The 54,079-nt window shown below is 43.4% G+C and overlaps 1 protein-coding gene across 2 annotated transcripts; it reads right to left on the reverse strand.

Annotated features, from left to right (window-relative positions):
- Positions 1-462: 462 nt before the first annotated feature.
- Positions 463-51,522, reverse strand: Secisbp2l (SECIS binding protein 2 like). Of its 2 annotated transcripts, none has more exons than XM_036183698.1 (18): positions 51,266-51,522; positions 43,451-43,629; positions 41,243-41,552; positions 39,342-39,471; positions 34,416-34,642; positions 34,121-34,145; positions 33,678-33,793; positions 26,540-26,674; positions 24,232-24,312; positions 23,429-23,596; positions 23,157-23,298; positions 18,971-19,140; positions 17,040-17,172; positions 15,071-15,233; positions 12,203-12,423; positions 10,563-10,717; positions 7,730-7,949; positions 463-4,453 (listed from the first exon to the last, which is right to left on the reverse strand). In XM_036183698.1, exons 1-18 carry the CDS (start codon positions 51,485-51,487, stop codon positions 3,798-3,800), a joined length of 3,453 nt encoding a protein of 1,150 aa, XP_036039591.1. In that variant the 5' UTR covers positions 51,488-51,522; the 3' UTR covers positions 463-3,797. The 2 variants fall into 2 exon arrangements, with proteins under 2 accessions (XP_036039591.1, XP_036039590.1); XM_036183697.1 differs by having other exon boundaries at positions 39,342-39,477; positions 51,266-51,519.
- Between the last annotated feature and the right edge of the window lie 2,557 nt (positions 51,523-54,079).

Here is a 54,079-nt window from a genome sequence, read left to right on the forward strand (position 1 = left end):
TAACCAATTCCTGCCTAGCTATTGGCCATTCAGCTCGTCATTAAACCAATCATAAGGCACCTTGGCAAAGACACATCTTCACAGTGTACAAAATGATTATTCCACAACAGTAAAGCCATGGCTAGATTGTGATCTTCCACATACTGGCTATGGGGTCTTGGCTAGTTCTTAGTTTCTCCACCACTGCATTGCCTGGAAAGGACAGAGCAGCCACAGCACCGACATGACGGCTGTTCTGAGTCCTGAGGGTCATATGGGGAAAGGAGGGATCTACAGGAGTCTAACACCAGGACAGTCTGCTCAGAAGACAGGTGGGTGCCACAGATCATGCAGACCCCTCCATAGAGATTGGTATCGCTCCATGAGAATCCTGGCAAAGTCGTGTGAATGAAAGCGACAGGCAGGCAAAATCCTTCAAGTCATCGTGCACAGGGGAGATTAAGGAACTGGGGTGACATCAGAATGCATTTCAATAACCACTTTATTAGCAGAGAAGACCCCACTAGTACTTACAAAGTGCAAAAAGGCTGTTATTAACCTCGGAATGTGGGACAATGTTTATTCTTCACAAAGAAAAAGAACACAGAAATCCTCTTTTGGTATAATCCACTAATTTTGCTAGTTTTTATTAGAGCATTACAATTAAGACATTAAATTATAAATTCAGGTGGTATATTTAGAAATTAAATTACAAAACAAAACAAATACCTTTAAGGTGTGATGTGCCAACCAAGTTTAAATGTTATCATTAAACAGGGTTCAGGTGTAGATTCTGCAGAACCTATGTGTACAAAGGCTGGAAGGGGTAAGAGGGAAGAAAAGATGTTTGCAAATAAAGTATTCCACAGAAAAAATTTAAATAAAAAGATAAGCTTTCAGCAAATTAAATTAATGTTCTAATCTGTTGGCACAATGTACAGAAAATACTTACATGATAATTTCTTAAGCAAACAGCAGCTTTACAAACAGTAATACTTTATACATGTATTAGAGTAACAATGTGTTACGATTTAGCAGTTTTGTGTTAAGAGTCAAAAATGAATGCAAAGGTCACTCTTTATTTGCACATTGTAATTCCCACCCACCCCCACTTTTCCCTGGTTATTAAAAAAATCACACAAGTATGTTATTTGGATATTAATTTGTCAATATTTAAATTATTTGAATTCCTTTTGACTAATTCTTTTCCAAATACTGGAAGCATATAAAATACCGTCTCTTCAAAAATGATTCCAGTCAAAGCCTGTAAAAACTTTTCAAAGTATAACACATGTTATTTTTCCATGTTTAGTCAAAAGAAATTATATTACATCATTTACAAAGATTAAAACCAATTGAGCTATTATGAACATCTGCCTTTGAGGAGTGATCTTCACAACAAGCAAGCCTACCAAAGAGGGAGTCAAACCGGGGAGTGTAATTTATACTGTAATTCACATACTGAGAGAAGTCTAACACTAGGTCATTGCCAGTAAACTACATCTACACACTAAGGAAAAAAATCGGTTTTTACTTCTTGTGCCAATAAACTCATATTCTTACCATTAGATTCACTTCTAAGTCTCAAAGAATGAATGATACCTACTTCCAAAAATAAGACTTTCCTATTTCTCATACCTCCTCTAAAGCCTGGAATTCAATATACACCAACAGCCCCAAATTTACCCAAAGGAAACAGATTATAAAGACATTGCTGATAGGTATTTAAGATTATTCAGCATGGTAGAACTTCCTTTGATAAATTTTGGGCTGTCCTCTCGAAGTGACCAGTTTCCTGTATAAAGTCTGCGGTCCCTTAGGTTTGTGGCAGGAAAGCCACTGCCCCTGAGAGGGCGCTCACTGAACTTTTAACAACTACAGCAAAAGTAAGTTGCTGGCATTTCCAAGATTTCCTCAACTTCTCTTTTGGTACAAGTATCCAAACTCTAAAATGATGATCCACGCCCAGAAGAGAATAAAATATACAAGAAATCTTTGAAAAGCCACTACCTCAAGATCAAGAGCGATCTGAACTACTGACATCAACAGGAAAATAACATCATGAAAAGCAGGAAAAGTTTTCAAATCCTCTTTCCAGATTGCCAGTCGTTCAAAACCTCTATCATCTCTTTAAACAAGTTAAGGCTTTCAAATATGCAGACAGTAAGAATCGGCCCATGAAAATCGCACTGCCAGCTTCATTCCTTACGTCTAACGGAAGTATCAGATGATCAGTGCCTAGAGTCTACACTGGACAACAGTTTAGACTGGACGGTATACTGCTGTCCCCTTTAGCACACTAATCAAGTTGACTGACATTTTTTTTTAAATAAAGCAATGCTCCTAAACTTTTACAATTTGTAAATACTATGCCATCAGCCAAGGATCTCATCTCTCCAGCATTATAAGACCTCAGAGTTCCATAGTAGGTCCCAATTATTTCAGCAAAGACTTTCTCTAACTTGTCTCCTGTCTCCGAGAGGCGAAGTCCTGCCTGGCATGACCAGGGGATGAGTTCTCCTGGCTGCTGCCTGCTTCTGGGAGCTCATAGGGAGAAATCTCCTGTGTCTATCTATGTACTGGTAGCTGGGGTGAAGGAAAGGAGATGAAGCAAAAGACGGTGATGTGATTCTTCCATCTTACAGAGACTTGCAGACGGCAGAATCCAGGTGACGACGGGTGGACAGCAAATGGAACAGCTCATTAAGTTAAGATTCTCCCAAACATAGACACACAGTCCTTGAGAAGGGTGGAGATAAATAACCATGAATAAAATTTAATTTCTGCATGTGTTTGCATATGATAAATCATCTGAAGGATTCACACAATTAGAATAACCTTTTCTTCTTTTCTTCTACAGCTTCTTCCAAGCCTTACCTGAACATGTCACAAACTGTGGAATTGTGGTTCTTGCCATGAAGAAGGTGTATTTTAAAAGATGAAATGACTTACAATGTGGGTTTGTTTGAATATGCAAACAGATGCATGCCTCAAAACAAGAGGGTCCTAAAGCAAAAGCAAGCAGAACACAGCAGGATAGCCCTGCTTCCGGTGTCCACAGGAAGTGCTGTGGTAATACAAACCTGTCCACTAGTCACCTGTCATCGCTGCCTAACCTTACATACTATGTACAAGGGCATTCCTGAGGTAAGAGGCAAGTGTTAGACAGAACCTGGCAAGTCTCACATGGTGACCGCTCTTACAAGCATCTAACCTTTTCCACCACGAGGCCAGCATGGTACCGCCAGAGCTCACCTAACTCCTGCAGGCTGTTCAGCCCATCCTGACTTTTGTGGGTTACGATGGCCAGTGGCTTCTGAAATAAACCTTGCAGGCCAAGCAGAATCTGCATCCGTTTTTGAATACGCACGCTGGGCAGCCTGGCTGCCCTCGACTTTCAGTCCCTCAGCACTTTTCAAAGCAGCTTACCTCACTCCAACAGACAAATTATCCTGAAGGAGACGGAGTCTGCACTCAAACACTGGTCCTTATAACCTCAATCTTTAGTTTGTAAAATGATCTTAACTAGCCATTAGTTGTTTATTGTTTTCTTTAGAATTTGGTCTTCTTTCTTTAATCATTATTTTTCAATACAAAGTAAGTTGAAAGGAGTCTGAATTTCTACACAATTCTTAGAAATACACTTGGACACTAGTTAAAAGCAAAGCTAGAGATCATAACAAAATAGGTAGAAGCTACAAAAGGTCTGTTGGGAATTAAAAACACAGTAAATAACTGGACAGTGGAAAATGTTGAGATGGAGCATCAGATAGAGGGCTGCAGCCAGACACAGCTGGAGACAGCTGACACTTCCTGAGTTATAGATTTGGGGGAGCAGAACTGGAGTCAGAGTGCTCTTTGTTCACGGAGTTGCTGGGTTTCGGCTGCTGGTCAGGGATCCAGGTCTCACTGTCCACCCCCGATTCCAGTCCCTCAAGCGCTTCTGCTGATCCCTCTCCGCTTTGCTCTGCGTTGTCTTCCTCAGAGCCAGGGAGGGCCTTGCCGAGCTGAAGCGTTTCCATAGTCCTCTGGGTCTCCGAGACCCAGGATTCAATTCTACTATTGAGTTGCACTTCTACTGATATGGGTTCATGAGTATAATCTTCCTCCTCTTCCTCTTCTTCATCATCCTCTTCTTCAAGCATGCCAGGTACCAGCGTGCTGGTGGTGCTGGTGATGGAGGAATTCAAAAGATCTCGGCAACTGCCATCCAAGGAGCCCGTCTCTGTGCTCTGCTGGGAGGCCCACTCCAGGTCATCTGGCTTCAGGTCCTCCTTGTCACTTGTGGCTTTCCCCTGGCTCGGCGCTGAGGTAGTGCTGCCCGCAGCCAGCGGCGGCGGCTTACTCACGAGGGTTGTGTCGAGCGCGAGTTTACTGGGCTTCTCAGAAGGGCCGTGCTTACAGGGAAGCTCCTTCTCGTTCTCTGACGTTTCCAAGCCATCTGAAGTCTCGACCATGCTTCTCCAATTAGTTTCTACAAATAGGAACACATCTTTGAGAATCAGAAGCACTGTTTCAGAATCATGGACTTACACCAAAAATAAGGGGCAGGAATAACCTATAGAGATTTGCTGGCTTAGCACCTAAGTGAGAAAATTAAACATTTCATTTGTTCTACACTGAGCTTAAATGTTATAACAATGTTCAAAGCAATGTGCCTTCAAACAAAGAACCGAGAGGTAGAATGCACCACTATGTCTCGAAAGAGAAGACCATATGCAGCAGAGCCACTGCTGCACAGGATAAAACCTACAAATGAATGCTGTTGGTGCACTGACTCTCCATGCCCGTGTCCTCTACAGCTATGCTGACTTCAAGGACCCCCACTCACAGGCATTACAGCCAACATGTCCAGCAAAAAAAAATTCTGACCTCAAGGGTTTGGAAAAGCACATCAGCTACAATTTGGGGCATATGGTTCATTTATACACAACCAATCTAACCATGTATTTCTAGTGTTTGGAAAATCTGACTTACAACACATGTAACTCGGCTTACACAGTGTGTTATACAACAGTGTGTTGACAAAATCATCTTTACCGACTAGGATTCCAGGGTGAGTGCGACTCTCCCACTTCTCCAGGTTTATTTTTTAAATAAAAATATCCAATTATCTTGTAGTCATTTGCACTTTACAGGAGTAATAAATACTATTATCTTGTTGGAGTGAAAAGAGAAAACTACACCCAATACGTATCAGCGTTATTAGCCACAGTCACACACGTCGGTGCAGATGGTACTGGGCCGTCATGAGGACAGGGGTACAGAAAGGGAAACAAACAACCAGCCTTCCTTCCCTGCAGCTGCTTCAGCACAGGCTACTACAGAGGCAGTCCACCCTCCTACATGCTCACCTCTTAGAAACACAATCCTTCACAGTGTAAAAGCAGAATAACCCGGCTGGTAACCCTTGGCCTACCTTCTTCCTTATTCTATGCCTCTATCCCATCAAACTCACTCCTTTGTGCCACTTAGCTCAAAAACTACATCTGCTCACTGCTGTCTTAGCCCAGGCCTCAATCTCTCCATCCATTTGCTATATGTTCCTAGCTTATTTTGCAAGCTGGCTTTGTCTCTAACTGGCTTTGGGTGTCCTTAAGACAGGAGTCAGACTCCTTAGATAGTTCTTCTGAGCCCCTCATGACCTGGCCTTACTTACCTGTCTTTCTGGTCTCATTGCATCCTGCCTCCAGACCATGCAAGCTACCCCGAGTATCATTAAATCCTCACTGTCCCTGCAGTCATCACAGGATAAACTATGCCTTAGCATACACTCTCTGTGGAAGTCCTGATGGCCACTCCTTGGGGCCTTCCTTCCTGACATGGAGATAGATGTCCCCTGACTGAACCACCACACTTTACATTACCATTCAAAAGCACTTCCTCCTCATTCCTCACTCACTCCCACCACATCTGTTGTGGCTGCCACACAGTAAATAACACTCTGGGCGGAGAGAGCGAGACAGGTTTCTCTGTGTAGCCTTGGCTATCCTGAAATTCGCTCTGTAGATCAGGCTGGCCTTGAACTCAAAGTTTCAACTTCGTCTGCGTCCCAAGTGCTGGGACTAAAGGTGTGCATCACCAGGCCAGTCGGTGGTGGTGCACGCCTTTAATCCCAGCACTTGGGAGGCAGAGGCAGGGGGATCTCTGTGAGTTCAAGAGTGAGTTCCAGGAAAGGGGCAAAGCTATACAGAGAAACTCAGTCTCAAAAATCCAAAAAAAGGGGGGGAAAAAAGATGTGCATCACCATAACATTTTTTGGCACTAAAAAACATTTTTTGAAAACAGCTATTAAAGACTGGTAACCTGCGTTTAATCCCTGGAAACCATGGAGAAATGACTTCACTACTCTAACACCATCGAACATACTATGGCATAGGTGTGCCACAGCCTATCATGCACATACACACACAATAAATATAATTTTAGAAATTAAAAATAAGTTAGTATTTCATATATATTTAATTATGAAAAATAAAGCCTTAAAGCCACATTTGCATTTCCTTCCATCAGCTTTTCTTTCTCCTAAAGAAAGGGTTAGCATTTAATTACTTCTTGGGTACAGTGTTAAAAATACAAACTAAGGCTTCCCAAGTGCTGGGACTAAAGGTGTGTGCCACCGCCGCTGCCCAGCCAGAAGCCTCTGGAGAGGTGTGGCCTTTTGGAAGAACTCTGTCACTGTCAGAAGGTTTTGTGGTTTCAAAAGCCCACACCAAGCTCTGTGTCTGTCAGTCTCTCTGTCTATGGACCTGGTTGTAACTCTCAGCTACTGCTCTAATACCTGCCTGCACGCCTCCATGCTCCCCATCATGACGATAATGGACTAACCTCTGAAACTGTAAGCCAGCCCCCACCTAAAAGCTTTCCTTTATAAGTTTCTATGGCCGTGGTATCTCTTCACAGCAATGGAACAAATGACTAAGACAAAATGATTAAATTCCAGCGTCTTAAAAGGGCAGACTCAGTAGCCCTGATTGTCCTGGAACTTGCTATATAGACCAGGCTGGCCCTGGAACTCATAGAGATCACTTGTCTCTGTCTCCCAAGAGCTGGGATTAAAGGCGTGTACTACCATGCCCAGCCAAATATTCTATTTTTAATAATAATGTTTAAACTGATTTTTTTACTTTCTTTTTATCCTATGTGTCTTTTATTAAACTAAATTTTAAGCCAAAATTTGATAATCAAGAATAAGAATATATGGGCTGGAGATGTAGCTCAGTTGATGGAGTCCTTGCTTAGTGTGCATGGAGTTCTGGGCTTGCTCCCCAGTGTGTTATGAACTGTGTATGTGGTAGAACACACCAGCAATCTGAGAACTTGGGAGATAAAGATGGGGTAGGGGGTGGGGGTGTCTGAAGTTCAAGGTCACCCTTATCCACACAGTTAAGTTCAAGGCCAGAATTAAAAAAAAAAAAAAAAAGGGGGGGTGGGGGTGGGAGGGTAGGGGGATGGGGGGGTGGCGGTGACAGCGGCGGCAGCGGCGGCGGCGGCGGCGGCGGCGGCGGCGGCGGCGGCGGCGGCGCACGCCTTTAATCCCAACACTCAGGAGGCAGAGGCAGGGGGATCTCTGTGAGTTCGAGGCCAGCCTGGTCTACAGAGTGAGTTCCAGGAACGGTGCAAAACCAAAAAATAAAATAAAAAATAAAATAAAAAAACAACAACAAAACAAACAAGAAATATAATGGAAGACTATATACAAAATGGTTTTGGCCACTTAATCATTTCATTTCAGGGTGGGACAACTCACCATATTCCTTTTCATTTACTTCAGAAATGGGCTCAGAGATCACACTGCAGAAAGAAATAGCACTTGCTGCTGAGGGGTTCCGAGAGTGGCCCATGTGGTGAGGCACCGTCTTGACACTCTTCAAGGCTTCCTCGGCTTGCTCCTGCTCGGTTGCGGCAACCATGTCCTTGTAGGCCTTCCTGGCTTCCTCAGTGAGCTCCACTAGTCTATTAAATAGGCTCTAAAAAGACAGAGGTTCCTCTGTGACGGGTCATTTTTTTATTAAGTTTTTTTACATTTTTAGTCCCGATGAAATTTGGACAGTTAGTAAACCACAGAATGTTACAAAATGCACCTAACACACATATGGCTTATTAATACTCATAGGGTTGAGACAGCCGATTCTAACAGGAGACTCTGAATGCAATCCATTCAAAGGTTCAGCAAACACACTCTCCTTTAGTCAGCACTACAGAGAGTAAGAAAGGCACCAACTCTCCTCTTACAGAAACTTGTGTATAACTGGCACCTGCAGAGGTTTTTAACTTTGTGTTTTACAAAACAAAACACCACCAACAAATTAACAACAGTATAGCTTTTAAAGAAGACATCGCATCTGACTGGGCATCACTGAGGAATCCAAGGAAGCTGACATCTGAGGCTGCAGAACTTGAAAACAGGTACAGTTCTGTGAGGGAGGGGAGGCCAGCTCTGACTAGCTGAGTCTGTAAACACAATTAAGGGAGACACAAGAGAAACACAGGCTGGTTTGGGGGCAGGGATGGTCTTACTTGGGTTAGAACATGAGGGAATGGGCATGTGGGGGGAGGTGGTCAGCAGGGGTAGAGAAGATGGCAGTTTCCAACGGAATTTAAAGTCCTCTAGCCAAGTGTGCTGACAGAGCTTTAATCCTGGCAGAGGCAGAGGCAGGCAGAGCTCTGTGAATTCCAGGCCTGCCAGATCTATATAGAGAGACCCTATTTTCATCCACCAACCAACCCAAACCAACCAACCCAAACCAAACAGACAGACAACCAACCAAACAGACAGACAACCAACCAACCAAACAGACAGACAAACAACCAACCCAACCTTTCTGCAGTGCTTACTTGTGGGAAGAACTGAAAAGGAAGTTGATTTGTATAGATGGTTAGGGCCTGTTGATGGTTAAAACATAACATAGGTAAGCATGATTACCGAGCTGAGGGCAAATTATAAAAATGGAATATAGAGCCTGGAAGAAGAGTAACCTAAACTTCCTCCCTCAGTAGAACAAAATCAGTATGAATGAAATGAACACCTGAAGTGACATGGGGTGGAAATGGGGCAGTCTTCTGTTTAAAAGCTGCACCCCAACAGCTCTACCTCAGGACATCCTCAGGCACCAAAAGAGACAGCCCGTGACAAAGCCTAGTGCTTCCCAGAGCATCATTCTAAAAGGCTTCACTCCCAGGAAATGGTTCTTGCTATTGCTGGGTCTTGTTCTGTTTCTTCGAGACAGGGTTTCACTATGCAGCTCCAGCTGTCCTGAATCTCAGAGATCCCCCTGCTTCTGCCTCCCGAGCACTGGGATTAAAGGTGGGCGCCACCATGCCTGGCGCTCCTGGCAAATGTTTTAATGTTTTGTTTAGTAAGAGAATCTCAACATGGCTTGATACAATGTTGAATTTTATATATAAAACTGCATTTCAAGACAATGGGAAATGTGGTGATATATTGTGTATTAAATAAAATTTGTCTGAAGATCAGAGGACAGAACAAGCCACTAGATGAAACATAGAAGCCAAGCAGTGGTGGCACACACCTTTAATCCTAGCACACAGGAGGCAGAGATCCGTCTGGATCTCTATGAGTCCAAAGCCACCCTGGACTACATGTGATTGACTCAGTCTAGGAGAAAAACAGAGCCAGGCAGCGGTGACACACACCTTTAATCCCGTATGTGAGAAGTCACACGCCTTCAATCCCAGCAATAGGACATAAGTAATATGGTGGGTGGAGAAAGGTATATAAGGCAAGGGGAGACAGGAACTGAGGCTCTTTCAGGCTGAGGAGTTGGTGAGGTAAGAGGTGGTGGCTGTGGCTTGCTCTGCTTCTCTGACCTTTCTTTCAGCTTTCACCCCAATATCTGGTTCCGGGTTTTTATTAAAAGACCATTCAGGAATTTGTGTTACAGGGAAGCATAACAGGCTTCCCTCATTCTTGTCGAGGTACGGCCATGACGTCAGGATCAGAGCATGGCAGAAAGCGCCCCAGTGCTGCTCAGAGGGTCAGAACTGTGCAGGAAATGCTGCAACCAGCTACCAAACACATGCTTTCTATTTGTTTTTATAGAGGAAGAAGAGTGTTTAAAAGCAGCCCCTTCATGGACCACTAATAATGACAAGTATTATTTGTAGTTTGTAACAAAGCACGCATTTAAATGAAACCACTAAAAAAACAGGCATGAAGATTTATGATTATGAGATTAAAATAGGTATTATAAGCAGGACAGACAGAAACAGTTCAAAACTAAAGAATATAAGGGAAGAGAAGAAAATATTGAAGAAAGAAGCTCTGGTCCACTCCTCTGAGTCACTAACTCACTCTTAGCATGTGTTAACAGGATGGAGAAAGAGCATATGCCTCCTAAGTGTATGTGTGTGCAGGTCAATGGCAGGTGCTGTTCCTCAGGCCATCATCTTGTCTATTAGACAGGCTCTCTCACTGCCCCAGAGACCCTTGTCTCTAGCTCCCCAGTGCTATGAGGACAAGTGTGCACCACCTTGCCTGGCTTGAGGTGGGTGCCAGGGATCAGACTGAAGGTCATTTACTGACTGAACCACCTCCCTGATCCTGTCTCCTAATTTCTTACCTCAGCACCAAAATAGTTGAAGATTCCCACAACACTAACAGGAACCAGCTTGTTCACACAGCGTCCCAAAGCTTTCCTTCCAAGGGCAAACACAAAAGGAATCTCCTGTTCCCGGGCCATGGCTATGACATTGTAGAGGGCCTCATCCAGGCCACCTAAGGAAATCAACACGTGGAGAGACATCCAATTCAATCACCTTCATGTCGGTGCTAACCAGGCCAAAACACAGAATACTGCAGCAAAGCAATGTTTTACTTGAACTGTAACACACACATTTTCTCTCTCTCTCTCTCTCTCTCTCTCTCTCTCTCTCTCTCTCACACACACACACACACACACACAGAGTCTTTCTTCAAAATTAAACCCCAAATTCCTTCAAACCCAGTATTTTATTTTCTCTATCTAGAAGGGTTAGCATAGCAGGAATCAAGTTTCAATGCAAAAAACATTTATTATGGAGAAATTACTTGAAATAGTTAATAGTAGTTAATTTTTTTTCACAATCTAAGCTCCAGTAACAACTGACCATATTTAGGAAGACAGATGGACATGGCGGCATTGGTGTTTTCTCTGTACAAATGTCTACCACTGCTAATGATATCCAGATCTGCCTGCTCCACCACCAAGGTCAAACAGGGTTGCATACCAGGTGATGTACTCATGTGCTAGCTTACCAAGAGCCTCTCTGTGTGTGCTGGACAGCTTGATGTCAGCTTGTCACAAGCTAGAGAGAGTCATCTGAGAAGAGGGACCCCAATTAAGAAAGCGCCGATGGGTGAGCCAATGTGCACTTTCTTAATCAGTGGTTCATGTGGGAGGGCTCAGCATGCTGTGGGTGAGGACATCCTTGTGCTGGTGGTCCTAGGGTCTATAAGAAGGCAAGGCTAAGGAAACCATGGGGAACAAGCCAGTAAGCAGCACTCCTTCATGGCGTCTGCATCAGCACCTGCCTCCAGCCTACTGCCTTGAGTTCTTGTCCTGATTTTCCTCCTCAGGCTGATTTTGGCTATGGTGTTTTATCACAGCAATAAAAACCCTCAGATACTATGTAACCACTGGTTTCTGGGAGACAAATCTCCACCATAAGCAGGAGCTGATATCTACCTTTTTTCTAATTGTCTTTATTTTATTTTTGATTTTTTTGAGACAGAGTTTCTCAGTGTAGCTCTGGCTGTCCTGGAATCTGCTATGTAGACCAGGCTGGCCTTGAACTCACAGAGATCTGACTGCCTCTGCCTCTCCAGTTTTAGGTTTAAAGGCATGTGCTTCTACTGCCCAGCTTTTTCTAATTGTTTTTAAAGAAGAAAAAATCATTAAAGAAAGGTTACGTAAAGTTTTCAGAGAAGAATCTACAGATGCAAAGTGATCCACCTGACTAGTTCTGGTCTGATCACAGGAAGGAGACAGTCACTTGGGGGCTCAACGGAGATAACTAACCACAGTTCACACACAAGGATTCCCTTTAGAACCCTGTCTTAATCACACCTACTTAAGCTTAGGTATTGGAAGATTTCTCATGCTCAACACTTATTCCATAACTGCATTGTAGAGACAGACATGTTCCCGACTGCAGGGCTTGTTTCAATTCCCTACAATGCTAACGAAGAGATGATAAACATTTCTGCGGCAAGTGCACACACCCTTTGACTGGATCTTCTCACAGTTTGGGGAAATGATGACACATTTGATCTTGTTCAGCTTCATGTGCTTGGTGACCTCCCTCAGCCCCATGACCAGCCGTCGCCTGGCTTTGGCTCTCACAGGGTCCTTCTGGTAGATGCGCTCCTGGAAACTGACAAGCTCTTGCAGAAGGAGGGTCACACATTCATCGATTTCTTTAGAGAGAACCTGATTACAATATCTGGCAAGGAAACAAAGAACCAGGTCATTCCATCCTAATTTATTTCCTGTGGTTACAAACTTACATCAGGAATATCTTTGAGGGAGAATACATCCAACATGGCATTTTTATAAAAAGTCATCAGTCTGTACAATTTCTAAACACGTCAATCAGAAAAACAGCAATACTGATTATCTTTGCTTGTGAATTTCAACTAAGTAGCTTTTAGTCCAGGACAGGCTGCCTCAGGGAAGTACTACCGAACTCCTAATCACCACATTTCTAAAGATACAACCCGACAGCTGGCTTTCTAAGCGGTCGTAGTTTTTACGTCACTGTGATAAATACTAGCGGCCTCTGGTAGGAAAGCAATGCACTTCTCTGACTTTCTGAGTGACAGTTCATCTGCTAGGGAAGGGAGGAGTCCCGACACTGCTGACGGTGGGAACTGGTGCAGCCTGAAAATCAGGGCTCAGCTACACCATTCCTGGGTGTAAACCTGAAGAACTCCAAGTTAACAGAGCAAAGAGATCAATGTGTACCCATTTTATCGCCATACTATCCTATCAGTTAAGAAATGGAACCAGCCTAGATGCTTTCCAACACGAATGGCTAAATGAAATTGATCGAAATTTACTAATATATACTGGAATTTTATTCAGCTGCCTAGAAAAATAAAATCAAGACATTTGCAAGAGAACAGATGGAACTAGCATCTATTTATCATTTATGCTAAGTAAAGTGACGGACTCAGACCAATACTGCCTGCGTTCTCTTGCGTAGAATTTGGATTTAGGTTTGCGTATGTGCACATGCACACACCGGAGAGCAAGTCAGGAAAGCAGAAAAGGAACCGAAGGGGGAAGAAAGCAGAAGGCAATGAAACGTTTGTGTTTGTTTTTGAGACAGGTCGACCTCGCAGCCCTGGCTGTCCTGGAACTCACGGAGATCTGCCTCTGCCTCTGGACTGCTGGGATTGAAGGCGTGCCCCGCCACCACAGCCAGCCAAGGTAACGGAATGCAGTGATGTGAGAAAGGAGTATCTGGGACCAGAAAGTGAAGCAGTGTGAGGTGGGCAGAGGAGAGGGAGGCACTGGAGAAGGTCATGAATGACACCTATGTGTGAACATGCCGTAATGAAACCCACCCTTCATGCTACATTAAAGACAAAAATCAAGGCGGTGGACAGTTCTTGTTACTGCACAGTCCACTGGTCCTTACAGTATACCCAATAAACCTTTTGCTAAAAGAAAAAATGTTATAAAACATGCCAAGAAACCTAAAAACACTTCATCCTTTGAGCCTGGATAAATCTCAACCTTTCCAATAATGAAAATAAGTTTAGTTAGAGGTTCTGAAACCTATGGCTATGAATGATGAACTTAATCAGTAAACTGAGGCCTTGGGGTAAAAGTCACAGGCTTTTACATCAAATAGAGCAATCAGAGGTCATTTGAACATGTTGGCTCTATCAGAAAAACAAAGTGTGTGGTCGCTGTGCACTTAACTGCAGGGTGAGGAAATCATCCAAGTTTACTTGTGGACCATCAACCATCCCAACTCTTATCTCATCTCCACCAGAGGCAGGTAGTCTACGTCCTACGGTGGAATACGTGTCCAGCAAACGTCACATTTTGCATGAAAATGTTTAAGCAAGTATGACACAATTTCAGAAGATAGAAATGGGTGGATTGAGGAAAGATTAACCATCATAAACACACAAAGGATTCAACATCAAACTACATTTTCTTTCACGTTTCAAGCTGTTAGTTTCATACATATGTAATTTATTCTCCATGTGCTTCATTTGCTCCACATCTGCTGCCTGACATATAAATGGCTGCTCAGAGCCTGAAGAGAGGCTTCTGCTCAAACGCTAGTGCTGAGGAGCGAGCAGAACAAGGCAGAGGCTGCAGACCACACTGACCTCACTCCAGGATTCCTTCAGAAGTCATTTTTAAAGGTAAAACCACTTCATCCTCACAAACACTAAAATATGTCACAGCACTTAGCTTAGTGATTCCCTAATTATCCCAATTCTTAAACCTAGACATATTTGCTTACAAGCAAGAGCTTGGGTTGACTGTGTTGCTCACTGGTCAAACACTTGACCAGGAAGCAAGAGGCCCTGAATTCAATCTCTAGCACAACAAAAATGAAAACAAACAAGAACAAAATGACATGGCTTTCTGTGACAGATCCAGGGTCTTAGACAAAGAACCCTATTGTATGTTACTAACTGATTAGCAAGCTTTTCAAAGTGCCCGTATTATATGCAAAAATAAAAAAAAAACCAAACCAAAACCAAAACCAAAAACCTCAACCCCAAAAGTATTTGGAGGTGCAAAACCCACAGTACATTACATTCTCTATGCACATATACATAACATACATCTATAATATACATCTGATGTAAGAGGCCAGGATTCTTTATCACCGTATGTGATAAAGCAAACTTACTACTGTGAAGTCCCATTCCATGGATGCTGACATCAGAACTGTTTTAAATAGACCCAAACCCTGTGAAACAAGAGAAGAGCAGCCCAACCTCTGCATTCCACCTTGCTCTGCTTACTTGGTAACAAGGATACAAATTCAGAACAACCAAGATCCTTCAACTGTTTGACCTCAACACTGAGAAAAAACAAAACAAAACAAAACAACTTACTCTCGAAATCTTTTGCTGTGGATTTTGGTTATCGTTGACGAAGCCATTGGGCTGCCTATGCCAGAACTAGCAGGAGAGCCTTGCGACACAGGTGTCATACAGTACGGAGAGTTCTGACTGGCTGGAGACAACGAAGCATCACTGGGCATGCTCAGTCCAGTATCTGGAGACGAGAGGTGAAAGGGAAGAGCTGACAACGTCAGATGTTAACTAAGAAGCCCCAGGCGGACACAGGCCACTTAGATGGCAGACCTCTCGGGCCACACCCTGACTCTCTGGAGTATGTAAGTTAGGTATTTTCCTACCACAAATCATTATTTCTTACAAACTAAAAGAATGAAGCGGTTGGGGATTTAGCTCAGTGGTAGAGCGCTTGCCTAGCAAGTACAAAGCCCTGGGTTCGATCCTCAGCTCAAAAAAAAAAAAAAAAAAAGAAGTATGTGATACTATCATACCCAAAGAAAACCAAGCGGAGCAAAATTATCTAAGACACAGCTGCCCAGAGGTCTGTACCTTTCTGCACAGCATTATTACACATCTCTATTTGGTCATCTATTTCTTAAATCTTTCTAATTCTATCTAGTAGTGGCAATGACAATCTCATGTCACTCATTCTCTCCTGACTCTCCAGGCCCCACACCTGCTCACCCCACCCAACTCTAGAGGCCCCACACCTGCTCACCCTCCCCAACTCTAGAGGCCCCACACCTGCTCACCCTCCCCAACTCTCCAGGCCCCACACCTGCTCACCCTCCCCAACTCTCCAGGCCCCACACCTGCTCACCCTCCCCAACTCTCCAGCCCCACACCTGCTCACCCTCCCCAACTCTCCAGGCCCCACACCTGCTCACCCTCCCCAACTCTCCAGGCCCCACACCTGCTCACCCTCCCCAACTCTCCAGCCCCACACCTGCTCACCCTCCCCAACTCTCCAGGCCCCACACCTGCTCACCCTCCCCAACTCTCCAGCCCCACACCTGCTCACCATCTTCTGACCTGCACACCCTCCCGACACCTCTCCTGACTCTCCTCTTCCCCACACACTTGTCTGGCCTCTGTTTCTGTGCTTAGGCAGCAACTCTTTTGGATGCAAACTATCGCCTCTACCAATTCTTACTAAGTCACTGCTTCTCTTCAACAGGTGAACTCAAGAACTGAATTCGTGTATTAAATCTAATAATTAACAAAGTCACACATTAATCCTATCTGTTTACTGGATTATCAGCCCTGACAGTCAGCCTTTGATCATTCTGTTTTCCTGTCTCTTCCCTCCACTACTCACTGAATACCTTTTGTATCAATTAATCAAAATCGGAGGGATGAATGGATGAATGGGCACACATAAATCTAAGGGGAATCATACTGAGAATAAAGGGGAACCCAAGCCAAGCACATCCTAGATAAGTGGATGAACTTTTCTGAAAGTACCGAGAAACTCCTGCTTGACTTCTGTGCAAATCAGATTTACCCTGCTGCAAAACGCTGTGTGGCTACTTACTGTACCAGACAGAACCTATCTGCTGGAATTACATGTCCTGGGTATGAATAGAATTGCTCTGCTTTGCAATTCTCTATTCCTTGTGCCTTATGTATTAATTCCCTCAAAGCAAAAAAGGAAAACAATAAAAAAATGATTTGAAAAACATTCCTATGTAGAAAACAACTGGTAAATAGTGCTCCCTAGGTAAAAGATGATGACCGAGAGGTCTTACGATAATCCCAGGAGTCCCAGGCACTGGGAAGATCCTAATGTTTGAGATGTTACAACAAATGATGGATCTGGCCTCCCAAGTGTCAGAGGTCGGATATGTAAAACCTGTCTACCCTCTCAGCCATCTGCCTTCAAAAAACCCCATGCAAATCCATGTACCTAAAATACAGCGTGCAACTTCCGCTTGAGACACAGCCAGCAAGGCTTCCTCTCAGGGGCAACACTGAGGACAGCTATGGCAGAGAGAGGTGCCCTCACCTTCCTGGGAGACAGTCTCCTGAGGCAAGTCATTGGTGAGGTCCAAATGCATTTCTGTTGGCTCCTCAGCTCCCAGAACACTGTGGTCCACAGTCAGACGTCCCTTCTTCTCTTCTCTTTCTTTCAAAATAACCTGAAATCCATTGCACAGTTCTTTAATTACTGCTCATTCTTCAACTAGATACAAGCTACTATGATGTCACACTAAAACACAGGCAAAGCCATGAGGAGTTCAGTGGGCTGCACCTACCCCACTGCTCAAAAGCTGACCTCTACAAATGTGACTGGCCATGTTAGAAACTGGAAGTGGAAGGAAATGCTATACAGAGAATACAGGGAGAGTGTGCTAAGTGTACACAGCCAGACACACTTCACCTGCCTCCATCTTCAAATAAAGGGAAGCAGGATGCTGAGAACACACCAACACGCCACATCTGCCCCAATCTGGAAATCCTAGGTGACCGAGTAGGATTTCCCAAACAGTGACTATAAGTTTGGAACTCATACAGTTCATGGGACTTACACTGTACAGTTTTCAACTATTCAGACATGAATTGCCTCACTCTGACCCTCCAATACTAAACCAAAGCAGATACAACCATCAATTTACAGGCAAGGAAGATGGAAGTGAAAAGGTGGGCCTGAAGTTTCTCTACTACGTACAGAGCAAACACTGAAGTTCCTAAGGTCCAGGGCTAGCTAGCGAGGAGGCAGAGTGCCCGTCCCAGATGAATGAAGCCTTGGGTCAGCTCTCCAGCACTGAAACAAGGAGACGAGAAGGAGAAGAGAGAGATGGGAGGGGAAGGGAAGGCTGGCCAGAAGAGGAGGGAAAGAGAGAAAAGAAAGGGGAGGCATGGCTGTGGAGATGCATGGCTGTGGAGATGGATGGCTGTGGAGATGCATGGCTGTGGAGATAGATGGCTGTGGAGATGCATGGCTGTGGAGACGGATGGCTGTGGAGATGCATGGCTGTGGAGATGCATGGCTGTGGAGACGGATGGCTGTGGAGACGGATGGCTGTGGAGACGGATGGCTGTGGAGATGCATGGCTGTGGAGATGCATGGCTGTGGAGATGCATGGCTGTGGAGATGCATGGCTGTGGAGACGCATGGCTGTGGAGACGCATGGCTGTGGAGACGCATGGCTGTGGAGACGCATGGCTGTGGAGACGCATGGCTGTGGAGACGCATGGCTGTGGAGACGCATGGCTGTGGAGATGCATGGCTGTGGAGATGCATGGCTGTGGAGATGCATGGCTGTGGAGATGCATGGCTGTGGAGATGCATGGCTGTGGAGATGCATGGCTGTGGAGATGCATGGCTGTGGAGACGCATGGCTGTGGAGATGCATGGCTGTGGAGATGCATGGCTGTGGAGATGGCTGAGTGGTTAAAGCGCTTGATGTATAGTAACAACTGCAGTCTGGATCTTCAAACACACAAAGATGCCAGATGGGTGTGGCAGACCACCCATGAATCAGGGCCCAGAAGGCTGACATGTGACTCCTGAAGCAAGCTGGCTGGCCAAACCAACCATATTGGTGAGCTCTGGTTTCAACTAAGAGACCCTTCCTTAAAGAACAGGGAAGAACAGGGTCAAGAGCAATCAAGAAAACTCAGACACAAACCTTAGGTTTCTACATGCAGGCCGTCACACAAGCATGCCCACATATGCATGCACACACATATATACATAAGAGAAAAACATGCAAAGGAAGGAAAGATCTGGACTGATGATTCCTAAGGAGTTTAATGTTTTGGGATATGAAATGTCCAGCTGTCCACTTTGTAGGGCCTTCTTACATCCAATGCTGGTTTTGAATTAACCAGTCACACAGAGCCATGTGGATACATATATTACAACACCTGCCTCCTAAAACACCACTGATCTCGCAAAGACATGTAGAACAGGAACAGTTTCAGATGGGCTACCTTTTTGAGTGCTGTGGGCCGTTTTAGCTTTGCAATCTCCTTCTCTTTCCCTTTCTTTGCTTTAGAGGAAGTCATGTCCAGAGAGCTGCAGGACGTCAAGCAGGGCTGACTCTTGGTTAAAGGCTTTCTGTTAGCAGTGTCTTTAGTGTGAAAGGCAGCTGCAGCGGTGACTGCGAACAAACAAAAGTGTTAGTTCCACTACTGCAGCCAAATCCACACACCTGGACAATTCCAGTAGTAAATCTTCAAAAACACAAGCGTTCTCTTCTGGTAGCAAAGGCTAAAAAATATGTCATAGTATCAGGCTCAGCAGAGTCCCTCAGACACACCTTCTTTCCAAGTCTTTGGCCTCCCTAAGATGAGGAAGGTAAGCCAATGCAGTAAGCCGACTGGAGCTCTGAAAGTAAGCCTGGACTGTTAGTTCAACTCAACTGCAGCAACTGAGCGGGCACATTCTCTGCAACTGGCCTCCAGGCACAATGGCCTACTCCCTCTGGCGTTCTCCTCACTCCTCCAGAGCCAGCTCCCCACCTCATTTGAAATACTTCTGCAGCCTACGGCTCCCCTTCAGTTGAGTGTCACAAAGGAAAGCTGACTCTTGCACCTACTCCCTGTGCTACCCAGCACCTGCTACACCCCTGCTCACAGCCTCATTCTTTTTTTTTTAAGATTTATTATTTATTATGTATACACTGTTGGCCTGGATGTATGCCTGCAGACCAGCAGAGGGCACCAGACCTCATTACAGATGGTTGTGAGCCACCATGTAGGTGCTGGGAATTGAACTCAGGACCTTTGGAAGAGCAGCCGGTGCTCCTAACCACTGAGCCATCTCTCCAGCCCACACACCCTCATTCCTTACCCTTGGTCTTTTAATATTGCTAAGCCTCCAATCTCAACCCCTCCACTCTAGCAGAATGTTCCTGTCACTTTCTTGAGAAGACACTGCCTAAGTTACAAAAACATCCAAAAGGAGGGACAGATATCCTTACAACCGTCAAGGCCCACTAATGAACTTAATGTTGTCGTCATCTTAGCTCCTCTGGGACCTTGTGCTGTTCCTTTTCGCATGCACTTCCTCCACCCCAATCTCTTTTCTCTGAGCCACCTACTTCTATCAACAAGAAAAGAGGGGCTGGGAGGCAAACACACAAAGCCTGGCCCTCACTGGCTGGCCTTCAGCCTAAGATGCTCTTACTGCCCCTTCTCTTCCAGTTAAATGTCTCAGCATCATTCTGCCATCTGGTCTCGGCCATACTCACTCTAGTCAAAGTGTTACTGTCAAGACCCAACAGAAGCCAGGCGGTGGTGGTGCACACCTTTAATCCCAGCACTCAGGAGGCCGAGGAAGGCAGATGACTGAGTTCAAGGCCAGCTTGGTCTACAGAGTGAGTTCCAGGACAGGCAGGACTATACAGAGAAATTCTGTCACAATGGCCCTCCCCTTGCCGCCACCAAAAAAAACAAACCAAACAAACCAAAAAAGACCCAACAGAACCAACTTACAGTTGCCAAATACAAGTCCCCAATCTTCAAAAATTCTTCCCAGAACACCATTCATTCATTCTATTTATGTGTGGCTCTTCTTCCTCCTATCCCTGAAACCTGGTCACTCCATGGGCTTTTCCCTCATTTCAAATGCACTGACTTCTAACCTGAACTACACATGCATATACACGTGACTAATGAGGTCACCAGGGCCTCGACAGCTAGCATTCCAAGTCCAAGGCCACTGTCAACTCTCCTTATGCCACTGTGGCATCCTCAGAGCCCTCTTCACTAAGCCAGAGAGCACACGTGGGTGTTGTGTGGGTGAGGGCGCACCTGCACTTGTGTGCATATATATCCATGTGCAGGCCAGATGTGGTGTTATGTGCTGTCCCAATCACTCTCAACCCTAGCTGCTAACACATGGTCTCTCACTGAACCTGTAGCTCACCATTTCAGCCACACGAGCTGGATAATGAGCTTCAGGGATCTGCCAGTCTCCACCTCTGCAGCACTGGGATCCCACGTGCACACTGCCATCCGTGCCTGGCTTTATTTGGTACTAGAGATCCACACTCAGAGCCCATGCTCACATGGCAAGCACTTTACTGACAAAGTCATCTCTGCAACACCCTGGGGTTGTCTTTGACCTATTCTGCATCCTGCTGTTCCACGCTCCATCAATTCCTTACAAATGTTCACTCCCATCATCTCATTCTCTCCTTGACTAGACTATAAACTTCTTTAAAGATTTATTTTATGTATATGAATGTTTTGCCTGGAAAAATGGATGTGTGCCATGTGGATGCTTGGTGTCTATGTGAGAGGGCATTGGATCTCCTGGATCTGCAGTTATGAATGGCTGTGAGCTGCCATTTGAGTGCTGAGAATTGAGCCCAGGTCCTCTGCTGCAAGAACAATAAGCACCTACTGCTGAGCCACCTCATAGTGGAGTCAGCTGTGAGTTTCTTGAGTGGCCTATCACCACCTCCTCCATAACCCCAACTGCTCCAGACAGCACGTTCTAAGCACAGATATTCAGAGCTGCTTAACAGAACATTTTTAAAATATTTATTTATTTTATGTATGTGAGCATTCTATGTATGACTTTATGCCAGAAGAGGACATCAGATCCCACCATAGATGGTTGTGAGCATGTGGTTGCTGGGAAGTGAACTCAGGACCTCTGGAAGAACAGCCAGTGCTCTTAACTGCTGAGCCATCTCTCCAGCTCTTAACATAACATTTATTAAATCAACCAAAGTTGTAGAGCTGGAGATATACGTCAGTGGAAGAGCACTTGCCTGGTATGCATAAGACCTTAGTTTAAGCCCCAACATTGGAAAAAAAAAAAATACAGTGGTTAGAGACTCAGTTCAATGGTAAAGTGTTTGTCTAGCCAAGCACAAGGCCCTTGGCTAGAGAAGGTTCAGTTCTCAGCAACTAAAGAAAAGTAAATGGTTAAAATGACGAATGGCTGGGTACAGTGGCTCATACCAGTAGTTTCAGCATTTGGGAAGTTAAGGCGGAAAAATTACTTCAGCCCTATTTCAAAAAACAAAAACAGCAACAGCAACAACAAGAATCCCCACAAAGTTGTAATGATCACAGTTCTTTGTAATACTCATTAGTTTACTGAGTGAGATTTTCTTTTTTTTCTTTTTTTTTTTTTTTTAGCTAAGGATCGAACCCAGGGCGCTCTACCACTGAGCTAAATCCCCAACCCCATGAGATTTTCTAAGCAATTTACATCTATCAGCCATTTATTCCCAAACAACCTTGAAGTAGGGACCATCACTACTCCATTTTAACATAACAAACTGAAGCATAGGAAGATAAATACCTTCCTAAAACAACAAATCAAAGATCAGGAATCCAATCTCAGCAGCTTGACTCCAGCCCCAGAGGTGAGCTGAAAGGCCACTTCCTCCACTGTATCCAGGGGAGGTGACAGCCACTCCCCCTTCTCAGCAGCATGCAACTCTATCCTGTCACATCTACCTTCCTCAAGCACAGGGATCCACTAAATGAGTGGATAGCTAGACTGCAACTCTGCACCCAGATACAGCCCACGGTCTTTTCTTTTTACCTATTCAGCAACAGTCCTGGGACTGGGACAATCTGGGAACAGAGCAGACAGAAAAGTCTGCTTCTCAGCGGTGGTCCTTTTCAATGGCACCCAGCCCTCCTTTGTGCTATCCTTATCCCTCTAAAAGGAAAGGAGAAGATCAACCACTGGGCTCTAAAACTGACAAGGTTGGTTAAAAGAGGAACAGCTTCAGTGGGAAGCCAGATCACTGTCTCATTCACACAAACGAAACTATCAAAACTTGTCATTTAATTGGATACTTTCATAGTTAACAGGGCCAAACTACCCTGTGATTTTTTTTATTTTAACCTTTGGAGAAGAAAAAACAAACAACAAACAACCAATGACGATGGGGCCAGGAAAGCAGCTCAGCAGATCAGTGTCTGTACTACAATCCTGCTGACCTGAGTTCACCTGATCCTCAGAAGCCATGCTGGAAGACAGTCTTCTGAAAGCTGTCCTCTGACAGCAACATGCATGCCCATGGCATGAGAGAGAGGGAGGGGGAGGAGAGAGAGGAACTGATCAAGGGCAGAGCAGGGAGAAAGAGACAGACTGCACAGCTCTACCCCCAAAGGCTGCCGCAGAGTGCCCACACTGAGGAGTCACCTGGATATGCGAGCGGTCTGGTGTTGGTGATTTGACGGGCTTTCATGGCTTGCTGTTGCTTCTCCAGAGCAGCAAGCATGTCCCCTAAATCTAGCTGCACAGGGGTCTTATTCTTTTTTCCAGCTGCTTTTGATAAAGCTTCCTAAAAGGTGGATAAGAAAGGATTCATTGTTTTTGACTAGGAAAGAGTGACTAATTATAGTTACATTTGGCATTCCTGTCCATCCCACCAAGCCAGCAGACAATCATAACTGCAGAAAATGACTACATACCTGCAGTTTTTTTTGCTCCATACTTATTTCTGAGTATTCTTGTGCTGTGGCAAGGGCCGCAGCTAATGCTTTCTTCTTTTGACTCTTGGCTCGTTTAGGGACTGAAGTGGTAATGGGAATTGGAGTCTGAACGATATTAATAGGTGAGTTTTCAGGTAAGTCATCCAACTATGACACAGGAGAAATACATCTGTTAGTCACTTCACAGATGTCAAACCATAAGGAAAGACAATGCAGACTGAGGCAGGTTCTGCAGGACAGAGAAGGAAACTCAGGGGACTGGGGGCCGTAAGAACAGGTTGATAGGAAGGACCATTTTAGAACAGGGACGAAAGGACAAAGAGCTGAATATAAGAGGTGGTGCTTGTCCAGGGGAAATTTCTATACAGACTGCATATTGTAAGACAGTACGTAATGTTTTCTCATCTAGTAATAGAACTGCACATTTCCTAGAAACTACTTTTGTTTAGGAAAAGAAACATTAAGGCTCAGCAGGTACAGGAGTCTGCTGCAAAGACTGAAAACCTGGGTCCCCTGTGACACACACAGACAGAGAGAACCAACTCCTACAAGTTGTTCTCTGTCTTCCTCAAGCACACCGTGCACTCACCCACCCATATACACACCTAAAATTAAGTACAGCTGCAGTAACAATTTTAAAGTGTGAAAGTAAGCAATAAACAGATTATCCCCACACACCACACTGCCCCTATGTCCTTTATACCAACCTCAAGACTTCTTTCCACATAGCTGAGTTCAAAAGGTGTTCTATTTTTCTTATAATTTTGAAAGGAGTTACTTACTACTTTTGAAGGAAGTTTCTGTTGAATATTCTCATCTTTAGAATTTCCATTCTCACTTAGTTCCTGAAAACCATCTTCATCCTGAAATAGTTTCCCTGATGTCAGTGAAAATGTTCAGGACTAATCCTACAAAAGGGTGTATGAGGGTGTGTGTCCACCCTTGCATGTCTGTGTGGGGTGTATGCTTGTGTGTGTGTGTGTGTGTGTGTGTGTAGGCAGGTACATGTACACCTGTGTATTTTGTGTGTGCATAGACGTACATGTGTACACACCTGCATGGGGGAGTTGTGCTCAGTATGTGTGGGTGAGGGGGTGTGTAACTTGAATCCTAAATGGTCTTTTAATAAAAACCCAGAGCCAGATATTGGGGTAAATGCTGAAAGATCAGAGAGACAAAGGAATAAGCCACTAGAGACACTTCTCACCACTATCAAATCCCCAGGCTGAATGGAAGGCGAGATTCTGTCTCCACGAATACTCAGACTGAATACCTCTTGAGTCCTCAGCCTAAAGGCTTTCATTCCTGTCTCCTCACGCCTTACATGCCTTTCTCTGTCCAGCCATCACTTCCTTCCTAGTGCTGAGATCTCCCAAGTGCTGGGATTAAAGGCATGTGATTCCCAAGTACTGGGATTAAAGGTGTGTGCCACCACTGCTTGGCTCTGTTTCTCTCCTAGACTAAATCAATCTCATGTAGTCCAGAGTGGCTTTGAACTCACAGAGATCCAGATGGATCTCTGCCTCCCGAGTGCTAGGACTAAAGGTGTGTGCCACCACTGCCTGGCCTCTAAGTTTAATCTAGTGGCTTGTTCTGTCCTCTGATCTTAAGGCAAATTTCATTAGGGTACAACAAAATATCACCACATGGGTGCATGCACATGTGTGTGTGTGGGGGGGGGGTGTTCATGTATGTGCTCATGCATGTGAACATGTATGTTTGCTGGGCATCAGAGCCTTACTTATGCTAGGTAACTACTCTACCAATGAGCAACCTCCCCAGCTACTAAACTAAGCCACCTAGGCATAGTGGCATGCACCATCATCCCAGCACCCAGGAGGAAAAGGCAGGTAGATCTCTGTGAGTTCAAGGCCAGCCTGATCTACACAGAGAGTTCCAGAACAGCCAGGGCTATAGAGACCTTATCACTTAAAAAAAAGGGGGGGAGGTGCAACAATCTTCCTAAGAACTATTACCAAAGTAGTAGTCCAATTTCAGTATTAACAGAAACCATTCATTCTAATATTATCAAACAAGAATTTAAATTTCCTAATTTTTGTTTTGTTTTCTTGAGACATAGTCTCACACTATAGGCCACGCTAATCTCCAGCTTAAAGTAATCCTCCCATTTCAGCTCTGGAGAGTTAGGATTACAGGTTTAAACCACCATACCTGGCTCATGGTTTCCAAATTTTAACTGATGCTAATATAAAAACAAATGGCACATTTCTTAGAACCTTCTTCATTACGAAGCCAGTGAGTTACCTGGCCAGTTGGGGGGGCTGCAAAGCTGCTCCTGGGAGAATAGGCCAGACACACTCAGCCCCTCTGGGACATTATTCAGCTTAGTTAATATACTAATCCTTGTCCTCTAACTTCAAGAATTCCAGTTTAATATGCATCTACTAACCTATTTCATAAAAATCTATGTTCTAACCAAAGTGAGTTACACAGATGAATTAACAGGAATGCTTGAAACAACAACAAACAACAAACTTATTCTTTAAGATCCATCCCAAGTGGCTTGTCCTATCTCCTAGTCCAATCACAGCCAACCCTGTATGAGTATGTTCATGTCCGCATCCTCCTGATACAAAGCATTTCTCTGGAATCTACTCACAGCAACTCAGCTCTGATACAGCCCCAGCCTGGAGTTTGCTAGCTAGCTGAGCAAACACTAGAAACAGTGAATTAGGATGTATGTTCTAGGAGAGCCAATAAAACAGCCATTTTTCTTTTTTCTCTAAGACTCTACTGAATAGGAGCAGGAATTATTTTGATTGAATTACTCAAATCTGAAAAACCTTACAAACATATCAAATGACAACAGGATCAGCTTCTCATCCACACACCACGTCATAACAAACACATGATGAAACTTCAAAACAGACATTAATAAGGGGAGTCAGCTTACATAAACACAACCAAGACAGCTAGAAATGAGCCAGGATGTCAAGTCATTTATAGTCTAACAGAGTAACATGTGAAGGTACAAAATACAATATTTATCACATAATAACATACCAAACTAACTTCTTAACTAAGACATTTTTTTACAATAGTTTACAAATAGAATTTGAAAAAAATTACCTCAAAATATAAAGACTCAGAATTTAGGTCACTTCTGTGAGATTGAGCAGAGTTTAAGTGCTTATTGTCTTGTCTCTTTTGCAAATTCTGTCTTCTTTCTGAGGAAGTGCTATGTCCTCGGCATCGGAATCCAGCCTAAGGAACCCCAGAGGAAAGGAAACATCATTTTCCAGTGACTTGTCACTGAAGTACTGCAAACTTGAAAAGCACATGGAGTGTGGACTCAAGGAACTTCTGTACAGCACATAGTTTATCTTAACAGCTAAAGTGTGGTGGTATTGTGTTCCCCAAAATATTGTGTACCCTAATAAACTGATCTGGTGTCAGAGGACAGAACAGCCAGTAGATAGACATAGAGGCCAAAAAATGGTGACACACACATATTTAATCCTATCTCGTGGGAGGTAGAGATCCATCCAGATCTCTGTGGGTTTAAAGCCACACTAGAAACAGCCAGGCATGATGACTCACGCCTTTAATCCCAGGAAGTGATATCAGAAAGCAGAAAAGTATATAAGGCGTGAAAACCAGGAACTAGAAGCATTTGGCTGGTTAAGCTTTCAGGCTTCTAGCAGCACAGTTCAGCTGAGAGGCATCCAGTCTGAAGAAAAAGGATCAGCTGAGGAACTGGCAAGGTGAGGTAGCTGTGGCTTGTTTTGTTTCTCTGATCTTCCAGCGGTCACCCCAATAACTGGCCTCAGGTTTGATTTTATTAATAAGACCTTTTAAGATTCATGCTATAGCCGGGCGGTGATGGCGCACGCCTTTAATCCCAGCACTCGGGAGGCAGAGCCAGGTGGATCTCTGTGAGTTTGAGGCCAGTCTGGGCTACCAAGTGAGTTCCAGGAAAGGCACAAAGCTACACAGAGAAACCCTGTCTTGTAAAAAAAAAAAAAAAAGATTCATGCTACATCTGGCACCCAAAGTTCGTGGTACAAATTCATGACCCTGAGATTAAATCTCATGCTCTACCAACTGAGCTAGCCGGGCAGATCTTTCGACCTCGGCAGCCTCTTCTTTCACCGGATAGGCAGCCACGTTGCCCTGGCCAGGATGCTGTGAAAGCCTCCAGGTGGAGTGGAGGGAATACCATGAATGGTAGGCCTGAGCGCTGGTGTCATTGAGGTATAAGATGAGTGAGGGAGGCACTGACAGAGGCATGTAAAACACAGTGTCCTCTGGGGCCTGGCCTTTTGTGCATGTAAAATTGACAGACATGTGAATGCTTCTCTCACTGGAGGCCACCAGAGGCTGAAGGAGGGAAGTCACATCCATTTCAATCCATCTGTGTTTCTTCAAGGTAAAGGAGTATGGCACTCTTGGGGGAGCCTTGCCAGAAGATGTGGGCTCCTTTACCACAAGGTCCCACACACAGGTCACGGTGGGGGAGGAAGAAGCCGAGTTGTTTAGAGTGTATAGCAAGACTGATTTGAGTAAGTGTTCCATGGCAGTCACCCAATCCAGATTAAACAGCAGGTCCACCATCAGTTTTCACTGACCCGGTGAGGGGGGGGGGGGGGGGGGGGTGGGCAAGCCCAGAGGGGCTCTCACTTCTGGTGCCAAGCGCCAGTCCGCAAGTAAGGAGCTGTGGAGTGTTCTGCTTCTCTGATCTTCCAGCGGTCACCCCAATAACTGGCCTCAGATTTGTTTTTATTAATACGACTCTTTAAGATTCATTCAACACTAAAGCTTCCAGTAAGACCAATGGTAAGGTGTACTGCTCTTCTCCTCCCAGAGACTCAAAGCCTGACAACAAGCCTAAGGTTCTCCAGTAGGTGAATGGTGGCAGGGATAGGTTATGTCCACAGTACAGTAGAGCACTCATTAGCTGTCTCAGAAGTATGGACGGCTAGTAAATCTAATCACCTGAAAAAGTCTCCAGGGAACCTGCTGAGCGGAAAGATGTGACCCTGAAAGGATTACAAGAACAAGGAGAGGCAGGAGGACCAAAAACTCAAGTTATCGTTGGCCAGCCTAGGCTAAAAACCATCCCTAGAGGTCATTTCTCTTAGTGATATCTTATTAGAGCCTTGCCTTCAGGAAAACGGGCTGAAGAGGCAAGGCGGCGGAGAGCTATAACCCAGCTCGAGGGAGAGGCAGGGCTATGCAGCTGGGGCCGCCCACGGCTGCAATATGAAGAGTGGAGGTAGCTAAGGTACAACGGAAGATCCTCGTTCATAAATTAAATTAACAACCCCTCCCCACCCCCCAAAACTAAATAAAACAGAGAAGGAAAAAGATGAAAGGAAATGGAGCTTTATCTGATCACACAAAGTATCCTTGTCCTGTTACAAAAGCTACTGATATGTCCCCAAAGTCATGGGGTGAGTCCCGAGCCCTGGAAGACAGGGGAGTACTAACTCAGGAGAACAGAGCGTCATGGATGGGATTTAAAGCCTGTAAAGGGACTCAGAGAACTCTCAGCCACTCTTCCCTAAGGACAACAGTGAGAAGCCATTGAACAGTCCTTCACCAGAGAGCCGACCTTCCTTGGTTTACTACACCTTTCTGCCCAGAAGCATCAAGTCTATGGTGTTCTTTCAGAGTAACAAACAGATTGAGACATCTTACTAATAAGTCTGCAAAACAGTCCACTGTCAGAAGGAAAAGAAAAAGCATGGTAAGCATTCTAAGAACCTCAGGATACTTCTAGTAAGAACCTATGTCAAGCCAGGCAGTGGTGGCGCATGCCTGTAATCCAAGTACTCGGGAGGCAGAGGCAGGTGGATCTCTGTGAGTTTTAGGCTAGCCTGGTCTACAAAGCGAGTTCCAGGACAGCCTCCAAAGCCACAGAGAAACCCTGTCTTAAAAAACCAAAAAAAAAAAAAAAAAAAAAAAAAAAACCTATGTCAGCTGATGCTAAATGCCCCTTCAGAAGAAATGAAAAAGACATGAGAAGTTCCTCTCTCTGTCGACACCGACTGCAAAATCCTGACAAACAAGAAACGACAGGAGGCAGTCAGGAGATTGAGAGCAACACACAGCCCTGCACCTGGCCATTCCCATGCTTGCTGCTGTGAACCAGTTCGTGTATATGTACAGATGGTGTCAACAAGTAGTCTGCAAAAGACAAATGCAACGTGACACTTACAGGGGAAGACAAAAAGTTCCTAAACTGCCAAGCATGGCGACTAATGCCTTTGAACCCAGCACTCGAGAGGCAGAGGCAGACAGATTTCTGTGAATTCCAGAGTCTACATAATGAGTTTCAGGCCAGCCAAGGTTACACCAAGAGACCCTATCATCAAAAATAAACAAAGAAAAAAGCACCAGCAACTTAAAACTTCCAAACTAACAGTTTCCACAAGGTCCATGGGAAGCAAATATTCCAATAACTTCTGAACAAACAAATAACCTCATGCTAACTAAATGCTGTCTATCAGTTCTTCTAAGTCAGTTTTGTTGCTGGAAAGTGAGCATATAAATCAGGCACAGTGGGAGTACAAGCCTGTAGTCCAAGCATTCAGGAAGCAGAGGCAGGAAGATGTTCACGTTCAAAGATAGCCTGGTCTACATAGGTAGTTCTAGGCTAGACAGGGCTACAGAGTGGGACTCTGCCTCAAAAGAGAGAAGCAGGGATAATGAATAAAAAGCAAAATGATAAAAGGAGACAGGAGGAGGAAAAAGGAAAGGAAAGAGATCAAGATGCAAACTGGGTATGATGGCACACTTGTAACCCCAGGTCTTGGGAGGCTGAGGTAGGAGACTTCAAGTTCAAGGCTTGCCTAGACTACATATTAAGACCTGGTCTCAAAATACATCAAGATAAAAAGAAATAGATCCAGAGTCAAAAAGCAAGCAGAGACATGACCAGACAAGTCCACAGAAAAAGAAACACAAATAACTCAAAACATGCAGATGCCTAACTTCATTAAAACCTTTTGCAAATCTAATTAACATGTTAATTGTTTTCGATATTGTCTGCCTCAAGTATTCCTGTTTTAGAACTTAGTTCCTGGAGGCCCTGGTGGCATTGGGAGGTGTAGAACTTCCAAGAGGTGGGCCTAGGGCTGTGGGGAGGGCTCAGCAGTAACATACTTGCCTGTAGTGCATCAAGACCTGAGTTTGATTGCCAGAATCCACTTTCAAAAGCCAGGTGTGGTGGCATGCACTTCTAACCCCAATGCTGGAAAGACATAGCCAGGAGGATGCTGGGGCATGCTGGTCAGTCAGTCTTGCTTAGTTTTTAAGAGCTAAGCTGAATCGGATCCCTAGGTATCTCTCTGGCTTTCTATATGTGGTTTCATCCCCTCTCTTCACAAAAACATTTCCATCACATGCCAGGAGGACTTCACCAGGGCTTGTATCATGTTGTTTAGACTTTTGCCCTCCAAAACCATAAATTAAATAAAGCATTTATCTTTATTAATTTTGCTTGCCCAGGTGTCATGGGACAGTGACAAAAAGCTAACAAAAATGTAATAAAAATCAAAACTTCTGAAGCTCTTTTTCATTCCTCCCTTATCCCTTGATTTTCTTTTCTTCGTTTTCCTATTTTCAATGTTTAGTATCTGTGTGTGTGCCGTCCACACACATCTGTCTGTGTAGATCCATGTGTATCTGTGTACAGAGTCAGAGAAAGAAGTTGGGTGGCCTGCTTTGTCACGCTCAGCCTTACTCCATGAGACAGGGTCTCAGTGAAGTCAGTCACAGCTAGGCCAGGGGCCAACAAGCTGCAGCAGCATTCTCTTGTCTCTGCCCTGGACAGTGTCGGGGTCACAGGCACACCCGTCTATGTCTGATGTTTGACATAGGTGCTGGGGACTTAACCTTAGGTCCTCAGGCCTACACAGCAAGCACTCTTCCCATTCAGTCATCTCTCCAGTCCTACAATCAGTCAAGAAAGTATCTGCTGCATCGGGTATGAGGCAGGAGGATATCTCTGTGTTCAAGGCCAGCCTGGTCTACAGAGTGAGTTCCAGGACAGACAGGGCTACACAGAGAAACCCTGTTTCAAAAAAAAAAGTGGTTTGCTGCTTTGAAAATCTAGATCAGCATGCATCAAAGTTAAGTCTCTGATAAAAATATCCGAAACGCTGCACTATAAAAAAGTAGCACAAGACCGTTCAGCAGCTGACAGCACTTGCTGTGAAGCCTGGCCGACCTGTGCTGGAGCCCAGAACAGTGGAGGACCACTGACTCCAAAGTGATCTGCCGACCTACACACACTCACACACAGGGAAAAACTAGTGTAAAATCCGGGTCAATGTTTTCTGTGGGACTTACCTTCTAAAAGCCTTTTAAAGTATAGGAAACAATTAGAAGTTGCAAACGGGCATAATGTTTTGAGAGGAGTTAGTATTTGGGAAAAGTCAAATATATACTTAAGAAAATACTAGGACAAGGAAACATCAGTAGTAGACAGACAACAAACCGTCAAAATCTGGCTAGATGCTCTAGGACTGAAGAAAGATACCAATGAACAAAGGTGCTAGCTGGAGTGGCATATGCCGCCACTTGGAGATGAGGGAGGAAGGTCACAAGTTCAAAGCAACCTGGGCCAACAGCAAGTTCCAGGCTAGCCTCAACTCTAGGGAAAGACCTTCTTAAAACAAACAAATAAAATATACTTAACTGCTTAGCTTCCTTTTTCCCACCAGTTGTCAGGTAGAGAGAAAGCATTTGCGGTGTTTTTCATCTCAGGGTTATTTCCGTTAATGGACACAGATACAAAACAAACTACCAACAACAAAAACCAGGCCAGGACCCAGACCAGGCACTTCGGAGAGCAGGTGGTTTCAATTTCAACAGAAAAACTCAGTAAACATCTTGCAGGCTCTGTCTACCCTTTATCATCAAATAAAGCTAAAGCTAGATTGCCTCACAAGCCTGGGACACAAAATGGCCTGATTCTGCAGAATCACAGGAAAGAAGCATTCCTTCTGTTTTCCTGACAGCAACTAGAGCCTAAGTCAATGAGTTATCTCAAGTGTTTGTCTCAGGGAGGCCAAGAGCAGGCAGCAGCTGGGGTACACAATCCAGTACCTTGTTCTTACTTTGGGTCCATTCATATTTATATGACAGCTTTAATTTCTTAACCAGACATAAAGAATCCAGGAAGTCTATCTAAAATGAAAAATAGAAATAATGACCAATAAACAATTCCCTGATTTGACGACCAATCAACACAGGAAGATAGTCACTGTGAGTCCATAGCTGTGCACAGCCCACTCTGATGACTGTCAGGAGACTGCCCAGTCTTAGCCACAGTGTGGCACCAGGTAACCATCAATGTGACAGTGCCACTAGCATAGAAGAATGTTCATAAGTCACATCAAAACACCATGGCTGAAGAGATGATGGCTCAGCAGGCAAAGTGTTTGCTAATAGGCCTGATGATCTGAGATTGATCCTTATTCTCGCAAGCTGTCCTAATCTCACACCCACAAAATAAATAAATGTATGTTTAGAACCCGAAGACTCCTATATTCCTTAAGTTCAAACAACCATTTTTAAGAGAAGAAAGCTCCAATCTTTGAGAGGAAGGAAAGAGACACAGCAGGTGAACCAGCAGGTGGAGGGTGTCCTTTTCTAGAATTATGACATCCTCAACCAGACATAGAGCAGAAAGGTGAACCACTTACACCCATATTCACTCAACACATTGCCATTTCATTATTTATGCTCTGCTAAGGCAGTTAAGAAGTTTAGATATGAGAGCTCTCTGTGCACATGTGTGATGCACATGCATGCTGTGTTCCTGTTGTTCCTCAGATGACAACAGCCTCAGGTACCCTTCTTCAGACAGGGCACCTTTTTTAAACACAGGATCTCTCACTGGCCCAGGGCACACCAAGGTATAATGATTATTGCATAATCATACATGTGTGCCTTCTTCTGTCTCTCTTTACCTCAGTTTCCAGACAATATTTCACTGAACCCAAGGTTCACCAATTCAGCTAGGCTGCCTGCCTCTCAAGCTCTGCGGTTACAGATGTGCACTGTGGCATGACAGTATTTTAAGTGGGGGCTGGGGATCCGAACTCAGGTCCTCATGCTTTATCAACAGCCCACAGCAGTTCACACTTATATAACTTTATGCACCTTTAAGGATAATGTGCTTGCTACACCATTATTATGACAAAATTAACACTATTCATCTCATACCTAATCAAATTTCCAACCTCATTCAAAGTACCTGTGAATTATTTCTCTGTTCAGTCTGCCTTCCCCCTCTAGAAAATGCCTGGTGTTTTTCCATCCAAGGTCTTTTCTGGATTGCCTGGCAAGTTACTTTGGGCCAATTTACACCACCTGTACCAAACGGGTAAAGAATTAAAGATTAGATTTGCTGATAATGGAGGCCAAAAACATCTAAACAACTGAGTCACTACAGACATGGAATTTTTCTGTAAGTTTAGAGTAGCATGTGCCTTCTTAGTAACACAAATGTCATCCTGCAGAATGCTCCAGATCACATTTTCTCAATTTGTTTGGTAAAACTATATATACTTTTCAATTAACTTGAATCACTGGAGACTTACAGTTTTTGTTTATAGCCCTGGTAAGTGCCATACTTAAAGGAAAACTTGAAATGGACAAAGAAGAAAATACACAAAAAACACTGCAAAAAATAAGTACCTGTACAGCCTGATGATTCCACATGCTAAAAATACAAAACAGAAAGGATGGTTAGTTTCTAGTTAAGAGTCAACATGTCATACTTCACAAATGTTTCAATTTAACCTAGTGTTAAATATATTTATTACTGACTTAGAACAGTACTTCATATTTTCATGAATAGTAAATACCATTAAGGATTGCTAAAAAGAAAAAAAAAATGAATACTTCAGTTTCAGCAAAGGACACAATATACTGACAGCAAGACTAACAACAAACCAACCAACCAACCAACCAACAAGTGAGGGATACGCACGTTCATGGTCCCAGAATCAGGACTCCGTAGAGTGCCGGCGGCAGGCTGGTTATTGTGCTTGGGGCTACAGTAACCACTGTCACTGTCAATGTCGGCTTCACTGGCCCCCTGCTCACTGGAAGACTCTGCAGCAGGGTGGGAGGCTCTTCTCCTCCTGCCTTTGGCTTTCCAGAGCACTGTGGCTGTGCTCTCTGAGAGAGACTTATTAGCAATATCTGATGGGAAATCTACAAGGCAAGGCAAGTAAACAATGCTCTGTGATTACCAAGTTTATACAATCTTGTTAAATTATTAAGGTTCTAAGAAAACTGAAGTAACAGAGTCTGTAAAGGGAGAAATATGTGACTCTTTGAAAAGATCATATAAAATGTTCCTAATAACTTATAACATGGCATCATTATGAAAACAAAATATTTGTGTCCGAAAATACTAAAATCATCGGCCATTTAAGAAGAGCATTGCCAATCTTTCAAAGTCACCATATGTGCCCCACTAGACCACCTTCCCTGTTCCCACTATCATGTATTTAGTTTTTACTTGACTTTCTGTATAGCTTTTCCACAGATTTTCATATTTCTAAAGAAGAAGCTGGCCGGGCAGTGGTGGCACACACCTTTAATCTCAGCACTTGGGAGGCAGAAGCAGGCAGGTTTCTGTGAGTTTGAGGCCAGCCTGGTCTACAGAGTGAGTTCCAGGACAGCCAGGACTGTTTACCCAGAGAATCTCAAAAACAAAAAACAAAAAGCAAAAAAATAACAACAACAAAAAAAACAGTTTGGGGGCTGGAGAGATGGCTCAACAGTTAAGAGCATTGGTTGCTCTTTCAGAGGATCCGGGTTCAATTTCCAGTACCCACATGACAGCTCACAACTGTCTGTAGCTCCAGTTCCAGGAGATATGACACCTTCATATCAATGCACATAAAATAAAGTTAAATAAATTTAAAAAGAAATCTTTACTTTTACAGCTTTTGATTGTATCACTAAATAATCAGCTATTATCTTATTCCCTGCTACTTCAACACTAGTTTTAAGATTCTGCTATATGGTGCTCTGGTTAATTAATGCCACAGTATACAAACTCACTTTTGCATGAATGAATATACCAACACATTTATCCTTTCTACCACTCACAGTATGCTTTGGTTGTTTTGAATTCAGGAGGATCTCTGTGAGTTCAAGGCCAGCCTGGTCTTCTGAGTTCCAGGACAGCCAGGGCTACACAGAGTATCTCAAAACAAACAACCCACTGTTGGTTGGAGGCAGAGGCGCAAAACAATCAAAATGTATGTTGTATGTGTATAAAACTGTCAAAGAAGGAATTCCATGAGAGCTAACAGTCTGAGACACATGACAGCAAATGTGTGCATATGAAGTTTCTATAAGGCGAACATGAATGGGTTGTACAGGCACACAGATTCAAACTGGATCATGCTAAATCATTTCTGAATGGTGAAAACAACCTACATTCCAACAGTGATATATAAGTATGCCCAATTGCTGGGTGGTGGTGGTGCATGCCTTTAATCCCAGCACCTGGGAGGCAGAGCCAGGCAAATCTCTATGAGTTCGAGGCCAGCCTGGTCTACAGAGTGAGTTCCAGGACAGGGTCCAAAGCTGCACAGAGAAACCCTGTCTGGAAAAGAAAAAAAAAAAAAAATCTGCCCAATGATTCACACACACAAGTACTTGACACTGCCTCTCCAACTGTAACTTATGCCAATCTGCTACATAGAAAAAGTGGCTTATTACAGTTTTAATTTGTACTCTGCACTTAATAATGAGGTCAAGAATCTTTTTGGATGGTTTTAGCTACTAATGTTCTCCTGTGGAATTCTGATTAATTTTACTTTCAGTTTGACTTCTGTGAAATTTTCCACTGAGTTGTTTATTTTAATTTCACAAATATTAAGACATTTTTAAAAAGCTTGTTATAATTACCTCAACAATTCACAAGTTTTCCTTTTTCTACAGTTCCATTAATTCATAATTTTAAAAGACTAATTTGATTATTTGTTGATTTGTGTGTATGTGTCTGTGTGAGCTGGAATTAGAGGCCTCTGTGAGTCTCCGACCATAGCTACTTAGAACCTGAACTCAGGTCCGCGGGGAAAGCAGTAATCACTTTTAACTGCTGAGCTCTCCCTCCAGACCCTCCCTCTCAACTGATGCAATTTGGATCTGTGCTGTTTAACACTATGTCATTGTGTTCTGACAAGTCCTCAGGCTTTACTGCAAGATGGCTTTATATACTCTATGGAGGGCACCCTGTGTATCCATGAACTGTCGCCTGTCACTGGACACTAGGAAGGTTTTGGTATTTTTATATATACTCTATGGAGGGCACCCTGTGTATCCATGAACTGTCGCCTGTCACTGGACACTAGGAAGGTTTTGGTATTTTTCTTGCACTACGATAACAGTTTAAGTCTCTTTCAAAGGGGAAGCCCCATGAGAGCATACCTACTATGGATTAACTGCATCAAACGAAAGATCCCTAAAGCCAAAACTGCTCCAGTTCCCTAACCGCCAAGCCCCAAGGACAGTACACCACTATTTTCTTATTCTTGCTAATCTTTAAAAATAAATAAACAAATAGAGAGATAGATATAAACTTTTCCAAGCTTATAGTTTATTCTTTTAAATTAAACTGAAATTCGTAATTTTGGGAATGGTTCTCTTCCTGCAGCCAGGCAGCCACGAAGGACATCTGCATTCTCTTTGCTCACTGCCTTTGTTTCTCATCTAAGTCTTGGACGACTGAATGGGGGATAAATTAGGAGGCTGAGATGCTGTCGTGTCATCCCCATGGACTTCTGCTCCCGTTCGTACGTACTACACCGATACCATAAACCTCGAGAAGGACAGCCATGTGGGAAGGGATTGGTACGGTGAAGACAGGGCACCCAGGGGTGGGTGGGAGTAGATGACCATGGGAGTGAAGGCAACACAATTCTTTGTGTGCATGAATGAAATTGTCAATGAACAAAGTAACTTAAAAAGCATTAGGCTGACTTTAGTACACAAAGGATACTTTCCAGACCACTGCTCCTTTATCTTAGAATTACTCTGTTGAGTTCCCTCAAAATTCTTATTGGGATTTTAATTATAACTGTACTGAACTGCAGACTAACTTTGGGGACGCTGGTGCTTGATAATCAGGTTTTCTAAGGTCTTACACAACAATTGAGGGTCCCCTCATGGATCCCTGACCCTGAGTTCAGAAACTCCTGAATTCCTGCTGCTTGCTGTAAACCTTAAATTGTTCGTTTGTGTCACGTGGAGACACAGCTGATCTTTGCATATTCTCTTGTATCCAGACAACTATTTTTTTTTTACGTTTTATCCATTTTATGTGTGTGTGGGTGGGGAGTGCCACAGTTGAGCAGAGGGCTGACAACTTGTGGGAGTTGGATCTCTTTATCCACCATGTAGCTCCCAGGGATCAAACTCAGGCTGTCCGGTGTGACAACAGATACCTTCACCTGCTGAGCAACTTGCAGCTCCCTTTCTTGACTCTAGCCCCTTCTAATCTTATTATACAGTAATACAAGCCTGCTCAAAAGCAAAAGCCTGCTCCAGGAGAAAGGCCGACTTCTACAAAACTCGGTCAGCTGTACCTCTTGTTGCCGCCAAGCAGTCCTCAGACGTCAAAACAGGCTACAGAAGGAAAATGCTGATAGTATACACAATCTTTCACATCATGCCTCCCAACTTTCATGTTTCAGGACGCTATCCTCTTGATGACTTAAGGAGCAAAGTACAGACAGTCGTTTTGTTGTTTGTTTGTTTTTGAAGCAGTCTCTCTATGTAGCCCTGGCTGTCCTAGAACTCACGCTGTAGACCAGGCTGGGCTCGAACTCAGAGATCCACCTGCCTCTGCCTCCTTGTGCTAGGATTAAAAGCATATACCTCAACCACTATCACCAATTTAAAAAACAAAAACAAAAAAAAACAGATGTGATGGCACTTTCCTTTAAAACCAGCTCTTGGGAGGCACAGACAGACATATCTCTGTGAGTTCGAGGCCAGCCTGGACTACAGAGTAAATTCCAGGACAGCCAGGACTTCACAGAGAAACCCTGTCTCAAAAAAAACAAAGCAGTGTGTGCTACCACACCTAGCTCAGACAGTACTTGAAGAACCTTGCTAAGGTTTACAAAAGGATGCAGCAATGAGTCACTGTGAGAAAGAACAGATCGGGAACACATGACTTCCCTCATAACTGCTCTCAGCAGGGCAGCCCATTAACACGCTGCCTTAGGCCTTGCAAACCACAGAGCGGGCACTGGGAGATGGACAAGATGGCTTTCAACTAACTCCCAGATCCTCCTTCTGCTCCCGAGGGATCTAAGCACATGTAAAACATCACACCACTAACTATCCAACAGAAAACAACAGGCCGCCTAGTCACACCAATCCAGACCTTGTCTGGAAGGTCCTCTTGTGAGTGAGGGTTTTTTAAAAAGTTTTTATGAGCATATATCACTTATATGTAATGAGTTTCATTATAACATTTACAACTTTTTGAAAATTAATTTTCATGTTTAATAGGGAGAGGGTAATGTGCCTGTCAGTGCAGGTGCTCATGGAGCCCAGAGGCACCGGATTCCCTGGAGCTGGGGTTACAGGCTGCTGTGCAATGCCCATCCTCGCCACCTCTCTAATCCTCACGACAGTCTTTGAGACAGGCTCTCAGTATGTAGCTGAGCTTGTCTTGAGCTCCCAAGGCAAAGAGAATCCCTGGCACAGGCTACCAGCTAGTCTCCACACCCTCCCCCTCACGCCACCCCCCACCCCACCCCCACATGTAGGGAGGAGAGCAACTGAGGACACTAGGCATCAACTTTGAGACAGTACACACACGCCTACCCACACGTGCAAGAATAAACAAGAAAACAAACGGCCTAAGGGGGCTCTGCCTTACCAGTCTGCTGTGAAGCATCCACTAGAAGCACAATCTTTGACCGGCCATCAGGACCTGCCGAGCTTGTTTCTTTCTGAGTGGCCACACTCTTCACCTGTGGTCTTTTGTTTCTTATGTGTTGTTGTAAAAGCTGTGGCTAAGTTTAAAAGACACACACACACACATACACATAAAAAAAAAAAAAAGAAAGAAAGAAATCCAGTAAATGCACTAAACATCAATTCACATTACATTCACTACAGAAAGACCTAAAGGTACACCCCAAATCAGGGGCACACAGCTGATTCTGTGCACTTATTCACTAAGGAGCATCACAGGCTAAATAATGTACCATAAGCACATTTACACATACTTTTTGATAATTATTAACACCATGATTAGTAAAATCTGAGTTGATTTTAGTTTTTAACCTACATTTTTATTTTTTAAATCAATTATTAACAATTAGCAAGATTTTAATAGTGCCATATGAAGGGTTAAACATTTTTATTTTAAAAGGTAGTAAATGCATGAAAAGTTACCTGGTCACTAAATTTAGGCTCATAACAAAGATAAGCAAAATATTTCTACCTTAGAGTCCAAACAGAAAATATTAAAAAGCTGATTTCTTTCTTTAAATTTTTAAAAATGAGAGCAATTATTCTTCAACAGCTATTTATACACCAGAACTCTGAATTTAATTTCAACTTCCTGAGTCAAAACTGCTGGGAAAGTGTTCTGAGGAACTCCATTCTGTGAATACCTGGAAAATATACACTACAACCTTGTTTTTTCTTTTCTTTTCTTTTTTTTTTTTTTTGTTTTTTTTTTCAAGACAGGGTTTCTCTGTGTAGCTGTGCGCCTTTCCTAGGTCTCACTCTGTAGACCAGGCTGGCCTCAAACTCAGAGAGATCCACCTGCCTCTGCCTCCTGAGTGCTGAAATTAAAGGCGTGCACCACCACCACCACCTGGCCAATCTTACTTTTTAATACCTATTTCCTTTCATCCTTGGTGGTCCCCCAAAAAAGTTCCCTTGACCCACAATGTTTTCATGAACCAAGGCAAAAATATTTTCAAAGTTATTTCTGCTGCTTATTATTTTTAATTTTAAAAAATTATGCCAGAAGGCATAGAAAAGGCAGCGAAGACTTTCTACTAAAGAGGCTAGCTAATGGAATTTGGGAGAGTGAGAATTCTCCATAGCAGTAAAACACAGAGAAATGTCTTCCATCAGCTCAACAGTGTTGGCTACAAACAGGCTTTTCTTCCAGCTTCGATAAAAGCCCTTAACAAAAAAGCAGCCTGAGATAGCAGAATTCTCCCCTGACTTCAGACAGGACTGCACTGCATCTTTAATATATATATACACATATAGAAAACAAGTCAAATGCCGGCCTTGAACAGAAGTGGCCTCGTCACTTACTTGTTCCTTACTCTCTTAAGTGACAGATTGTTTTTCCTACTAACAACTAGAATACAGGCGCTGAGGCTGAAGGGATGTGAGGCACCACTAACAACACTGTTCTTTCCCATTCTCCTGCTGATTGCAGAAGGCTGAAACAGCTTGAGGCACATTAACACTCAACCGCATGATCCTTTTAATGTTGGCATCATCACTGTGAAGTGATTTTAGCACAAAATTAAAATAATTTAGAAATAATTGTGCATTGTGTTTATGTAAAACTCAATGAATGATCATGAAGATGACTTGACATTATCAATCAAGAGTGAGGGGGAAATAAATATCACAGGAAAAATGATTTTCTTAAAATATGCCCATAACACTTTCTAATAGTGATGAATACTTAGTAGCAAATGAAGTGTTAAAGGTCAATGGATACCAGCAGTAAATTACCTATATCAGTGTTAACAACAGACGTACCATACTTAAAAACTACACCTAAAGAAAGTGGCCACTCACTTTTGGCACTCCCGGCCCTCTGTTACCGTTCCGGCTCCGATGACTGGACAACGGGAAGGCCTGCCCCGGCTGATGTGGACGCTCTGTGCATTCTGTGGTTATGGCAGCCTGGAAGGCGTTCGAGTAAGGTGGAGGGAAAGGGTGGTAGAAGCCCATAACTTGGGCGCAGGGTGCTGGCATCAGCTGGTAATAGGTGTACTCTGTGGACACAGGTGGCTGAGCAGATATAATGGGGTAGGCAAGGTAGGGTCCAGTAGGGTTCGGGCTGGGCTGCTGCCATCGCATATCATTGTTATATAAAGGAAATTGTCTGTGAAACCAAACAAAACAGAGTAATATTAAAGCAAACAATAAAGACGGAAGAGTGCCTTCACAATAACTGTGGGGAAAGGCAAAACTCGCCGTCACCACGTGCCTCTGCTACACCTCCCTGCACTTCCAACTACAGACATGGTAGTATAAAGGTCTAGCCTGAGAGCTTCCGAATTCCACCCCCTTTGAGTCTGCTCTCAAACCCCTCAAGACCTGCTTGCCTAAAAGTGAAACACTTAGCTTCTGCGTCTACAACACGACCACCCACATCCACGTCCAATGCTCACAACTACCACAACCTTCTGCAAAAGCTGAGCGCCCTCACAGAGTGACTCCCCACCACCGCCTCTTCCCCTAATCTTAAGCCAATTCAGGTCTCAGCAAGGCTTCTCTCCTTGGCAACCTAAGCCCCATGTCCAAGGAAGCCAGGAAGAAGACTTCACTGATACCTTTATCCTCTACTCAGTTCCCACAAGCCCATAAGATGCTGTCTTGTCCCAGCAGCCCTCTCATCAACGGTTGCTGCTGAGGAACGAGGGGTCCTTTCTCTCGCCTTTGCAATGGCAAAGCAAAATGGAAGACAAGGCTGACTACCAAAATCCTAAAAATACTTAAAAGATAACCTGAAGGATGGCTTGCTCATGAATTCCTAATGACTACCTCACATTAAGGCAAGAAAACAAATTAAATTCCTCATAGTGAACATGGCTATTTTGCTACAGAGAGAACTAGTATTATTGCTTATAGAAATGCTCTACATTATCTGACAGTGCAATCTTTAAAACAACAATAACAAAAACGGGTCTCAAGAAGCCTAGGCTAGCCTTGACTTCAAGGTTGACCTTGAATTCATGATCCTCCTGCCTCTACCTCTCCATGTCTGTGACACCACACCCAACCCACCCAAAGATTTCCAATGAAGTCTAAGTTCAACTGAGAAGGGTTTTTTGTTTTGCTTTGTTTTTGGAGACAGGGTTTCTCTATGCAGTAGCCCAGGCTGGCCTCAAACTCAGAGATCCACCTGGCTCTGCCTCCCGAGTGCTGGGATTAAAGGTGTGCGCAGCCACCACCCGGTGAGAAGGGTTCTTTAGTTCTACTGTGTGCCTAACTTTGAAAAGTCTGCAGTAAGAAACTCAGGATCTTCACTGGGGCGTTACTATTTCACAAGGTAGTCTGTTCCTCATAAATCACACATCCAGAATTTTGCAAAGACTGTGCTCTGGAATGACAGTGTCCCACAATGGGCTACAGATGTGTAAATACTAGTTGCTTCAGCCCACAGACCATTGCACAGAGCCATAGAGACGTAGCTGCCTCATCCATTCATCCCACAGTGCTGAGAAATACCATTTCCTGTACACGGCATAACTTGAAACATACAATGAACAACACAATGAACTGTAGCAATGAAGGCCCCAGCAGACGTCTAGAGGGTCAGCAAGCATACCACAGCTATCTATCACAAGCCCTGCCTAGTCCTACAGGCACATGCTATTTGAGCTACCAGGACTTGGCTAGATTTGGGGAACCAGCACAAGTGCACACTCAACCACGGCACCCTAACACCTGTCCCTCATGTCTTCTTCTTGGGCCAGACACTGTCCTGGCAACTATGAAATTAAGCATTTAATCTCAAAAAAAGGTTTCTTGTATTTCACATCTCCCTTGGGTCACTGTACTGCAATATATTTCAATGGCATGCTCGGAAAAAAGCATTTCCTCTTACAAAGAGTAAAAAAATAATACATGTTGACAGCTTTCAGATTTCTCCATATTTTTACTTCTTAAAAAATACAAATAAATATTAAAGTTTGAAAGGTACAAAATAAAATGATTAATGGACTTTGGCAAGTTCTATACCCCCACCAATAAAAAAAAAAAGAATAAAGGCATTACCTATTGGACTGGTTCTCCTGGACAAATGGGTAACAGGTAATCAGATAACTAGGGATTGGCGTTGGCTCGACACCAGAAATGCTTCCATTATCGTTTGGGAGAGCCATGGGGAGCACAAATGCGTCCAGATTCTTCTTCTGGGGAATAAATGGCTCTACTTCAGCGGACAGTTTGACATTCTTCAAAGAGAAAATAGAATGCATGGGTTACAAATGAACAATCAATACAAATTTGGCACTTATAACAACCCTCCAAACAGTACTCACAGCACACACAGAAGGAACGGCAATGTCAATTTAAAGTAAGCGAATAAACAGGAAACCAAGGAAGGACTTAACAAAAGTCACAAAATTCCAATGAAATCATTTCTTATGCAATGGAACTGCTAAAATCATCAAAGACTATAAAGAAGTCATACCTCAGATCTAAAAATACAGTAGTAGTAAGCAATCTAGCTTCTCAGACAAAACGGTATTTTTTGCTAAGGGGTAAAAGTCATATTCAACATAAATTACATTTCTTTGAATAGTTGTAAAAGTAAGTCTATTTCTGCCCATTGTAGGAAATTAAGTTTTGTATCATTAAATTACAATGAAGGGAAATGTCTAAGATGAGTCAAAAACATAGGAGAACAAGTTTCACAGTTAAGTATGGAGGGAAAGAATGACAGGAATTTTTCCCAGGAGATACCCAGACACTAATGTGACCCTAACATGGACTTCTATGTCAGTCTCCCCGATCCCTGTGTATCTCTTCTTATGATACAGTTCCAGAAAACTAAAAGCCATGGAAAACTACCCTCTGGGAAAACACACCCAGGGAAACATATTAAGAAATGAGCTCTGTACCCACCAGGACAGGAACATACTCTTAGGAAAGAGGCACCTGGGGAGCTGGGGGTCCCTGGACGTTCTATGTCTTAGAGGAACTTAAAAGCTATCCAACCTGCTATCAAGTTGTACGCTGATTTCAGTAATTTTCTGCACATTGTATTTAACAAATTTAAGTTTCTGAAATATAAAAATATCTGTAGGACTTGGGCACAGTGGCTCATCACTGTAATCCCAGGAGACTGAAGTAGGGGAACCACCAAAAGCCTGAGACCAGCCTGGGCTAAATAGTGAGTAAGTCAGCTGAGATATAACAAGACCCTGTCTCCCTACAAGGGGGGGGGGGAGAAGGGTGTGTGTGGCTACTGGGGTCGAATCCAACTGGTAGAGTACTTGCCTAGCATGCACAAAGCCTTGGGTTCAATTTCCAGCACCAAATAAATTGGGCATGGTGGTGCAGGTTTGGAATCCCAGCACTCGACAGGTAGAAAGTCAGGAGGATCACAAGTTCAAAGTCATCCATCCTCTGCTACATAGAATTCAGTGCCAACCTGGTCTAGAGACTCTGCCTCAAAAAAAAAAAAAAAAAAAAAAAAAGGGAATCTATGGTATAGTTTTCAAAATCAGAATGTTAACCATGTAAATTTATAATCTAAGAAATACTAAACACCTTCTTATTAAAACAAAGTTGGTAAAATGTAAGTCAATATTGCTTTCTTTCTTTCTTTTTATTTTTAATTATTTTTTGTTTTGTTTTTTGTTTTTCAAGACAGCCTCGAACTCACAGAGATCTGCCTGGCTCTGCCTCCCAAGTGCTGGGATTAAAGGCATGCGCCACCACTGCCCGGCTGTAAGTCTATATTTCAACCACTCAAACAATTACCTTAAAAAACAATAGTCCTAGATGGAAGAACTCTGAAGAGTTGTAAGATCTAGACTAATACTTATTAGGTTTCTATAAAGCAAGGAATACGAATTCACTGAAGAGTCTATAATGAAGAAAGGAGTCAGAGTAATTAACTATTAACAGTTTTTAAATAATACTTTTCTTAACTCTTCCCCTGTGCCCCTCCCCCAATAAAACCTGCATCAAAATCCAAACAACCTAATCAATTTACTTTGGTAACAAATTCAAATTCTTGTTCAGATCAAAAGTTGCAACAAACTTCTACTCACAGCTTAATTTGCATTTTATATAAACATGTTATAGCCCCAGGTAACTTGCTCAGAATGTATGGCTACTTAAGCTGACATGTACACACACACACACACACACACACACACACACACACACACACAAATGCATCCATGAAGATGAAGACTTGTACTGGTTTCTACTCTTAAGTGCAACTCTAGACACCAAAGTCCAACAATAAAATTCACAAACATTGAAACGATCCTTTGTTTTCAGCAAAGTGAGAGAGAGAAGCTGCTGTGGTCAACAGCTGCATTGGTAGAAGATGTCACCAGAAGGAACAGACTGACAAGCTTTCTCTACAGTTTCAACGCTACATGTTTTCCGAAGTTGTTCACTGTGGCTTTGAAGCTTTCTATTATCTACCATACACCTAAACAAACAGCCCAAAAGCAATGCTGAATGCAAATAATCCTTTAAAATTCAAATGTCAAAATATAAATTTTGTCAATTCTTAATATTAGTATAGAAATTGAAGAAAATATCTTTGAAAATATTGAAAAATTAGACTAGTTACTTTATTCCTCAGCTTGAATTTCCATGTTTTAGTCACTAATTTTAATTGCCATTTTTAAAGGGTCTCACTATTTCCAGACTAGCCTTGAACTCCTGATCCTCCTGCCTCACCCTTTCACAGGTATATACCATGTCTAGCTCATGATCTGTATAATTATATAGACATATTTTAAAGGTTTCTTTCATTTTTAATTATATGTGTATATGACTATATGCGGCTATGCGTGGGTAAGTGAAATAAGTGAGTATGTGCAGCTAGAGGGGTGGAGTTCCATGGAGCTAGAGTCACAGGTAGTTATGAGCCAACCTATGTGGGTGCTGGGAATTGAACTAGGGTCCACTGACAAGTCCTATACTCTCTTACCCACTGAGCCGTCTCTCCAGCCCTCATAATCTATATTTTGAGAAACTAAATTTTATAGAAGGGAACTATTAACTTACTGTAAAGAAAATGTAAATATGGGCTAGAGATGGCTCAGCATTTAGGAGCATTGACTGCTCTTCTAGAAGACCCAGATTTGATTCTCATCAACTACCTCGAGTCACTAACTCCAGCTCTAGGGGATCCAATGCCCTCTTCTGAGCCCCACAGGCACCAGGCATGCACATGTGCACAGATATGCATGCAGCCAAAACACGTATATACATAAAATAAAGTAACAAAAAACATAAAGTGACAATATAACCACTGTTGTTTACTGTCTGCTTCAAAAACCCAAATCAGTGGTAAAATGATCTTTCACAAGTTATCTCAGTTTCCTAAATTAATGAAAAATCTGAGTAATTCTGTCTGTGAAAATACTTATGCAGTTCACTCATTTTTAATTTTGACCATATTAAAGCAAATGTCAATAATAAAATGACATTTATACAAATAACCTAGAAAACCAAAGGTGTTATCAGAACATAAAGTATAAAGTCTCCTTAAGAGAGTTCCTTAGCCATGCACTGGGCTCACAGAGCCTCGATGACAGCCTACTGCCACGAACTTGGAAAGCCACTGCACCGAGGTGAGCGGGAACACTAGCACAGGGCACTCAAAAGCACATCTCAGCAGAGAATGCATCCTGAACTCCTCCGAGAAGCCTCCAGGAGAATGCAAATAATCTCCCAGATTAAGCAACAGAAAAGTGACACCCACCTAAAATCAAAACTGAAGCAGAACATAATGAGACATTCTCCCACAGTGAAACCTCAGAGTATGTACCACACACCCACAGGAAGGACGATAGAAGCCCCCACATTCTATGTGAAGGGGAAATTGCATCAGACATTAAGGTGCTTTTTGCACCCCCTGGTACAGATAACATAGGTGCCTTCGAGGGGACATGAATGAACCAGATACCTGCTGCTGAACTGTGGAAAAGTAACCCACCTGCAAGACAAACTGTAACTGCCAGTACTCTTCAGAGCACACTGAGGAAAAGGCCAGAGGATTTACACAGAGTAACCACTTACCTCCTGACCCACACACTTTTCCACAGGACTATCAAAGCCTGTTGGTGTTTTCTTAATAACAAAAAGTCACCATTTTACATGTAATACTAATTTTCATATCTAATTTATTAATTTCTGCTTTTACATTTCTTTTCTTTTTTGTTTTATTTAAAGTTTCTCCACCAAAACTCTTGCCTCGGACCATAATTTTACTTTGCTTTTAAACTTGGCCCACACAGAGATTTCATGACCGCACATCTGTCTGAGAGCAGCACTTCAGTCTTATCTCATAAGTCTTACATGTGATATGTAGTTATATTTTCCTAATAGCCTATTATTCTACTTCTTGTCTTTGACTTTTGATATTTAGTTAATATTTTTCTAATGACTTGTCATTCTGTTTTTAATACAAAGGCTTAAAAATTTCCAAATGTTTTCTCTAAATGAGCACATTTCCTAAGAGTATTATTTAGCTGGACAGTGGTGGCACAGGTCTTTATCCCAGCACTCGGGAGGCAGAGGTAGGAAGATCTCTGTGAGTTCAAAGCCAGCCTGGTCTACAGATTTCCAGGACAGCCAATGGTACACAGAGAAACCCTGTCTCAAAACAACAACAACAAAAAGAAAAACCCAAACAAAAACGTCAGTTGTGTGACTGGATAATAAAGGCTTTATAGTAACACTTAAAATACAGTTGCCCCTCAATGTCCAAGGCAGGTTACCAGACCTTCACTGCAGATCTGACAGTCCACGGATGCTCAGCTCTTGGAGGGAGTGTGGTATTTACACACAGGCTATTCACACCTCGCAGCGTACTGTTTACCATCTCTCTACTACTTACACCAACTAACAAACCCGAGGGCTATGTGGGGTCTATCTCTTAGACTGTGTTGTTTAGGGCACAACAAAGACAGTCTGCACAGGCTCAGCACAGACTCAACTTCTCTCCCTGAGCATTCCTGATCCAGTTGGTTCTCTCGGAGGTTGGAACCTGCAGATACGGAAAACTATGCATTTAGTTTGGAGTCCTGGTTTTTGCTAACAGTTAAAACAATCGGATATTTTCATTGTATGTGCACATGTATTTGTGATATATGTATATTGGGTGTGAAGAGGCCAGCTTTTAGGAGCTGGTTCTTTCCTTTCTCTGTAGTTCCAGGTCACCAGACTTGGTGGCAAGTACTTTAACCAACTGAGCCATCTCTCCAGTCCAGTTTCACATTCTTATTGTGACAAAACCGCATGAGGCCATAGGCGTTCGTTGTACTTGTTTCTCTAGGAATGAAAGAGGCAAATCCTCAGTGATTTTTATAGCTCCTTTTAGAAGACTGTACTTAATGTACTAAAGTTAAGGTGATTTGAGAGAACTGTGACAATGTAAAACAGCCTGTAAACCTCAAGTGTCCTGTCACTTCTACGTTATTATTTATTTAAAAATTCCAAAACCTTACATAGATTTCCTAAAAATAGACACTGAATCTTTACAAACAAATTAATTCCATGATTTATTCCTCACATCCCTTTACGTAAGACTACTACCACTAATTATTATTATTATTACTACTATTATTATTATTAAGAAGAAGGAGGAGGAGGAGGCCTGGAGATGGCTTGATCAGTGAAGTGCTTGTTGTGAGAGAATAAAGACTTGAGTTTAGGTCCCCAGACCCAAGGAAAAAGTTAGTGCAGAGGTAGGGGTCTGTGGTCCCAGGGCTGAGGTCAGTCAGAGGGGGGATCCCTGGGGCTTGCTGGCCAGTCTAGCTGCATCATTGAGCTCTGGGTTCAGTGAGGCACGCCACAAAAAGTAAGGTGAAGAGCAATGAGTAAAATATCTGCCCAACCCTGACCTCTGACCTCTACATGCACAGTATGCAATGTATTTCCCCAACCCCCCAACAAACACACACACACACACACACACACACACACACACACACACACACACACGAAAATGCATCATACCAAGTAATAACTATTCTTGTAACAGCTAACTCTGGCTGTTAAAAATTGAGCTACTTGTTATTGACTTAACTCCTGAGAGGCTCTTCCGGTTTTAAGATGATTTCAGTTGTTATTACAATTAGGACTATCCATCTAGCACTACATTACCAATGACTTAACTGCTCAGAACATAAGCAAGGCTTATCTTTTCACAAAATGAGCTTGTGTAAATGGCAACTGTAAACGCCTACAGCACGAAAGCCTTCAGACACAGATGTTTAGATTTAAGTTACCCTTGTGCAGTTCTCCAAGGATTTATTAATTAGGTTAACCTGAAATGCAGCAAGTCTATTACTGAGTACAATTAAAAACTAAAAACAAACTAACTTATGTAAAAGGCTAAGCACTACATCAGCTAGTGCTGTAGGCATTTTCAGAAATTCTGAATAAAAGCCAGCAATGGTTTAAAAGGAAAACCAAAACATTTGGAGGGTGTTGGGAGTTTGACTCAAACACTTCTTGAGGGTTTTTACCTATCTAAATGCTGGTTAGTAGTTCTCCCACTACAAGCTGGGCTGAGGCAAGAGGTACCGGAGGGAAGAAGAAGAAAGGAAAAAAACCTTCGATAGGAAATAATTTTGCATGGCTTCTCTTCTAGCTCTTAGATTTCCAAAGGTTTTGTAGATGGTGGCGTTTGTGGGCTGACAGAGGAGGGATGCTCTCTAAACAGTCTGGCACACTTGCTCTTAGGATAATGACATGTAGAGAGCTATGCTAAATGTTACCATCTAAATAGGTAATTACATTTCCTCTAAGATGAAAGGAGCTGTGAGCATACATATGCATTACCGGTTCTTGAGTGTCCACGAAGGCTCAGAATGTCCCTCCCTTTCGTTAGAGATGCACATGCAGGAAACTTCCTTTTCTTTTGTCAAAGTTTGAAAGCTCCGATTTTTTTTTTCCCCAGAATTACTTTTAAAAACGTTTTACTTAAATTTACAACAAGCTATAACAAAATACTCTGGAAGTGTGTCTTTATCAAGAAGCCCCACATCAATTTTTCCTCTGATACTTTGTGCTCCTTCATAAAAACAGACTTCTAGTCTCTTGAAACTTTTCTTTCCTTCTTAAAGTCTGTGTGGCAAGGCCCCGTGGAAAGTGCTGAGGCAGGGAGATCGACCCTAAGAGATCTAGGATAGAATAGACAGTACGACAAGTCTCAACAACAGAAACGACAAAGTGCACAAAACTAGAAAGCTGTGTTTGGGCTTGAAACGAGTGTAATTCAAAATCAAAACTGTCATTAACCACACATAAACATATACAGAAATTTGGGAGATGGCGCCTCGCTTATTCGAGTCCATTAACTATTAGCAAAAATAACAGGCAAGTCACTACTTCTTCTTCTTCTCCCTTCAACTATGTGACTACCTGACCAACGCTTTGGAAGAGTAGACTTGACAGTCAACAAAATTCAGAATCAAATTAAGACGTTTCCAGAGAAGCTGTTAGATACTGGGGGAGGAGGAAGCACGACACTATTCTTGTTATTTTTCACGCTGTCACTAGCCCTTCCTCCCAGCCCTTACCAGCAAGAATTTGATGCAATCAAAAACTAACGAGACCACTAAAGGAACTACTGTGTGAATACGAAAACGGGCTCCAAATGAACTCCTGCTCCACTTAAAAAGGATCATTATTTGCAAAATAACTAGCTAGGAAAACAAGGGGGAAAGCCACGGCAGTCGCTTCATAAAACGAATACACTCCAGACCGTTGCAAGAGCAACGCTTGTCGCCGCTGAGCACAGACCGGCCCCGGTCCACTTCCCCGGGCCTTCCAGCCCAGACGGCCTGGCCCTCGCGGAGGCCGAGAGCAGCCGGGGCACTCGCGTACCTGCTCGGCCGGCGCTCGGTCCATGGCGCCGGCGGCGGGCGCCGGCTCTAGTCGGTGTGCGCGGCGCCGCGGGCCGCTTTCTCCATGGCCCCCCGCTCGGTCCCGCCGGGTCCCGTCCCCTCCGCACCGCCGGCCGGACGCCGACTCGGCTACGCCACTGGCCCGGGGAGGCGGCTCCAGCTCGCAGCGGGGGAGGCGGTGGCCGCCCCGGGGAGGGATCATCTGGGACGGAAGCCGAGCGGGGCCGAAAGGGCGGAGGCGCAGTAGGAAATGGAGGTGCGCAAGGGCGGGGACGGCCGAGGAGCAACCCGAGCGAGCGGGGGCGGCTGGAGGACGGCCAAGGCCAGGGGCACAACCTGGTTGGGAACTTGGATGTACACTCCTCCCGGGACTGTTTAACTGGGAGAGTTGGGCCGCCCTTGAACCTGCGACGCCTCTGCTCGGTTTGCTGGGAGCTCGGAGTCTCTTCGGGAGCCAAAACTGACTCGGGATATTGGAAGAGCTTGTAGCTCCTTGCTAGTCATGTGATCCTGCCTGGACTCTAAAAGAATGAAGACGACACTCACGCCCTCGGAAAAGTGTACAAATCAATTGCATACACGGAGCAGCCCTGGGAAAGAAGCCCTGTTAAAAATCTCCACTAATAATGGTTGATTCATATATTGTTCAGGTTCAGACCCACATCCAACCTCAATCACAGGTTGATTTTGCCCATCTCAAACCCTATATGTACCCAGAATCTACATAACTACCCAAGAAGTGATTATCTTCTCCGCTGCCTTCCCCCTAAGTTTATGGATTGTTCCTTTTAATCTTCCTATCATCAACGCCTTAAAGGCAGAGACAGCCTTGAAACCGGACGCTACTGTTAGATTCTCTCTGGGGAATTAGGCGCAGCCTCTAACACAAGCTCTCCAGAAGAGTTCTGGCTTGATGAAGTGCATCCGCTGAATTATATATACTTCAGTGAAGAATGAGAGTAGGCTTGGCTGCTGTTTAGGTCACTCGTGAAGGGATCAATGTCCGGAAAAGTGAAAGAAGTTTTAAGAAATTTGCTTTGTCATCATGCTTCGGGAGATGTTAGTCAACCTTAGAAAATGCCTTTTTGGTTAGTCTGGGTTATTAGTCTGATTAGTTTTACCTGAAGCCTCCAAGCAGAGGCTAGTCTATGAAGGTCCCAACTGTGCTAGTGTGGATGCTGTGTTTTTGCCAACTTAAAAGAGCTGTATTATGTCAGCAAGACATAAGAAGGCTGGTACTCACACAGCATGATGGAGAAACATGTAGACTTGTACTTTACTCTTCTGCCATACACACACTTTTATTTAAATTGCACACACATTTGTGTTAGAAATGTGCAAACTGTGTAATGTTAGACCCTTTAGAGTCTGTTATACACCCCTGTTCAGGATTCAATGAGTGCAGAAGGAATTTAAGGATGTTCCACAAAATGAAGCTATTTATACAGGGTAGTTACATAAGCTAGCAGATGTTCATCCTGCTTTCCAACAGGAAGATGAAAAGAACTGTGTCCCTTCTGGTGGTCTTCAGCTGTGAGACACCCCCATCTGAGTTAGAAGTCATAAATGTACTATCGTTTTTTGAGGTTTTCCCCTTCTGTAAGAGGAAATTTAAATACAGAATCTCTAAATATCTTTCCACATTATGTGATTTCTGTGACTAAAACTGCTCTGGTTGAGCATCTTCTAAATCCAACATCTATATAAATTATAAGAATTATAGATACAAGAAGTGTCACAGTGTCATATTAATTTAATGGAATCCCCAAATGGATGGCTATGGCTATAAACCAGATCCAGGACAGGCACCAAAACTACATAGAGAAACCCTGTCTCAAAAAAAAAAAAAAAAAAAAAAATCAACTCTATGAAGAAAACAAAGAAATTTAAAGAACTATTTTACAGGTGATACAAATGAATTCTTTTATTTAGAAAAAAAAAAAGTTAATATAGTCAACATGCCAAGTACAATGCTAATCACTGGAGATATAGCAGTTAACGAGACATGGTGAGGGCAAAGGGCATATTTGTCTAATGGGCAAGACACGCACACACACACACACACACACACACACACACACACACACACACAGAGCAAGTAATTCCCAAGAAAGTGTATCTTGACAAAGAAATCCAGTAGGAAGGGGATTGAAACCAGAGAAGGCGGATCTGAAAGAACAAATTCTAAGAAGGTCAAACAAGCTCTGGGATGGAGAAGAGGCCGCTCTTCCAGCATTGGAAGGAAGAGTGCAAGCTGATGGGCCGCCTGGCCTCGAGTGAGTCAAAGGCCAGCCTGAAACCTGTGTTCTATCTCAACATCAACAATAAAAGCGGGAGGGCTGGGGAGATGGCTCAGAGGTTAAGAACACTAACTGCTCTTCCAGAGGTCCTGAGTTCAATTCCCAGCAACCACATGGTGGCTCACAACCACCTGTAATGAGATCTGGTGCCTTCTTCTGTATACATAATAAATAAATAAATCTTTAAAAAAAAAAAAAAGAAAAGAAAAGAAAAAGAGGTTGCTAACAAAAAAAAAAAAAAAAAAGAAAAAAAGAAAAAAGGGGGTGGGTTGCTAGGGATATATATACTATATATACTATAGTTCAATGGTATACTGCATGGCTAGCATGCATGAGGACCTGGGTTCAACCCCTAGCAGGGCACCGACACACACACACACACACACACACACACACACACACACACACGCCCTCTGAGGCGTTTGGAGGGTACAGGATACATGGAGACTTTCATGCATTTGGCTTTACTCTTCTGCCATACACACACTTTTATT

This window comes from Onychomys torridus, chromosome 4 (genome assembly GCF_903995425.1).
Source record: "Onychomys torridus chromosome 4, mOncTor1.1, whole genome shotgun sequence".
Classification (NCBI taxonomy): domain Eukaryota; kingdom Metazoa; phylum Chordata; class Mammalia; order Rodentia; family Cricetidae; genus Onychomys; species Onychomys torridus.

Bases quoted from the DNA above. Each gene is read 5' to 3' on its own strand.
- Secisbp2l (XM_036183697.1), bottom strand. From the start codon at position 51,487: ATGATCCCTCCCCGGGGCGGCCACCGCCTCCCCCGCTGCGAGCTGGAG. The intron at 39,478-41,242 runs GTGAGTGGCCAC...TTTTAAACTTAG, and splicing joins GAGGGCCGGGAGTGCCAAAA to CCACAGCTTTTACAACAACA. The intron at 4,454-7,729 runs GTGAGTTGTCCC...TCCTATTTGTAG, and splicing joins AGTAAATGAAAAGGAATATG to AAACTAATTGGAGAAGCATG.